The sequence below is a fragment of the Chelonoidis abingdonii genome, chromosome 1 (assembly GCF_003597395.2).
Source record: "Chelonoidis abingdonii isolate Lonesome George chromosome 1, CheloAbing_2.0, whole genome shotgun sequence".
Classification (NCBI taxonomy): domain Eukaryota; kingdom Metazoa; phylum Chordata; order Testudines; family Testudinidae; genus Chelonoidis; species Chelonoidis abingdonii.
The window spans coordinates 273297777-273369865 of record NC_133769.1 but is presented as its reverse complement, the minus strand read 5'-3'; the positions used below and the strand labels follow the sequence as shown (position 1 = coordinate 273369865).

General features: G+C 41.8%; 1 protein-coding gene across 1 annotated transcript; it reads left to right on the top strand.

Annotated features, from left to right (window-relative positions):
* The first annotated feature begins 15940 nt into the window (after positions 1-15940).
* Positions 15941-49907, top strand: RAP2A (RAP2A, member of RAS oncogene family). Its single transcript, XM_032771447.2, has 2 exons — positions 15941-16296; positions 46121-49907. The coding sequence occupies exons 1-2, from the start codon at positions 15983-15985 to the stop codon at positions 46356-46358; spliced, it is 552 nt and encodes a 183-aa protein (XP_032627338.1). The 5' UTR covers positions 15941-15982; the 3' UTR covers positions 46359-49907.
* Positions 49908-72089: the final 22182 nt, after the last annotated feature.

Sequence of the window (72089 nt, the reverse complement as noted above, 5' to 3'; positions counted from 1 at the left end):
CTTAGGTCCATGCTGTAGTGTGCCGGGAGGTTGAAGTGCTCCTCCTACAGGTTTTTTGTATATTGCCATTACCCTGGATACTGATTTGTGTCATTTATCCTTTTCCGTAGTTGCTGTCCAGTTGGCCGATGTACATAGCAGAGGGGCATGCTGGGTTATGATGCGTAATTTACATTGGTGACGTGCAGGTGAATTAACCAGTGATGGTGTGGCTGATAATGTTAGGTCCTATGATGGTGTCGCTGGTAGTAGATATGTGGGCAGAGTTGGCATCGAGGTTGTTGCCATGGATTGGTTCCTGAGCTGGAGTTACTATGGTGGCGGGTGCAGTTGCTGGTGAGAATAGTTTCAGGTTGGCAGGTTGTCTGTGTGCGAGACTGGCCTGCCACCCAAGACCTGTGAAAAGTGTGGGATCATTGTCCAGGATGGTTTGTAGAATCCCTGATACGCGTTGGAGGGGTTTTAAGCTGGGCTGTATGTGACTGGCCAGTGGATGTCCTGTTGGTTCTTCTTGGGTTTGTCTGCAGTAGGAGGCTTCTGGGTACAATCGTCGGCCTGTTGATCTGTTCCTAAATTTCCTCGGCGGGTTTATTGTTAGTTTAGAGAATGCTTGGTGGAAGATCTTTTGTAGTGTTGGTCTCGTCTGAGGGTTAGAGCAGGATGCGGTTGTACCTCAGTGCTTGGCTGTAAGACATGGATCGTGTGAGTGCCCGGATGGAAGCTGGAGGCATGAAGGTAGGCGTAGCGTCCGGAGGTTTTGAAATATAGAGTGTGGTGTTATGTGAACCATACGCTTATTTGCACGCGTGGTGTCTAGAAAGTGGACCTCCACGTGTAGATTGGTCAGGCTGAGGTATGGTGTGGTGGAAGTTGTTGAAATCGTGGTGGATTTTTTCTCATAGAGTCTCCTTCCATGGGGTCCAATGAGAAATGTTCATCAATGTAGCGTAGGTAAGAAGGGGCGTGAGTGGATGAAGACCTGAGGAAGCGTTGTTCCAGGTCAGCCATAAAAATAATGGCGATTGTGGGCCATCGGGTGCCCATAGACAGTGCCACTGAATCTGGAGGATATAATATTGTCATCAAACTTGAAATAGTTGTGTGTGAGTATAAAGGTCACAGAGCTCAGCAACATGTGCTGTGGCAACATCAGGGATAACTGTTCCTAACAGCTGGTATTCCATCTGTGTGTGGGAATGTTTGTGTAGAGAGCTCTACACCATGGTGGGCTAGGACGTGTTTTCTGGAGGTGACCCAATGCGTTGTAGTTTCCTCAAGGAAATCAGTGTGTCACGGAGATAGCTGGGAGTGCTGCTTTCCACTACCTGCGTCTGACGAAGTGGGTATTCACCCACGAAAGCTCACGCTCCAAAACGTCTGTTAGTCTATAAGGTGCCACAGGATTCTCTGCTGCTCTTATAAAGGATCTTGTGGGTCTGATCTTTACTATCTCAGATCTTCTTAAACTTTGTCAGGGAAAGTCTATGTTACAAGACTGAGGTCTCCAGGTCTATTCTGGATTATCCCTACAAATTCTCATGGAAGAATTTGATCAAACTCTGCACATGGGCTGCCTATTGGACTATAACCTATTGACCTGATTCTAGAAGGACTTTTACAAATCAGCAGGCTCATCATCTCTGCTATGAAACTGACCTAAGAACTTTGTATCTGTATGTGCAATGATAGTTTAACTACAGTATCTCTTTCCTTTCTTTTTCAATAAATATTAGATTTGTTAATAAGGATTGGATGTAAGCATGTATTTAGGTAAGATCTGAAATATTAATTGTTCTGGTAGGTAATGTGTCTGATCTCTTGTGATTGGTAGAACTTAATATAGGGTGAGTAAGGTTTTACGTAACCCTCTCTCTGTTAGACTTGTCTGGGAGCCAAAGGCTGCATTGCTTACAGGGGACTGTTATTTCTTGGTAGCCAGTAAGGTATTACAGAAGCTGTTTGGTTACTGGCTTGGTGAAATTTAATTACAGAATAAACCACCTGTTTGGAGAATCATCTGCCCTATTTGCAGTTTGCCCTGGTTGAGCAATCTCAGGACACAGACAGCGAACACGGTCACGCAGATATTTAACCTAACTTCATTGGTAGATCGATACATATTTCTCAGATCAATTAAATATGGAGCGGAAGCTTTTCATTAAAACTATTAACGACTGAGGGTTCTTTCTTGCGTGTATGAGAAACAAAGCTTTGTTGAAAGCACCATACAGCAAGAGACCCTGAAAAAACACTAAAACAACAAAATCAAGTCACTGCCTAATACACTGTATTTTTATCTTCATTTCACTGGAGCTTTGAGAAATGGCACCATCAAAGGTTCCTGTGCAGCTAAAAAAGAGGTAATTTCTTTTGTAAATGTAACTGAGGGCTTCAATTAAATACAATGACCTTACCACCTGACATAGATGGGTATTTGACTGGATCAAGGATTCATATTTTTTTCAAACCATTGTAGTTATTTGAGCTCTATGATTCCATCCATTACTTGGATATTTTGTAACATCAAGAGTGAGCATTAATTAGGTGATAATAGAAAGCTTTGCTGATTTGCAACAGTACTAATCTGGTCACCGTGTGAAATAAATGATAGGATTAAATCTGAATCGTTTTTCTGACAAGAACACTAAGTTATTGCTGAGGGACAAGTTTCATGTGCCTGTTACTGCTATTATTCTGCACATATTTCAAATTGTACTTCTTAATAATATGTAAAAGTTAAGTACTTATTGAATCAGATAAATGGTAAAGCAAATGAAGGAGTCAGGATTGTGGTGCAGTGCAAGTCTTTACTAGTGACAGGTTTAAGCATCACTCTAGGGGACCCTCTGAGAACCAGCGAGGAACAAAAGAACTCCTTCCCCCGACGCTAACCCACCACGCCTGGAGCACAGAGATCAAAAAGGAGAGTGAAGAACAGGAGGGAGTCAGAAAGCTGCAAATGATTAAGAGCATGGAAAAACTCTCACATGAAGAGAGACTGAAAAGATGTGGATTGCTTACATGAGACAGGAGATGTATAAGACATAAAAATATGTAAAATTAGGAATAGTATAAACACTTTAACACAATACGTACATTGGCTGAAATACAACGCCACTAGATGCCACTGCTGGCAAGAGCGTTGCAAGACTCAAAAAGGAATTGGACGTTTTCATGGCTAATACGAATATCCAAAGTTCTAACAGTTAATGCTAAAAAAGGGTATGAGGCGGGGGGCGGGGGAGAGAGAAAAACCTTATGCTCAGGGCTTGCACCAATCTTTAATGGGAGTTGGGAACATTATCCCACATCTGCTTACTAAAGGTTCTTATACCTTTGTGTGATGTATCTGGTGCTGGCCAGTGCTGGAGACAGGTTACTGGACTAGATGAACCATCGGCATGGATATTAATTTGTCATGGTAAAATTAGGCAAAATTCACAGGTCACGGGAAAAATGTACAAAATCAGGGTATAGCCATGGCAACAACAAAAACGTGTACCAATTTAACAAAGTTTTACAAAGTAAGGCAGAAGCACTGACGCTGACCCACAAGCTGGATGGCCCACTGAGGTGAGGCGGGGGTGAAGGTGGGGCTCTCTCCCCAAGCCATGCCCCTGGAGCTGAAGCCCAAACTCACGGACATCTCTTAAAATCACAGAATCTGTGACCTCATCGTAGCCTTAACCATGGGTCTGATCCAGTCTGGCACTTCCTATGTCCCCTTTAGCTGAATTTTTTTTCTTCTATCTTAAATTCTCTAAAATTAGGATTTAATAATGAAAAACATCAGATTTAACTTTGCTTATAGATATTTTAGGAAATTTAGAAATAAGCTCACTTTGCTTAAAGTAAAACTATTTATCTTCAATCTTAAATTATACAACAGAGCTTGCCAAATCAGACAGTAAACCAATAAATGCATGGTCCAGTGATTAAAGTTCATGACATGGAGTTGGGAGATGTGGGTTCTTTTCCTGGCACTGCCATATTGGTCATTGCTCTAACCAGCAAACCACAGAGTCACAATTTTTCTGGCCTATTTCAGATTTAATTATTCATTTAATTAAAGTAGAACAACTTCAATAGAAGAGATTGAGGAAGACCCATATCAGAATATTTCATAGTCCAGTGGTTAGGGCACTCACTAAGAGGTGGCAAATCCCTGTTCAAACCTCTTATCATCATCAGGCATGGGGAGAACTTAAACTGAGAGTCTTCCACATCCTGGGAGAGTACTGTACCCACTAGGCTAACGGTTATAAGGGAGAACATCCTCCTCCCCTGCTTCATGTGTTTACTGTGAACTCACCTGAGGGGCCAATCCAGTAGGTGACCTCTGAGAACCCCTACCAGCATGCAACCTGGCATGCAATTCAGGCAGCAAATGGTTTATCTTCCCTTGGTTAGTGAATTGCAAATAGAAATGGGAACCTCCCTACAACCCAGACTTAGGCGCCTATTTCTGCGAGAGTGTGGGGCTTAGCATACACCTTTCTGCTCAGTATCTCCCATGCTCTAGTTTAGGTGGCTCACAGCCTAGTGTGCTGGTTTTACAGATCACATTCCCAGGTGCCTCTCTCCCCCTTCATTATATAGGAGCCTAGACACCTAACTCAAGTTTTTTGGATTGCAGGGTTATTCCTATGATTTTTCTGGACACTGTCACACTCAACATCCAAGTCCTTTTGTGGATCTGGGCCTTAACCTTTCTGTGCCTCAATTTACCCAACAGTAAAATGGGCATACTTATCTATTGCAAGGGATGTTATGAGGCTTAATTCATTACTGTTTAGAAAGTCCTTTGACATCTGCCTATGCGAGTGCTAACAATTAGATTCCTTCATTGCAAATTCAGATCCTGATTCTGCCATAAACCCAGGGTAGATGGATTCTTCTGCATGCATGAAGCCCTGTTTACTTTGAAGGGCCTCTGCATAGATGCAAGGGTCTACTCATCCAGAACTCATTGTAGCCCTTAGGCAGTAGAAAACAAAGCAGAACCGTGCCCTAACGTGTTCATAAAAACAACTGTCTTGTGCTCTTCCTTTTAAAAAGTGTGAGAGAGAAAAAACCCAGTCATCTTTTCTTCCAGCAGCCAGCACCCTAACCTATGGATTAACCGTTATTTTTTTGGATCTAATGAGAATACCAGTGCGCTCAACAAAAGGGTTAGAGCAATAATTAAACACTGTTTCCTCTAACAATGTGAACTAAAGACCTATCTATGCTTCATAATAAAAAACTGTGCTAGCGCATGGCTCAGGGCAATCCACATTATGACAAATTTGATTGCCAGCATGGACAGAAAAATACAGTTCAGCTGTGTTTTTCCATCCTTGCTGATTAAAAAAATCTACATTATAACCGGGTGGAAAATAACAGTTTTCTAGCACAATTCTTGTAAAGTAGATGGCCCTTTATTTTATACAACCTGATGTACTCATATTAGAGGGACTCTTTCATCCATAGCTATGCAGTTCTTTGCTTTTATTGTTTCCTGTCACAACCTTAATTTTTAATAGTGTAATTTTTGTTGCATGAACAACAAAGCTTGTATGCAGTATGAGCCCAGAGAAATTGATAAAGACTTTATATAAGAGGAAGAAAATAAGAACCAGATACATTATCTTAGATGAAGACAGATTGGTATAATATCTAGCAAGAAATTGTGACATTATGTTGTCGGCAGAAGCTAAAAATCAACATTTGTTGAGAAATTATATTGAATCATAAAACTGTGTGGTTAGCCACAGACTGCAGAAACTGGCTTCTGGCTTGAAGTGTGACACTACAAACATAAACCATAAAAGGGAAGAATAAAATGTGAGACAGACTGTAAAACTGCCCAAAATAAGTCCACATAAAACTTTTTTAGCCGTTTGGAAACTAGCCAAATCCCAGTGAGATGGCACCTGAGGATTAGATATCTTCCAACAAGTTGGAGGGGTTAATAGGGATGCTGTGCTGGGGAAGAAAGAGCCTTTCTGCCTGTATGGATGTGTGACAGAGATTTTTGCCTGAAGTCCTGACTGGTGCCACCTCCATTCTGCCAGGAAAAGTCTCTTCCCCCCTCACTTTGACTCAAATTTCCCTTGCTGCTGGTTGCCAACTACTCCCTGAGACAAGGAATAAAACGGTGCGAGTAATGTGCATGAGCAGCTGAGTCCGGTAGAACTGGCAGAGAGCCCAAGAGGCTCTATATTTATTTATTTCTATAAAGGGAGAGAGAACAGAGTCCTGCTAGGGTAAGGAGAGGCTGAAGACCTAAGAACAGGTATATTCTTCATTCCCCAAGTGCAGAACACCAAGGCGAATACTTGTTCTTGCTGAGAAGACATTATGCAAATAACTGAACACTGCATGGCTAGCAATAAGTTGTTGTAACAACTGTCTTTGTTTCCCTCTCTTCTAGGATATGCTACATTACATGTCCTCCTTCCATTTGTACTAACAGTGGATTTTTTGAGGGGGCCACATAGGAAAGGGTTTCAGCACTACTACTTTCCTAACACTTGCTGGTGGGCACTCAGCACTTTTGAAAATGAAGCCATTAAAGTGCAGTCTTTTTGTGCAGCCATAGTGCAATGTAAACCCATGGAACACAGTGGTGCGCTGATAGCTGATCTCCATTAGTACATTGGAGCTCCAGCTCAACAGGCCATTGGCAGGAATGCCTCATTCAGTCATTCCTGGCATAAAGGTATCAAGCCCGTTTGGAGCCACCCTCAAAATACAAGCCAGATTTGTCTACGCTACTCAAGAATCGTTCGGGAAACGATAGCCAAGATTGTTAAGTACAGTTTTAGCACCACAAGTGCTGACACTTGTAGAAGTGCCACTGTCCTTCTCAGTGACAGTGATTTTTTTTGTTTGTTGGTCTCTTCAGACCAGAAACATATTATCTGGCCATCTGTCACACTTAGCGACCTCTCTGCTTATTGCTCCACAAAGATGCATGGTCTCCAAATGGGCTGAACTCTGCTTCAAAGGGACAAATCTTTCAGAACTAGGAGAGTCCTGGCCTGTCTCATGCGAGGTAGCACAGAGCCTCTGAATGCTATCTGAACAGAATTTGGCATATGAGGTATAAGCCACGCTTTGGTATATGGTTTAGACTACTCAATTCTGATCTGACTGGAAGCCATGACTTGAGCACTCAGACATCTGCCATGTCCAATTCCCAGGCAGAAGATGCACTGAACGTTCTCATTAGCTAGAGATCATTAGTTGGATATCCTTCTGCCATATGAACATCACTAGATGCCAATGAGCAGTCCTCCTCCTTTTTGAGAGATTGGGGTATGACAACCTCCTAAAAGACAGAATGGGATCCTTGAAGCAAAAAGCTTCAGTTCAAAACTGAAGCCACGGAAGAAAGGTGTCAGGAAAAAAGGAATCAAAGAGCCAGAGCAAAACACTGAGATGAAGCACCAGACATGTAGACATTGAAAGTACAAGAACACCTGACTACTGAGCAAGGGTTCTCCAAGGTCTCCAGAGACCAGACTCCCTGCTTAGCATCAGCCACAAGGCATGGAGGCCTAAAAATAAAATTAACAAGGAAACAAAATTGGATTTGTATGAAAAGTAGAGGGACAAACGGATACTCAAAGCTGACTAAAAGCTAGACAGGATGAAAAGCAGACTGCAACTGAAGTGAGTTCATTTGCTGACTGCAGTGAAAAAGGAACTAACCAGAAGACTCTTAAGGGCAGGGCTTAAACTCAGAGAGAGAGAGAGTGCGTGCGTGTGTGTGCGCCCACTGCTTAATTTGTAATGAAAGAGGCACTGGGGCTCAGGAAAGTTTTTTACATTCATAACTGATGCAGCAAGCCCAGAGCTACTAGGACTATGAACTTCTAGGTCTTGAGGTGTCAGCACAAATGAAGCACTGCTTGCTCACCACGTTCAGCCACTACTGCTGACCTTGCAGATCAACAATTTTAGAGACTGGGGCTTTCCACTTGTCTTGTGTCAGGGTGAACAAAACCCAAGAGTGAAAATCTTGCCAGAATGTTCAAGGCAAGTTGTCATAAACAAACAGTTAAGGGTTAATGTCTCTTTTACCTGTAAAAGGTTAAGAAGCTCAGTAAACCTGGCTGACACCTGACCAGAGGAACAATGAGAGGACAAGATACTTTCAAATCTTGGTGGAGGGAAGTCTTTTGTTTGTGCTCATTGTTTTGGGGGTTGTTTGCTCTTGGGACTAAGAGGGACCAGATGTCAAGCCAGGCTCTCCAAATCTTTCTGAATCAGTCTCTCATGTTCAAACTTGTAAGTAATAGCCAGGCAAGGCGTGTTAGTTTTATTTTGTTTTTCTCAACTTGTAAATGTTCTTTTTTTCTGCTGAGAGGATTTTACCTCTGTTGCTGTAACTTGAACCTACGGCTAGAGGGGTTTCTCTGGCTATATGAATCTGATTACCTGTAAAGTATTTTCCATCCTGATTTTACAGAGATGATTTTTACTTTTCTTTCTTTAATTAGAAGCTTCTTTTTAAGAACCTGATTGATTTTTCCTTGTTTTAGGATCCAAGGGATTGGAGCTGACTCATCAGGATTGGTGGGGGAAAGAAAGGGGGATGGTTAATTTCTTCCTTGTTTTAAATCCAAAGGGTTTGGATCTGTGTTCACCAGGGATTGATGAAGCCCACTCAAGGCAACCCAGGGAGGGGAAAGTTTTGGAGGGACAGAAAGTGCTCCAACACTGAAATTCTGGATGTTGGCAGTGTACCAGATCTAAGCTAGTAATTAAGCTTAAAAGTGTCCATGCAGGTCCCCTAAAGTTCAGAGTGGGGAAGGAACTTGACATGGTGAGCAGCAGTGAGGGATTTTTTAGGAACCAAAAGCCAGTAGGATTTTTTTTCTCTCCTTTGTAGTGCTTAGAAAGCAGCCCTGAGGCATAGGTGTTGAGTTTTTTAACAAGGGTCTTTGTTAAGAGGAGGCTTCAAGCTGTGAGCAAGCCGCCAGCAAAAGGAATTTATAAGCTGAATTGTTTTCTTTCTTTCTACCTCTCAGGTATAGCTAGTTAGAAGTTTCTGTTAACCAAGCAACCCTGAACTGAGTGCATCCCAGTTTCAGTGATATTCCAGAGGGGTGGCGGCAGCACAAGAAAGCAGGAAAATGAGTACCAGTGGAGCAACCTAACAAATAGAGCTGGCTAGGCTAGAAGAAACAGACGAAAAGACAACGAACATAAGAGACGGAACTAAAACAATTAGAAATAGCCAGAGAAGAGGCTGCCCAAAAAGAGCTATGGAGATGAAACAAAAGAGATGGAGGAGAAGGAAAAAAAGAGGAAAGAGAAGAGAAAGCCAAAGAGTGACCACCGGAGGCCTATGGAGATCCAGAGGGAGCCACAGCAGGCCCAGGAATTAGTCAGGGCTAAGCAGGTGATGTACCCGCCAACCCTAACAACCCTTATCCAGGTACTGTTCCCATCCCAGAAAACTCCCCAGCTATGAGGCAGGTGATGATACTGGGCCTTCTTAAAAATTTCAAAAGGTGATAGCACTGAGCCACAAGCTCAGTGGAGCCCTTAGCAGATATGGCGGCTGAAATGCCTAAGAACGACACATGAACGATTATAAACTTTTTCAAAAGGCAGAATCAGAATGGGGCTAACACTGAGGATGCCCGTCAGCGGTTCAGAGCCCTAAGTGGAACCCAGATGTGTCATTTACCGACACACGCTCACCACAATGGAAAGAATTGGAGACCTGGATATCAGGAGCAGTGCTAACTCTCTCTGGAGAGCTGTCCTTCCTAATACAATTGGAGCAGTTTCTTCAGAGGGTGTTCTTGAGGAAATAGAAAGGTACATCCTATGAGAAGCCCAAAACTGTAACCAAGGCGTGGGAGATTGGAGCCAGATGGGTGGAAGTGGCAAAAAAGAAAGAAACTACTAGCAAGGGGAGTGAATTTAGACCGGGGCAAACTGAAATAAACCCTATCCACGGGGTCAACCCAAACCCCCACCTACAACCAAGGAAAGGCGCCAGACACTTCGTTGTCCCCCCGCACCAGTCTCCAGCAATCCACCTCGGCCCAGTGACCAATCAGCGGGGCGATGTTTTTAAATGTAATGAATGGGACATATAAAGGCCAACTGCCCCAAGACACCCCAACCAATTACAGTTCATTACACCACAATCACACCAAAGATCCCCAGGCCAGATGCCTCTCAAATACCTCGGAGCGGAGAGGAAGAGGAGTGTGGAGGAAAGAAGTTATTGCATGGAAAGACACAGGGGCACAAGTGTCAGCTATCCACCAATCCTCAGTGGAGCCCAAATTCATCAACCCAGAAGCCCAAGTGACAATTCACAGACCCATTCATGTCAAAATCTGTAAACTTGCCTACAGCTGAGTTGCCCTGACCAGTACAAGGGCTGGTCAGGAATGTGGACTTTTGCAGTCTGTGACTTATCCCATCACTTCATGCTACTGGGGGAAGACTTGGCCAACCATGTGAAGCTGGCCAAGAAGGTTGGGAATTGGTCACAAGCAGCCAGGCCAAAACATTCCACACCCATTCCTTGTTCCTGAGCCGTCCACAAGGGCCTGTCTTGTTACCGAGTAGGACCTCAGACAGAGGTGGTAGAACTGGAAGGGTCCCGTGCTGCCAACGACTGCAAACAACCATAGTGCATCCAGTCCCAGGACCAGAACTGGAAAAAGCAACCAGCACCGAAACCATTGCCAGCACTGATGCCAGCACTTGCAAAACCCATCTACAACTCAAACGCAGAGGGCACCAGCGGGCCTAACTGCAGAACAACAGACAAACCATACCGAAGAGCTCAGCCAGAGCCTGAAATATCCACCAGGTGCACCAGCAGAGAGCGGTTCACCAATCAACAAAAACAACCCCATCACCTACATTGCTTCCAGAGGGACCAAAGCCCAAGTCCACAGTCTAAGGAGGAACTGATGTCTCCAGCCTCAAGGAACAGTTCCAGGTGAGCAGGTAAGCAGATGACAGCCTTCAGAAAGCTTGGGTGGCGGGCCGGGAGCACCCCACCGCCTCAGCTCTTCTAACCGATCCCAGTTTGTTGTAGAACAAGGACTTTTATACAAGGGACTCTTTCTGGTGGACACCAGGAAGACTGGCGTCTTCAAAGACAGTTGGTGTAGTTCCACACTAAGTAGCCGGGTAAGCTCTTGAGCTTATCCACAATCATCCAGTGGTCATTCTGGGGTGAACAGAACCAAGGACCAGTTGGGGAGTCTTTCCACTGGGAGGATGGGCAAGGACTTGCTAATTATGTCGGTCTTGTGAGGTGTGCCAATAGTGGGAAAGTCCAAGACCAGGTCAAGCCCCTCTCCAGCCCACTCCCCATAAATTGAGGTCCCATTTCAGTGAGTAGCTGTGGATATTCTGGGTCCTTTCCACAAAAGACCCCAGAGGAAAGCCGTACATACTGACTTTCATGGACTTTGCCACCGATGGCCGGAAGCAGTAGCTCGAGAGCAACACCAGGGTTAAAATGTGTGCCAGGCCTTAGCAGACATTTTTTCCAGGGTAGGTTGCCCTCCGACAGTCCTTACAGATTCGGGAACTAATTTCCTGGCAGGACATGAAAAATCTGTGGGAAGCTCATGGGTGAATCACTTGGTTGCCACCCCTTACCACCATCAAACCAATGGCCTGGTGGAGAGGTTTAATGGAACTTTTGGGCCATGATACGTAAATTCGTACATGAACACTCCAATGATTGGGATCTAGTGTTTGCAGCAGTTGCTTTTTGCCTACAGGGCTGTACCACATCCCAGTTTAGAGTTTCACCATTTGAACTTGTGTATGGCCAAAGGTTAAGGGGCATTTCAGTGGTGAAGCAGCAATGGGAGGGTTTTATGCCTTCTCCAGGAACTAACATTCTAGACTTTGTAAGCAACCTACAAAAGCACTCTCTGACATTCTTTAGCCCTTCTAAAGAAAACCTTAAAGGATGTCAGGAAGAGCAAAAGGCCTGGTATGATAAACATACCAGAGAGTGTTCCTTCAAAGTAGGGGACAGGTTATGGTCTTTGAAGGTGCAACAGGCCATAAGATGGAAGCGTCATGGAAGGGCCATTCAGGTCCAACAAGCACCTGGGAGCTGTAAACTATCTCATAGCATTTCCCCACCTCACCTAAAGCCTAAAATGTATCATGTTAATTCTCTAAAGCCCTTTTATTCCAGAAATTAAAGGTTTGTCAGTTACAGCCCAGGGAGGAGATAAAGCTGAATGGCCTGAAGGTGTCTACTACGAAGGAAAAAGTGACAGTGGCGTGGAAGAGGTGAAACACTTCCGCGACCCTGGACGTCTGCAGCAACAGCAGATCAAGGAGCTGTGCACTAGCTTCGCCCAGTGTTCTCAGCCACCCCAGGACGGACTGAACGGGCATACCACTCCATTGACACAGGTAATGCTTACCCAATTAGAACCCCACCTCTACCGGGTGTCTCATGTCCAAGCTGCTATAGAATGAGAGATCCAAAACATGATACAGATGGGTATAATCCGCCCCTAACAGTGCATGGACATTCCCATGTTCTGTTCCCAAACCAGATGGGGAAATACACTTTTGCATGAACTACCGTAAGCTAAATGCTGTAACTCGTCCCAAACTATCCAATGCCATGCACCGATGAGCTATTGGAGAAATTGGGATGTGCCCAGTTCATCTCTACATTAGACTTAACCCAAAGGGTACTGGCAAGTACCGCTAGATGAACCGCCAAAGAAAGGTCAGCCTTCATCACCCATGCAGGGGTGTATGAATTTAATGTGCTTCCTTTCGGGTGCGAAATGGCACCAGCCACCTTCCAAAGACTTGTAGATGGTCTCCTAGCAGGATTGGGAGATGATGATGTGGCCATTTTTTCTGATTTATGGGCAGAACACCTGGAGCACCTGGAAAAAGTCTTTGAGCACAGCAGACAGGCAGGACTAACTGTTAAGGCTAAAGTGTCATATAGGCCAAAACAGGGTGACTTACCTTGGATGCCAGGTGAGTCAAGGAACGATAAATCCCCTACAGGCCAAGGTGGATGCTATCCAAAAGTGGCCTGTCCCAAAGTCAAAGAAACAGGTCCAATCCTTCTTAGGCTTGGCCGGATATTACAGGCAATTTGTACCACACTACAGCCAAAACGCTGCCCCACTAACAGACCTGACCAGAAAGACACAGCCAAATGCAGTTAAGTGGACTGATGAGTGTCAAACGGCCTTTACCCAACTTAAGGCAACATTCATGTCTGACCCTGTGCTAAGGGCCCCAGACTTTGACAAACCATTCCTAGTAACCACAGATGTGTTTGAGCGTGGTGTAGTAGCAGTTTTAATGCAGGAAGGACCGGATCAAGAATTTTATCCTGTCGCGTTTCTCAGCAAGAAACTGTCTGAGAGGGAAAGCCACTGGTCAGTCAGTGAAAAGGAATGTTACGCCATTGTGTATGCCCTGAAAAAGCTATGCCCATACATTTGGGGACGGTGTTTCCAGCTACAAACAGACTATGCTGTGCTAAAGTGGCTTCATACTGCCAAGGGAAACAACAAAAAACTTCTTCGATGGAGTTTAGCTCTCCAAGATTTTTATTTCAGGAGCTTCTAACAAAGTAGCTGATGCCCTCTCCCGTAAAAGTTTCCCAAAATCAACTGGTTAAAAATTGTCCTTAAAATGTGAGAAATCTTGTAGTTTTACATAACTAGTAGTATATGTAAAGGTGCATGTGCTTTATTAATCTGTTTATTCTAAAGTTCTAGGAAGAAATCACTGCCAGTGTGGTTCCACACTGTTTGAGATTGGGGGAGGGGGGCGTGTCATAAACAAATAGTTAAGGGTTAATGTCTTTTTTACTTGTAAAGGGTTAAGAAGCTCAGTAAACCTGGCTGACACCTGACCAGAGGACCAATGGGGGGACAAGATACTTCAAATCTTGGTGGAGGGAAGTCTTTTGTTTGTGCTCTTTGTTTTTGGGAGTTGTTCGCTCTTGGGACTAAGAGGGACCAGACGTCAAGCCAGGCTCTCCAAATCTTTCTGAATCAGTCTCTCATGTTTCAAACTTGTAAGTAATAGCCAGGCAAGGCGTGTTAGTCTTATTTTTGTTTTCTCAACTTGTAAATGTTCTTTTTCTGCTGAGAGGATTTTACCTCTTTTTGCTGTAACTTTGAACCTAAGGCTAGAGGGGGGTTCCTCTGAGCTATATGAATCTGATTACCCTGTAAAGTATTTTCCATCCTGATTTTATAGGGATGATTTTTACTTTTCTTTCTTTAATTAAAAGCTTTCTTTTTAAGAACCTGATTGATTTTTCCTTGTTTTACGATCCAAGGGGATTAGAGCAGGACTCACCAGGGATTGGTGGGGGGAAAGGAGAGGGGACTGGTTAATTTTTCCTTGTTTTAAGATCCATGGGGTTTGGAGCTGTGTTTTCCACGGAATTGGTGAAGTCCCTCAAGGCAACCCAGGGAGGAGAATGTTTTGGAGGGACAGAAAGTGCTCCAGACATTGGAATTCTGGATCGTGGCAGTGTACCAGATCTAAGTTAGTAATTAAGCTTAAAAGTATCCATGCAGGTCCCCACATCGGTACCCTAAAGTTCAGAGTGGGGAAGCAACCTTGACAGAAGTATTCTCCCTTTCCAGGTATCTCCTTCAGTTGGTCTTCCCTGTTTAGCTCGCTTCCTCCAAATGTGCGCATCTGCTAAATCCCAAATGGGATTTACTCCTAAACTGGGATTAGAAACAAAGGCAAAGAAAAGCATTTTACACCTACAATCCCAAACCTGCAAACACTTGGCAGCACAAGCCTGCAAGCCCCAGGGCAGGATTGTTGTTGGCAGCCTCCTGTTAAATAACAGGGAACACAGGGACCCGCCGCACTGCGGGGGGAAGGGGGGGGGGGAGGAAGAGCCTTTGGCTGGCTCTCGCAACCCAGCCCCTGGCTACTCGGGCCGTCTGCAGAGCCCGGCTCAGCCGCAGGCAGCAGCGGACCCTGGAGCCCCGGGGAACGGCTACGGCAGCCACGCGGGGCCCGCGCCCCGCCGCCACCAGCAAACCCGCCTCGCGCACGAAACTGCGCGCGCCCAGCTACCAGCGCCAAAGGGCAGCCACTGCGCTTCGTGCCAGCGAACCTCTCCTTCCCTTCTCCGATTGGTTCACTCAGCCGTGCGCGTGACAAACGCCTGGCCTCCGGTTGGCCGTTGGGGAAGCGTATGTCCGAAGAAGGGTTGGAGGCGGGTCGCTGTTTCCTAAGCTACAGTGGAAGAGGAGGAAGCTGGTGGCGGCAGCCTCATGTGCGCCGCTCCCTTGCCCCGTGATTGGCGGGGCAACTTTGCTCCGGGTCACGTGGCGGCGTGGCTCGCGCTGGCTGGTTGGCGGGTTGTTGCCTTGGCTACAGAGGAATAAGGGGCGGGATCTCCGCCTAGCTGAGCTGCCGCCTGTGAGCGCGGTGCCCCACCACCGGCAGCACCGCCCAGGAGAAGCTGTCGCGGCAGGAGCGTCCGCTGCCCGGGCGAGAGTGGGGCGGGGGNCCCCCCCGCCCTGGTATCCCCCTCACCACCACCCCTGCAACAACCGCCCTTGCTGTCAGATAGCCCCGGGGGACACAGAAGCGGGCTCTGGGGTGGGGGTTGGGCGGAGATGGCGGGAACGCCTGACAGTCACCCCAATGCAGCCAGCCCCCCACTACCGGGGGGGGGGGCGCGGAAGCGGCGATGGAGGGAGAGCGGGAGCTCTCCGCCCGCAGGCAGCGCGCCCCAGCCCCTTCCTACCGTCGGGGTCCCTGGAAGGACGAGGGCCAGGACATGCGGGATTTCTTCAAGCCGGGCCGGTGGCCGGTCTCCATGGCGTACGACGCGCGGTCCATGGCTTGGTAGTTCAGGTAGCGCTCCGTGTCCGAGTAGCCGCGGTGCCTCACCCGGCTGCCGCTGCCGGCCAAGTAGCGGCCTCGTCGCGCTGGCGGCGGCGGCGGCGGCGGCGGCGGCGGGAGGATGCGCGAGTACAAGGTGGTGGTGCTGGGCTCGGGCGGGGTGGGGAAGTCGGCGCTCACGGTGCAGTTCGTCACCGGCACCTTCATCGAGAAGTACGACCCCACCATCGAGGATTTCTACCGCAAGGAGATCGAGGTGGACGCGTCGCCCTCGGTGCTGGAGATCCTGGACACGGCCGGCACCGAGCAGTTCGCCTCCATGCGGGACCTGTACATCAAGAACGGGCAGGGCTTCATCCTGGTCTACAGCCTCGTCAACCAGCAGAGCTTCCAGGACATCCGCCCCATGCGCGACCAGATCATCCGCGTCAAGAGGTGACACCCCCCTGCCCGCGCCGCCGGGGAGCCGCCCTGCCCCGGGCCCCCGCCTTGCAGCCGCCAGCCCGGCTTCCCTGCCCCACCCAGCCCTCCGCCAGCCTCTCTCTGCCTGGCCCGGCTGCTCCCACCCCGCGCCCCCTGCGGCAGCCCGTGGCCTGGTGGGACCGGGGTGTTAATCGGTGCCTCGCTCATTAGAAATTGCCGGGCGCGGGGTTTCTCGCCGCTCTTCCCCGTGTCCTGGAAACTCTGGTATCAGGGCCTCCAAAGCCAGCCGCTTGCACTGGCCCTGGGCTGAAGCTCGGCTTGGTCCTGAGAGTGGAGGATGGAAGCAGGGCCGGCAGGAGATGCTGAGCCTCCTGGGGGCTTTGTGGTACAGACAAGTTTGCAATTTTCCTGTCTGAAATGTGCCAGGCTGCTAATCCCAGTGCAGGCGAGGGGCTGGTCTTAGTATAACCCTGTGACTGTGAGGGAGGTAGCTGGTGCTTGGGTGTCACCCACAACATCCTTTCTTAAAAGTACTTTACTAATCAATTATTTGGCAAAGAGGGATCTTACGGTGTGTGCATGGTACATACGTATTTAACTGAACACAAAATTTACCTCAACGGATGACTGCAGAGATTTTACTTACCTTCCCACACCACTTCAAGATACCAGAGCACAAATCCCTTCTTCAGTACAAAAACTGTGTATTTATTTAAGGAACACTGTGATGCTTAGGCCTTATCTACACTGTCATTTCCCTTACATCTCCCCTGGTTGTATTGCCACTGTTGTAGCTTTTGTGGTAATAGCAGTGCTTGGTGAATTAGGGTATATGGGCCATCTGTTTTTAACTACTATATCGCTGAGTTACAGTCTGAGAATGGTTGGATGACACTGGTTGAAATATAAGTGACTAGTGTACATTAATGCTACCACTAGTTGAGCTGCACTAGTGGCAGTACAACCATCTGAAATGTTTGAGATGTCAATGTGGATGAGGACATACCTGTTGCCAAACCATCTTATAGCTGGGTTTATTCCTGCCTGTGTAGATGAAAGTAATTTTCTAAGAACCATGTTTAAGCCTAAGTATCAACCAAAGTTAAATCATGGTTCCCCAACATGGACATTTGTTCTCTCTCTCTCTCTCTATATTGAAGAAAACTGTTTGTAATGTAATATATAATAGGGCCACAACTGTATTTCCATCTTCCTTAATGTAGTCAGGGCTTAGCAACAACATTTAATTATGTAAGTATGTTCATTACATTATACGTGCAAGCTGTCATTTGAGTTTCTAAGGTAGAGGTAAGTATTGTAATGGGTGAGGAGAAATACATTTTGGAAAAACATAATTCTCATTTCAGTGAAGATTTCTAAGTTCCTGGGTAGTAATTCCCTGTACATGTGCTTTATAACTTGTCATAGAAGATTATTTTCTCTTCATTTCATTTGATATAGTAGGGAAGTTTAAAGATAGAGGGTGGAATTTTCATATGAACCAAAGTGATTGAAGAGCACAAGCCCTATTGAAAGTCAGTTAAACTTTATCTGCCCTATGCCATTCATTGTTTCTCAACTTAAGGATTTTTTTAATTTTAAATAATTAGCTATTATGAGCTCTCATGTTTATTAAATTCCTATCAGATTTGCTTAGCTAATCTGTCAAAAACTGATCTTGCCGTCAGAAATTCAATTGGGATTGGAAAATTTAACTGACACTTTTTCAGTTTACATTATAATCAGTAACAGAGGTTCTGCAATCAGACCTAAATGTACAAATTGTAGATAGCTAAAGCAGAATAGAACCTGCTTGAACTTTCTTAGTTGACTTTAGTCAGCACTGCTACCAGTAGATTGACACATGCCTCTCCCTTTTTTTCTGTTGCCATCTACATTTGTAATAGATGCACTGTGGGATAGTTGTATGAGCAAGATGTCATAATACTACAGTGCTTTACAGAAATTAAAACTAGTGCAGGTCTGCAGCTGCTCATGGAAATACTTTGCCAATCTTTCAACTTTAAACGGGGACTTGATCTGTGCTTAATAAGGGGGGACACTAACTTTAAATAAAGGCATCTTGTTAAAAAATGCTAGCTAAAAGTCATTTGGGGTACTACTGTACTGACTATTAGTCTTGATGCCACCTGCTGCAGTTTTAAGTTCCTTTTTAAAATTTTTGATTTAAGTATTTTAACCCTTTTAGGTTTAGTAATCTTATGTATAGACTTGTAACCATAGTAAGTTTAAAAAAAAAAGTCATTAAATTGAATGTTGAAAGTGACATAAACTAAACCAAAAAAGACACTGGAATAAGAGTTTACACACAGATTATAGTGATTTAATTATACTGGTACAGTTGTGGTGGTGAATTTCCCCATGTACACAAGCCTGTAAACTCAGTCCTGTTTACAAGGGTTAGGGTTTTATGTCCTGACCCTGCAAACACTTATACACGTGTTAAATGATGGGGAAACTTTGTGTGCAAGAAATATTAGACTTTGTGTGGACACAGCTTCCAGTGGCCCTTGATGGATTCTGTGTTAGTGAGCAAAGAGAAGCAAATACTACCTTTTTGCCATTGAGTAGGAGATACAAAAAAGTTAAGAATGCTTACATTATACTATTGCACTGAGAATTTTTTCCCACAATGGGTGGACAACCGTGGAAACATAATTAACTGTGTATTGTTTACATTATGCAAACAATCCACTTAATTTCAGAAGGAGGTGGATTGTTGTCTGAAGAAATTTACTTGTTTGGACAAGGCTAAGCTGCTAGACCAGTGCTACCAAGAGTCAGGAGTGAGGTAAAAGCACAGCAGTTTTCAATGAAACAAAGGTTGAAAGTGACACACCCCAATAGGTTTTTAAGAAAATAAACTAGGTTAACAAAAAAGAGCTAATGAGTGCACAAGCCAAGAAATGTTCCTTTTGTTGAGCGGGATTAGATAAATTCTAACATTAGTAGGTGAAATATCGCATGATTCAAAAGCATTTACAGAGAAAGTGTTAAAATGCAGCTCCCACAGTTTATGTATGTTCCTATGCTGCAGTGTGTAACCGTGTTTTGGCTAGAAGTGTCCACATACATGCTAGCCAAGCCTGCCTCTGAGTGTCGACAGTGCACAGACTCTCACAACCCTTGCCTTAAAGCCATGTTCACACAGACGCTGCAGTTATGTGGGTTTGATGCTATGGTTTCTGGACACGTATCCCAGATTTCTTAACGCCTCACTATTTGGAGCTACTCTGGGAATCAGTGTGTGATATATTTTCTGTCCTTCCTGGGCCTCTGTGCAGAAGTGATTTTTAGCCCATCAGCTTACTTGGTTGAAGCACTTCCAGCTCTGCACACTTCTCACTTCTGTCTGTTCCAGCTGAGCCCATGTCATGGATCCAGTCAGGTTTTAAATCATGATTTAAATCACTAGTCAGGAAGACTCGATGTAATGAAGGATTTTTACATAAAAGTGCATTATTTTTGGTTGTTATAACCTTAATACATATTCTTCAATTCAGAGATAGAGGAAGGTTTCATTTTTAGAAGGTACCCACTATACATTTTTAAACTGTGATTTATTTTGAAAATTTTTCAGATTAGTTTTACAGCGATATCAGAAAATGAATGATTGTTTGGTTATTTCATTTACCAAAGGTAATTGAAGCAGATAGTTCACCTCCAAGTGACTTCATAAATATCTCCAATTCAACAGGTTAATCATTATTATTTGAAGGATTTTCTTGCCATGCTGTATTAGGAGAAGAACATCACCAGACATTTATTTAAACTTAAACACTGTTATGTATTCTGGATTTTTTTTTTCAAGAGCAAACATATAATATTATAACAAGACAAGCATATTAAATTTTTAATTTAGCTAAACATTCAAGTTTTTTAAAATCAGATTTGTTTTTGTTTGTTGTTTTTAACTAAAATAGTTTAAATGAAATATTAAAAAAAAAGTTAAATCAACTACGTCAGCCAAGTCAACACGAGAAACTTAAAATATTGGCTTCTGCAGCTAACTCGGTCATCTTCACCTTCGTTTTCCTGTTTGTTCATAATCTGGAAAAGAAAAACAAGCTTTCGTGCTTTTTCAGGTCCCAAACGATTTCTCAATTTGGAATGAATTAGTCCAAAGGAAGAAAATTATTCTTTCTACACTATAAGAAGAAGCTACTGCTGTTAAAAGTGAGAGATCACTTCAACAGTCTCTCAAACCAAGTGCTTAAGTGACTTCCACCAGTTCACTGGTGTGACTTTCTTTAAAACATCATCAGCAATCATATATTTCTGGTTCCCCCTTAGCTCTGAAGTTTATTATAGAGGGATGATTACTGGATGTCCATGAAATAGCCAACTCCTCTTCTTCAGCAGTTAAGGTTTGACCCTGGTACTGAGTATTGAGAATATTTTCAAGAAATGAGCTGGAGATAGTGCTTGTCACATTGGTTTTTTAATGCTTGTAATTTAACTCTGGAATTGCTCTTTTTAAGATCTGACTCAGTTCCTTTCAAATTTCAACAGAGTCCGCAATAAAATAGCTATTTCCCTTCATTTTGTTCACGGCTACAGAAATAGGCTTCAGGGTACTTAGCATGTGTTCAACATTTCTCTTAAGCTGAATGTTGAGAACTTTGGCAGTGACAGTGCCATTGATTTTGTTCACAAACATCTATTCTGTTGGGTAGACTGTATCCTGGTCTTAATTACTGAACCATGTATGGGTTCTCAGTCGTATGGAAAGGAGAGTTTGTTGCATAAACAAACTGGGCATTTTTTAATCAATTACTACTTTTTGTAATTTGCTGGTTCTTATCACAAACTTATCTACGGTTGTTTCTGGATGATGGAGATTTTTTTTTCTTTTTACCACAGGTAATATACTGTGGCTATGTGACATACATGATGTGACTGAAACACTGTCATTGGCAGATAACTCTGAAACTGTAGAAAGTGATGGTGATCTTGAAGGTGGATAGTCTTCACAATCCTGCATGTTGAGGATAGATTCTCCTAAACAAAATAAATCAATGCAGTTGTTTAATTATTATTACCATACTACTCATTTTGTATTACACATTGCATTCGCTGACACTCAATACTACTTTAAAGGTGAAATTGTAAAAGGTAGATCTGCCTATTTCAGCTATTTATTTTTATCACAACTACATCTAAAATGATAGTACCATAGAGTAACAACTATATTTTTTGCTCAAACATGAGAATTCAAGAATAGTCCATAAGGAAGACAGGCAGTCCTTAGGAAAGAAGCATTAAATAAAAAAGTTTACCAACCTGAAGATCCTGCATGTTCAGACATGTTCCTTTCATCATCTTCAATGCAACTTCCTCCTGAGAGGGAACACTTCTCATGATGTTTCATTCGGGCAGCCAGACCTTTCATTTCTTTGTTGCACTCTTTGCATTTTGCACGCATGCCTGTCTTACCCCATGTAGAGAAACTTCACTAAATATTCCCAAAGTGGGTCTCTCTTACAGCCTGCTACCATTATGGGTTTTCACTTCTAGTGAGAGAATGGTATAGTAGATCTCAAATCAATGAAGGCTACACTCAGACCCAAGACTTCTGGAATATGCTGCTGTCAAACAGTTTCACTTTTTTTTTCTACTGCCTGTCCCTCTCTTCTCACATTTATCTCCAGACTTCTTCTCCTTGTCCAGATCTATTCCGCCCCCAACGATCTTCTGTTCATTGAATTTAACTTTGGACTTTTAGAGAGAGGTGAGGGATTGACTCTGTGTACACAAATTTGCAGAGGGACACTAGGGTTGAGGTCTGTTATTTCTCACCTCTGTATATTTATTTAAAAGTTATTTTGTTGTTAACAAGCATGTTATCTCTGAAAACACAAATCCACAGTTTGAGAACTGCAAAACTGCAAAAGCATCTCTGATGGTATCTTCTGGACTGAGCACTGAGTCCCATTGGGTAGATAGAAAGATTAACCTAAATAATCTATACAGTAGCCTCTGGAACCACATAAGATTGGGTCCCTAATCCATGAACTATTGGAACTCATTTACAAAACTTTTCTTAAACATTACTTGAATATATTGTCTCATACTATAGAACTAGAATCTTTATAATCTGTATTCCATGATACATTATAGCTCAAAGATATCTCATCTTTATCTTTAGATAGGGTTTTTCCTCAAAAAGCATTTCATCAAAAAAAATCAGATTTTTTTTATTTTAATTTTTTTTAAAATCGTTGATTTATTTATTTTAATCCACCTGGGAGCCAGTGTTGGTGGAAGAGCTGCCCCTACTTGAGGCTGAACTGTCCATGCAGTAGGAAAGAAGTTCTACCAAATGATAGATGGAATTTCAGCGGCAGTTTCTGAATGGTGGAGGACACGGTACATGGAAGGGAACCCATTCATGGCAGTCTGGAGACACCTGTCCCTTTCTGCTATCGCTGCAGATTCCTCATGTGTTGACTGGTCCTGTTGTACAAGACAGTTAGCATAGCATGGTTGGATCACATTGTTATGCAGACCTGAGACAACCACCAGTGGCTTCAGAACTTTTGCATGTGGAAGCAGACCTTCTTAGAGCCTTATAGGGAGCTTGCCCTGACCCTTTGCCAGGACATGCAAATAAGGGAGGCCATAGCTGGGACTTATCCCTGTTCAGAAGCAGTTTTGCAAGGCTGTAGGCTCTGCCCTTTGCTTGGAGCAGTGATGAGCATCCATTCAAACTCCTTGTAATAAGGACAGATAAAGGGTGAGTTGTTGCACTTGCAGGCACCATCCTTAGTGTTGCAGTAGAGGGTCTTATGGTGTTTTGATGCACTCCCTCCGGAGTACACCAGTCCAGTTGATCTCTCTCCTCTATCAGCTTCTCAGAGATCTCAAGGAATTGTGGATATTGGGTGCCTATCCCAAAATCATGCTCCTTCCTGTAGTAAAATGTTAACAAGAACCCTGGAGTGCATCTCTAGGTAACGAGCAATACACTGAATATGCACCTTGTAATGCTGTTTGGCAGAGCTATGTGGAAAATAGGCTGTTCTATGTTTAAATTAAGGGTTAAATGCAGAGCAGGGATATATTGGCTGGGAGGTAGCTTTTGGTGGAGAGGGGTGAGCAGGAAGTGAGTAGATAGGACTGGGGCAAAGGAGGTGAGTGGGAAGTGAGCAGGTAGGACTGGAATGAACAGGCCCTAGGAATTGTGGGACATAGCTCTGGGAGTTTGTGTCAATGTGAAAGTGATACTTAACCACATGCTCTTTTGCAATTATATTATCTTAAATTTCTCTGGGCTTGTCTAGGCACACAAATTGCACTGGTTTAACTAAATTGTTTTTTACAATATTTCAGTTAAATTATGCAAATCTAATGTGGACACTCAAATAAGTTTACACCTGGCTTATGCAGACTGACTTAAAACAACATACGTCGGATCCACACCAATTTAAAAGTGATGTAAATTCCTAATGAGGGCAGTTTACCTCAAATCAGTTTTTTAAACAATTTCGGTAACACCAGTGCAACTTTTGTGTGAAGACATGGCCTCAGTCAGTTCAGTTGTCCTAATAATTGGAGGAAGTTCAAGTTAAAATATTACGAGCTAATATGATTTTAAATGTGTAATTGTGTACCTTAAAGACATGCTCACAGAACTGATTATATGGTGGTATAATGTGTTGTGATAAAAGATGAATTGGTTAACTTCTCCGTGGAGCCAAAAGGGGTATGACATAATATAGACTAAAGATGTGCTGAATTGCCTTGGTATAAATAGTAATTCATGCAGGGACTTTATTGATTTACTTCAGATTTCTGGAATTAAATCTGTACTCTAGGAACTGTATCCATAGTGCTGGAACTGAATTATACTGCTATGAGAGAAAGCATCTCAACAGAGGGTTGTCCTTCTGCAAAGTTTTTATTAACCACTTGGGAGATGTTTTACTAACTTGAAGGACGTTAAGCTTTGTTCTGAGGTGACTAAGATAACACACGACTCTCTGGATGTGTCTGCACTGCAGTTGGGCATGAACTCCCTGCCTGGGTGGTCAGACTCATGCTAGCTGGGCTTGAGCAAGTATGCTAGAAGTAGTGTGGATATTACAAATCTGGCAGAGAGACAGACTAGCCGCTCACACTCGGACATGGGGCATCAGTTGTGCTTGAGAACCCCAGTCACTGCCCGAGCTTCAATGTCTGAGTTGCTGTTTCTCATGTGCCAGCTCGAGCCCTTCTAGGGTGAGTCTGTCTGCCTGGGCTAGGAGGCTCACTCTGAGCTGTAGTGTATGCATACCTCCTACTACTTTAGACAAGAAGCTCTTCCTTTTCTGCCAAGGCATAAAAACCAAATGATATGCCTCCAGACTCCTGTATGGGTGTTGGTGGAGAGCAAAACTTCTGCAAGCTTGAATAACTCTTAAACCATTATTTTTAATTATTTTTTTTTCAGATTTTTGGTGTCTTAAAGCTAGTGTCATTGCAAAGGGGCTGATACTTTATAAAAAAAAAAAAGGGGGGGGTGCAGGGGGCAAAAGCAACCCCTGAAGTGTAGTACTTTCTCTCTATAGCATCTAGTTCTGCAATCCAGTGAGTGGCAACCAAGTTCCCAGGGGTGAACATGGTAACACAGGCTTGCATATGTTTGCGAGGGAATCTGTAAATACTCTTAGGAGCAGAGATACTTCCCTCTCCTTTTTTGGTAGATGTCATCTCCATGTTGAAAAGAACTTGAATACTCTTATTCTAAATAGTTCTAATTTAATGATGTGACACTGAAGTTCCTGAATTATAATTCTTTATAAGACAGGTGTTGCCGCTAAGTAGGTTTTGAATTAATAGTCAGGTCTGTGCTTAAAGATTGTAAAAGTGTAATTTTAATGAGCTAGAGAAAATCCTATTACAACAGTTTAAAATGAGTTTTGTAATGGGTGTGACTTTTTCAGTGTAACTTGGTTAAAGGAGCATGAGAACATTTTCACTTTGAAGTCTGAAACGGTCTTACAATACAGTCTGCTGGCCTTTCATGTAATTGCTTTTTAAACAAGCTTAAGCATTTGAATATTTGTTTCTAGAGAACACTTTTTTCTATTTTGCTTATTAACCAATATTTTTCCTTTAGTTTATCCCAGTTTATTCAAGCCATAAAATAATAAAGACGAAAATAGTTAACTAAAGCTCAAATGCTTAAATTAATTCTGTTAAATCTGGTCAGTTCACACCAGTGTGTGGAAGGGACTCCTGTCTGGGAGTGTGCAAGCCACTTGCACACACTAGTGCAACCAGGGACAAATACCGGTGAGTCTGATGTCCACCCTAGTGGGTAGGGCTGGGGGTGGGACAGCCATGCCGGAGGAGTTACTTGGTCTGGCTGCTGGCTCCTGCAAGCGGCAGCCCACCATGTTGCTGCTTTTGCTCCTGCAGTTTCTGGTAGAGCCCTGCAGCTCCAAGGATATCTGCATCCATGCATATAAATTTTGTATCCGTGGAGGGCTCTAATTAGGGCATGTTTTTTCTGCTATTGTGTAAATATGATTAACTGCAGAACAAACTAATGTAAACTGAGAATTTACCACTCTAGTGACAACTACCTAGCATTTGTTTTTAAATTCCTTTAATAGAAAGGTTTGATACATAACTGTAATTTCCAAATGTACAGCTAATCAGCCTATCAAAGACCTTCACCCGCCTCCACTATAGGCTTGACATCACACATCCAAAACTGGGATAGTATACAAGCCTGTTTGGTGTCAGGAAGGAGAAAGATAACCAATGAGCCTTGGTCTTGCCTTGTTTTTGGATGCAATATTTTAAAAAGCATCCAAGGCTTGTATGTAAAAGGACACATTTTTGAAGTAGACTTCTTATAGTGGGAAAGAGTCTCTCAAATAATACCACATATACCACTCGAGTGGGCATAGTATTTAATATGGAGATAGAAGGAAATGCATGACAGGGCCACCCTGTCACACTTGTATTGGATTCTGTATTGCATTGAAATAAAGTAGTCTTGCATGATTCATAGACTTGTAGATGACGAATGTGTAAGGAAGGAAATTGATTTAGAGAAGTATCTAAAAACACTGTTCTTTCAAAAATTTTGAGTTCATATAAGGTGCAATGCCCAAAATGCATATGAAGCCAGAATAGTTGTGCTTTGTTATGGCCTGCTAAAGGGATTATGGGTAGGGAAGAGGAGGAAGAAATTAACCATCAGTCTAAAGGTAGGCTTTGCAAACATTAAGGGGCCTTGCAGCTTCCTCTCCAGCCTAGGCAGCTGGACTGAAGTAGTAAATCTCTCTTCTTTTCCCCTATGTTGTTGTTCTTTGCTCTTGGATTGACATGAGCACTAATCCAGTGGTTTACCCCATCCTAATTCTCCCCTTCCTGCTGGCAAATGTGATGTTGGTGTGTAGCCCACAGCTGGGTGCAGCTGCTTTATGTAAAGAAGTTTTATAAAAGAAACCTGAAGGACTGTAGCAGCCTCTGCTGAGGGTGGCTCTGATTTAGCACTTGATTCCCCTTCTGTGACTGAAGCCCAGTTGACAAGTACTCTGGGCTGTCTATCTATAATTCAGCATTGGAGTGCCTCGCAACACTTCTGTGAGATAAGGAAGTATTACAATTCCTGTTTTACAGGTGAGGAGACTGAAGCACAGACAATGCAGTGTCATCCACGAGAACTCAACCATGTTCTGCAGATTCTGGATAATACAGGGTACTGGAACATGTGGTGCTATTTCCCCTGCTGTATCCCCGTAGCTGTGCTCCTTGAGACCACTCCCTAACCCCACCACGGGGTGGTAACACCACCATGTAGGAGCCCAGCATAACCGAACCATCCAGTGTGCTTGGCAACTTCCTGACACTCAACCACAGAAGGACAAGAAGTAAAGAAAAAACATTCACTCTCCTGTGTATAGGAGCCACCCCCCATTCTCGTGTGCTAATCACCCCCTCCACTGCGCTGTACTGAATTTCAGACTGTTTCAGTTTAAATCAGTTTTTCGGGTTTACAATCCCTGTTCGGTTTACTTTTGGCTGTTATGTACTGGCATAACTTAAGCAATAAAAGCCATTAGTCATAAAGAATCTGCAGTGCATGTGTGGTACACACACACTTTCATAGGTTGTCATTTCTTACAAAAATATAAAGGCACAGACAAGATACAGAGTGCAGCAACAAGGCACTTCTGTCACGCATAAAAAACAATTCCAGTACTCCCAATACAAAGACACACACCAATGCAGTTAACCGCTACACATTTTCAGACCCCAGATTCAAACACAGAACAAAAAGCAATCCTGACAGCATTGCCCTGGTGGCTTACAGTTTCTGGTGGACACCTTGATGGCTGCTCATACTGGTGAGCAAGTCTCTGTACCTCAGCCTCCCGCCTATTGTCAGAACTTTCTCCCTGACTCGCATCAGTATTGTACAAAATACAACACACACACATTATCTAAAACAAGTTTTATTCTAGACATAAGACAACACTATCTAGTTTTGAGATGTTCAACTACATGCTCCACTGTCATTCTGCAACTATGGAGGAAATAGTTAAACAGTTCCCTTCTTCATCCTGTAAACAGCTTCATTAGCTAGGGAAGCAAAGGATAAGCTGGGTCTTCCAGGATGTTCAGAGCAGTCTCTACACAATTGATGTCCATAGTGATCCTGGGGGCAAACACCATTATTCATTAAGGTAAGCAGGTGTGAATTCCAAACGATCCAGGCATGGTGGACCTTTCCGGATCACCCGGCATTTATATTTGTAAACCTACCTCAGTGGTCAACCAGACCGAGGAGCACTTGTTCATAAACTCCAAGGCCTGATGAGAGAGGCAACTGATAAGTGCACAAGGGTTCCATCAGTTGCCCAGTACCATTCAGGAGCCCCTTATATCCCATGCCATCAATAATCTGAGCATTACCAAGCTTTATAACCCAGTTCACTGGTACCTTGGTTCACTTTCACCAGTATGCCGGCACAGAGCTGCATGACAGTGGCCCACACAGTCAATCTCTGCATACTGAATTGGTTGTTGATGGGCTCGTAACAGTTGTGGGTGGTCAGCTTCCAGATAGCAATGATGAACTGCTTCTTAGTGGTTATGGGCCATTGCGTGCTGGTTGCTGTCACTGCAGTAACAGGATCAGTTCAGCACAAATATCAAAGAAAGATGCCTTTGCCATCCTGAAAGTGTCTCGCAACTGCTGGTCTGTGCAGATCTGCATAACAATCCTCTTGCATCAATCAGTTCTGGTTTCCTGAGCCCGGAAACAATTCTGCATTATGTGAAGCTGCTTCAAGAAGATCTCAGAGTAACCATTCTTTGGTGGTGGTGTCCTCATTCATCTGCTGCTGGAGAAGCCACTGTTGTAGCCACATCTGCTTGGTGCTACAGCAGTCAGTCTGAAACAGAAGCCACTCAATGCTGAGAGCTCTTATCGAGCACAAATAGCCTGTACAGCTGTAGCTGCTAGCATGGGGTGCGTATCAGTTTTGCTCCCATATTGGCTGATAGCAGTTCAAAAATCATTGCTAGCCCATCCAGAAACAGAGGAAGGATGGGATAGAGAAGGAGTGGAATCATGGAATTTTTTGGTGTCTGACACTCTTCCCCCTCCAATCCTGAAATTCCCAGGCTTCCAGTATGCATTCCCACAGTACTCCATTGAGGAAAAATCCCAGAATGCACATAGCAGAGCAAAGGACCATGGAATACCTGCCTGATACGCTGAATGTTTAGTGCACTCCAAGCTCTCACTGTACATACACAATGATGCAAGTGGAAAGAGGATATTGTTGTCCCATCTGCATGCTCTTAGTGTGGCTTACATACTGCATATCGACTCACTGTGAGCTAAGGCTCCCATTTAGACAAGCCCTGAGTGAATTGCTGTAGGTCATACGAAGGCTGGGACAAAGCAGGGAATCAAACCTACATCTCCATGTCCCCGGTTAATACCCTATTAATTGGACCACTCTTCTTCTCTTGTGGGTTCTGTGCTCTAGTGAGGTTATGGGCTAACATTTGAGCCTAAGTGAGAGTGATTATAAAAATTAAAAGGAATTTGAAAAATGTACTTATGAGACTTTTTGAAAAAATGTAACTAAAAACCAAAAATGCTGAATTTTTAGGTGGTATGCAGCTTGTAAATTTGGTAGGCAGTGACTAGCTTTGCAGCTGTTCTGATTGCACAATCAACTAAGTGCACAAAACTGTATTAATGTGACATTAAGATTGCCCAGTTAACATTTTTAAATGTTTGCATTGTTTCCTGATCTTTAAGACCTAATTTTTAAACCTGGGTCCCAAAGTTAGGCATTTTAATGAGCAGCTTGATTTTTCAGAGGTGCTGAGCCTTCCTGCTTTCAGCAGCATTTATTGGTGTTCAGCAACTCCAGAAATCAAGCTACTTATTTAGGTGCCTGATTCTGGACACCCAAGTTTTAAAATTTTTGGCTGAACATTCTATAGCAATAAAACCACATTGCGCGCACAACTTCTTTCATGCTTTTCTTTGTAAATGTGTAGTTTAATAAACTTCTTGTAAAATATATATAAGTAAAGTGTACTCCATATGAAGTGGCTAAATTTTATGGTGCTATAAAAACCTTTGCTTTTATGTTTCTTCCCTTTAAGTCTGCAACCCTAGTGTTGCACTGAGAGCAGATTTGTGGACCTCACTGAAGGAAATTCAAGTGAAACTGAAGGTTTGCCTTGAGCTCTAAATGTGGTGAGGGCTGTGGTCATTGTTTCTTGAGAGTTCTCTAGTATCTAGGTACAATTTATTTAAAAGCTTCTGTATGTCGCTTGCTGCTCAACAGTTTCATGGTTCCAGTGGAATGTAGCTGTCATAGGAGGTCATGGTTGCAGAAGGAGAAGGATCTCTCAAGAATGAGGGCCAGGCCCATGGAGGGTTTTGAATATCTAAATCAAGATCTTGAACGAGATTTAGTGGAGAGAAATTGCAAAGATCAGAGTGCTGCATTTATGTGTTCACAATGACCGTTGTTGCTAAGCAATTAGACTGTATCTTTTGGAGCTGTTCCAGAGTGTATAACTTTTTATTTTTAAATTAGATGAAATAGCCAAGTCTAAAGGTCACGAATGCATGCATTACAGGGGCCAGGACTGAGTCAGGGAAAGGTGTAGTCTTGAAGATGGGACAGGAGTACTTGATGGTCCACGGCATCATGAATATGGATGCTTTTCTTCTGTCTGTAGACAGGACGAGTTCATCCTCGAGAGCTAAAAGTATTCTCTGTATCGTGGCCTACCCTGAAGCCTGACTGAAGGGGATCTTGAATACTGGCAACTAAAATATGGCATTGGGATAGTGTAGTTTTTTGATGGTTTGCTAGCTTGCTGAGAAAAAACCTGCAACCTCACTAGGACTGAGCAATGATTTAGTGTTAGCTAGACCATTGAATGTTAGAGTGGCTATTGGACTCCTTATCAAAGGAGGTGTTAGCAATGCATTAGTAAGTGTCTAGGTATTCCCTGCTCTCTTACTATCTAAGACGGACAGTGGTTAGTCTCTTGTGGTGACTCTAATTCCAGTCAGTGCTGCTATGACGCGTATGAACAAGGTTGAATTTTTGGAAGGAAGGTGGTGTTTTTGGTTCTGTGCATGGCTTGTTTTTGGTAGCACATGAAGTCATCCCAGATGTGGGTGATTTTCTCAAAAATGAGAAATTTAAGGGAGATGAGTCCAGTCCTAGTCCTGAGATAACTGGATGCATGTGACGAAGTGGGTATTCACCCACGACAGCTCATGCTCCAAAACGTCTGTTAGTCTGTAAGATGCCACAGGATTCTTTGCTGCTTTTACAGATCCAGACTAACATGGCTACCCTTGATACTTCTCTAGACTTGTTACTTTCCTTCAGGATTTGTGTTAATTATCTCCCAGTGACTTTAGTTCATACAATCATAGATTTTTAAGGTCAGAAGTCCTCAAATTGTGGTTTAAAGACTTCAAGGTGCAGAGAATCCTCCAGCAAGTGACCTATGCCCCATGCTGAAGAGGAAGGTGAAAAGCCCACAGGGCCTCTGCCAATCTGCCCCAGAGGAAGATCCCCTCCCGACCCCAAATGTGGCGATCAGCTAAACCCTGAGCATGTGGGTAAGACTCACCAGCCAGACACCCAGGAAAGAATTCTCTGTAGTAACTCAGATCCCACTCCATCTAACATTCCATCACAGGCCATTGGGCATATTTTCCACTAATAGTCAAAGACAATTAATTGCCAAAATTAGGCTATCCCATCATACCATCCCTTCCATAAACTTATCAAGCTTAGTCTTGAGGCTAGATATGTCTCTTGCCCCCACTGTTCACCTTGGAAGGCTGTTCCAGAATCATCACTCCTCTGATGGTTAGAAACCTTCATCTAATATCAAGTCTAAACTTCCTGATGGCCAGTTTATCTTCATTTGTTCTTGTGTCCACTTTGGTACTGAGCTTAAATAATTCCTCTCTCTCCCTGGTATTTAATCCTCTGATATATTCATAGAGAGCAATCATATCTCCCCTCAGCCTTCTTTTGGCTAGGCTAAACAAGCCAAGCTCTTTGAGTTTCCTTTCATAAAACAGGTTTTCCATTCCTTGGATCATCCTAGTAGCCCTTCTCTATACCTGTTCCAGTTTGAATTCATCCTTAAACATGGGAGACCAGAACTGCACGCAGTATTCAAGATGAGGTCTCACCAGTGCCTTGTAGAACACTAACACCTCCTTATCTCTACTGTAAATACCTCGCCTGATGCATCCCAAGACCACATTAGCTTTTCTCATGACTGTATCACATTGACAGCTCATAGTCATCTTGTGATCAACCAATACACCAAGGTCCTTCTCTGTTACTTCCAACTTATGCGTCCCCAGCTTATAACAAAAATTCTTGTTATTAATGCCTAAATGCATGACCTTGCACTTTTCACTATTAAATTTCATCGTATGACACTTACTCCAGTTTAGAAGGTCATCCAGATCTTCCTGTATGATACCCCGGTTCTTCTCTGTATTGGCAATACCTCCCAGCTTTGTGTCATCTGCAAACTTTATTAGCACGTTCCCACTTTCTGTGCCAAGGTCAATAATAAAAAAATTAAATAATCTGAAATAATGCTTGCAGAAATCCTGTAGTTTCCCCATTGAGTCAATACAATGACTAGCCTATAACATTTATCACTTATAAAATTGCTACAATAATCTGAGTATTCCGTGTCTGTAGCATCTCTTGGTCTGTTCTTACAAAAGCGTGGTCTGTTCGTCACTTAATATATGTATAGTGCTTTTATTCTTTGGATTACTTTGCAGATGTTAAATATTCAACATCCTGTGAAGTAGGTAAGTACTATTAGCTACTCTTTACAGATGGGTAAACTGAGGCCCATAGAGAATATGACGTTCCTAAGGCTGCATAAGGAATTCATTTTAGAGCCTGGGTTAAAATACAAGGAATGTTTTTTGGTCCCCAATCGCTCACTTAGAGAATGCTTCATTCTCTAGAGCAGGGGACTAGGAATCAGAACTCCAGAATTTTCTTCTTAATTCTGCCATTGAGTTGCTATGGGACTCTGGGTAAGCAACTTAACCACTCCAGACCTTGTTTTACGCCTGCAGGAATTCTGCATCAAAAAATTAAAAAATCTGCTCACAATTATTTTATAATTCTGCATATTTTATTTGTCAAAATAACACAATATAATCATGCCAGTTTCAATTCTTTTGGTAATGTGTGTAAACTACAATACAATGAATGGAGAATGGCAGTGGGGAGCATTGGAGGAAATCTCCAAACCTTGATTGTGTAATAGTAATGTAGCTAGGCTTGATCCTTTATTTCTAGTTATTAGTCAACAAATACGTGCAGCCATATGCTGAATGTTGCATCATAGGCAAATAACAAGCAAGTGAGGGCTAGGGAATCAAACTCACAATTTATATTGGCTACTGACCATCCCCAGAAATGTCAGTAGTACACAGTTCATGGAGCACATTTTGATAGGAAATTTTTTTCAGTCCAAAAATTTAGACCAGTTCTCACTAAGGTACCATGCTCAAATAAATTTGTTAGTCTCTAAAGTGCCACAAGTACTCCTGTTCTTTTTGCGGATACAGACTGACATGGCTGCTACTCTGAGACCTGTCATAAGGTACCATAAGCATTTATAATGCCATACTGTCATTTACAATAAAGCTCCTTTACAGTTACACCACTCTAGCAGTGTAAAGGAGCTTTAAAACTTTGATATATGTCTTATTCTCCTGGGAGAGTTGACTAAGAATGGGAACAGTTCACTAACGATGAAAACAACTAAGCAGGCAGGCTGCTACTTTGTGCTCTGTCTGAGGGGCAGAGCCTGCCTCACGCCAAACACCCCGAAGCCCTGTCCCACCATGTTTGGCATGTCACAATAGCGAGCCAGAGGGACAGTCAATCTCTCTCTCGCTTGCATGCCGAGCCCCACATTCCTGGTGGTGATTGACATCTCCCCATGCATGCATGCATGCTCACTCTCCTCTCCCCCTGCACAAGTGGGGAGGGGCAAGTGACCGCTTTTGGGGGTTCCCTTTGCTTCCCCTCCAAAGTCATTTTTCCTTGGGGAAGCAAAGAAATCTGTGGACAACATGAATTCTGCACCCAGACAGTGGCGCAGAATTCTCCCATAACTATGTTTTACCTACTTATAGAATGACTTTAAAAATTCCTATATTACACCCATATGAGGATTGCTTAATGAATTGTTGCTCCATTCTTATGCAATCTAACAGCTTCCAGGACTGTTGAAAATTAAATGCATGTGATTGGTAAACTGGAATGAATTACTAGCATCACAATGTCTTTTTACAACTGTTCTTTATTGAGTTACCTGAGAGCTAGAATAACTTCTGTGGTTTGGGCAACTAAGACACTTAAAAGCTATGCAGGAATCTAGGTGTTTTAAAATGTGGAGACATCTTCAGTTGGTATAAATCTGTATAGCTAAGTGGAAGGTAATGGAACTTTTTTTTTTTTTTTTTTTTTACACATGATGAGGATCTAGCCCACAATGTTAAAATTGTGATGCTAACAAAATATAGAAAATTTTAAGTTGAGGGAAAATGTTTTCCTTGCCTAAGCTTCCCGAAGTGATAGAAGCAGGGATGCATTCTGCTAGTTTATAGATTCCAATACCAGAAGGGCCAATTGTGATCAACATCCACTCTGACCTCCTGTCCAGCACAAGCCATAGAATTTCCCCAAAATAATTCTTACAGCATATCTTTTAGAAAAATATCCAATCTTGATTTAAAAATTGCCAGTGGTGAAGAATCCACCATGACCTGTGGTAAATTGTTCCAGTGATTAATTACTCTCACTGTTAAAAATATATACCTTATTTTTGTTCTAAACTCCATTTGAAGAATTCTGTGGGACAAATAGTCTAGTGCACACAGTGCTCTCTATCTTGAGGATTTTACGTTTTAAATCCTTCCACAGAATGCTGGAAATGGATATAAGGAAGATCTTGCTGGGTTTAAAAGTAGAGTATCTTGCTTTTATGGAGTCTGCCATCATATTCAAGCTATGGGAAAGTTCCTCAGTCAAGACAGGCACAGGCTAAATTACTAAATTGCATTCTAAGTGGCATAATTTATAATGAACTACTCTGTGTTTCCTTATAGACTAACAGACGTTTTGGAGCATGAGCTTTCGTGGGTGAATACCCACTTCATCAGATCCAGACTAACACGGCTACCCCTCTGATGCTCTGTGTTTGGCTTTGGCAATCTTAAGTTACCATTTGATCACTTAAGATATTGTATCATGTAATCTAGTTTACTTAGCTAGGCATTGATACGATTCTTGCCACTAAAGTTGCAGAAGTCTAAAATGGAGATAAATACTTTCTCTAACCAAGATCTGTCTGCAGACCTTATTTATAGTATCACTGTCTCTGCTAATATCTGTAGTCCTTTACAGCTCCTGAGTACAGGGAACTCATAGTAACAAGAGGCAAGAATAAACTTTAGAGTCTGAAATAACAAGCTAAAGAAGGATTACAAGTACAAAACTTTTCTGATTATCATGAACACTACAGTCATTGATGTAAAAGTGGTATTTGAATTATTATTTATGAATAATGATACAGGGCACCATCAGACATGAAATAACCATAAATTTTCTTTAAATCCAATGGCGAAATGATAAATATTCAGTTGCTTTAAATGTGCCTAAATAATAAGCAGTTGACTACATCCAGTAGAGCAGCATACATTCATAAGCATATGATCCGTTACTCACAATGTGCCAGAGAATAGTTCTCTCATCCTGCTTTGCTCCAGCATGATGAGACCGGATTTGATAAAGAACCTTCAGATTTATGGCTCTCTTTATACCTTTCAGCTAATCTATTAGCTCTAGCAAAAACCTTGCCTGAAGCATTTTATCCTTGATATTTTCCTTCCCTCAAAACCATCTCCTCTTTTTTTTCTCTCCCTCCGCCCTTGTTTATCAGCAGAACAGTGGAAAGGTTTGTGCTGCTTTCATTTAAGACAGTTTTTCTTTGCCTTGTTACTGCAGTCCTGTATTTTATCAGTTACTTTTAAACCATCCATCCTTCCCACACTACTTCTGGTCTTAGCGTCTTCTCACAGTTGTCAAGGTATTTTTCCCACTTTGAACTTTAGTGTCCAAAAAGTGGGGACCTGCATGTACCCTTCTAAGCTTTAATTCCTGGCTTAGATCTGATAGCGCCACCACCAGCCAAAATATAGTGTTTGGCACACTTTCTGTTCCCCCAAAACCTTCCCTGGGGAACCCAAGACCCAAACCCCGTGGGTCTTAAAACAAGGGGAAACAAACCATCCCCCCTCCTTTCCCCCTCCCAGACTTTCCCCTCCCTGGGCTACCCTGAGAGACTACACTGATCCAAACTCCTTGGATCTTAAAACGGAGAGGAATTAACCTTCCCCCCCTCCTTTCCCCCCACCAATCCCTGGTGAGTTCAGACCCAATTCCCTTGGGTCTTAAACAAGGAAAAAACAATCAATCAGGTTCTTAAAAAAGAAAGCTTTTAATTAAAGAGAGAAAAAGTAAAAATTATCTCTGTAAAATTTAAGATTGAAAATGTTTACAGGGTATTCAGATCATATAGACTAGAGGGACTCCCCCCCCCTGCCCCCAGCCTGAAATTCAGGTTACAGCAAACAGAGGTAAATATCCTTCCAGCAAAATACACATTCACAAGTTAAGAAAACAAACATAAGACTAATCCACCTTTTCTAGCTAGTACTTACTATTTTGTACATGAGAGACTGTTTTAGAAAGATTAGAGAGAGACCTGGTAGCACTTCTGGCCCCTCTTAGTCCCAAGAGCGAACAACGAACAAAACAAAGCACAAACAAAGACTTCCCTCCACCAAGATTTGAAAGTATCTTGTCTCTCCATTGGTCCTCTGGTCAGGTGTCAGCCAGGTTCACCGAGCTTCTTAACCCTTTACAGGTAAAAGAGACATTAACCCTTAACTATCTGTTTATGACTACAGTGTTACTTTATTTGCTAATTAGGGCTTTTGCCTACTGACTAGCAAATATCTTATTTTCTTAAGCAAACTGAAGCTAACTTTAGTGTGTTTTTTTTAGTTTCATAACTATCCCTACAGGGGATTAATTCCCATGGACCCAGGATTTAGCACTTAATAAAAGGGCAGACCCCACACTGAACCAGGGCTGGGGAGTAGAACAATACAGTAGAACTTCAGAGTTATGAACCCCAGAGTTATGAGCTGACCAGTCAACCACACCCCTCATTTGAAACTGGAAGTACGCAATCAGGCAGCATCAGAGACCAAAAAAAGGGGGCAAAGTACAGTATTGTGTTAAATGTAAACTACTAAAATAAAAAAAATTAATTTTTTTTGTCAAAGGAAACTGTTTTGTGCTTGTTTCATTTAAATTAAGATGGTTAAAAGCAGCATTTTTCTTGTGCATAGTAAAGTTTCAAAGCTGTATTAAGTCAATGTTCAGTTGTGAACTTTTGAAAGAACAACCATAACGTTTTGTTCAGAGTTATGAATAACCTTCATTCCCGAGGTGTTTGTAATTCTGAGGTTCTATTGTACTGGGCTAGGGAGGGCATGTTCCCAGTGGAGGAATAGTTTTAAAATGACACTTTTCTAGCTGAGGAAAAGGGGGGTAGCGAGTTGTATGTGGCCTAGGAATTAAGGCTGATGCTGAGAGCTATGTCAGGAGTGACAATGGTTTTGTGAAGACTGCTCTAGTACCATAGACTTGGATTCCCCCCACAGCCAATCTCCTATGCTTTTTAGGAGCCGAAAGCCCTAAAAGAGATTGATTGAGCAGGACTAAGGGTACAGTTGCAGCTGCCCAGGTCAGCTGGCTCAGTCTCACAGAGCTTGGGCTGCGGGGTGTAAAATTGCTATGTAGACATTCTGGCTTGTGCTGGAGCCCAGGCTGTGGGATGGGACCCTGTGAGCTTGAACCCTATAAGCCCAAGTCAGCTGACCTGGGCTCTGAGACTTGGTGCTATGGGCTTTTTATTACTGTGTAGACATACTCAGAAACTGTTGACCCTTCTCTGATGAGGTATGCACACTATCAGTTTTCCTCCTAGGTGAAGGATTCAGTATGTCTTTGCATTCCAAGATATACCGGACAAATCCTTTGTCTTTATTAGTGAACAGGACATCCCCATCCTGTTTTTCTTCCTGTAAATATCCTCCCTTGTAGTTTTCTCAATCTCTCCATTGCAGTTGGCCCAGTATTCAAATAGGCATACAGTGCAAGGCATACAATACACAAATTGCCAGGCAGGGAGATAGGTATCGTTTACTTCCTGCTTGAAAGGAACATCTCTGAGGTATGTCACTTCCTGGCAACCTGCCTGAAGAACATAATTTCCAGTATAGATACATATCTCCTTAAATATTATCTGTACACACATTTCACAATGATTATGACAACCACAGGAATGCTCACTCCCAGGAGAGACCTCACATGCTGCACTTTGAACTATTATGTAACTATCCAAGCAGGGGATTCCTGTGTACCCCATGTCCTCTGCCAAGTGGCATCAGGGGGGTCACAGAGCTTAACTCTCATCAGTGATAATTTAGGGCTCTATATGTTCCTAGATCAGATTGAACTTTTATGCAGAAATATTTCTGCATAGCAAGTTGGACGTGTTTGTCTCTGTTTTGAATCATAAGACTGGAAGGGACCTCGAGAGATCATCTAGTCCTTATTTGTTTTGAAATATGGACAAAAACAAATTCTAGCAAAGCTGAAAGATTTGTCTGCAGTGAATGATAGAACATAAAATTAGGTCAACTCTGTAACAGTTTTTTTGTGATTAATTGTTATTGAGTATTTTCAGAGTTTAAAAAAAATTCTCTCTTTTTATTATCAGGCTTGCTGTATGTCACTCTTATCTCCTTCTGTGAAGAAATTTCATTTCATGTCATCTTTTGACAAGCCAGTTAAAACTGTGACCCAAAGACTGAAAAGTAGCTGGATAAAAATTTTCAGACATGGATTCAGTCACTGGCCAGTGTTTTCTATCTTTGGATGTACGTTTTAGGTTAAGGGGGAGAAAAACATAGGCAAGCAGCAGCCACCACCAATTTGGTCAATTTAATGGACACTCTCTATACACACACCTGATAAATTATTATATCTACTTTTAAGATGAGGTAGAATGTGAAGCTGTCAGGTGGTACCATTACCATAGCAATGAGAGAGAAACTGATACAATCCACACATTAAAGTACCCACTTTGAAATATTTACATTCATTTCTCTGGAAATAATAGAGAGCCATTAAATTAAGACGCAGAATTGGATTTTTTGTGACGTCAAAGCATCAGTACAACAATCTATGGGGTAAAACAAAATCTGATAATTTGTACAGGTATTGAAATGTAATACCAGTAGTGACATTTCTAGTCAATATCATTATCCTCTTGTTCATCATTATGGTCTCTGTCAATAGTGCATGAGTTACCACAGACTTCATTGCCTTGGCAGCAGAGTTATGTCTGGGACTTTGTTCTCACTACAGGCATTATTGATTTTTCTCAAGTTCTTCTTGATGGTGAGTCAGTTCTGGATGTGTTCTAGGTTTTTTCAAATGCTGCATAAGAGACTCTGATTGCACAGGGAGAGTAGTGACTTTTTTCTTTCCAATTTGTCAGTGATTATTTCTTGTGATGCTGGACTGTCTGCAGACTGTGATAGAGTGGTAGTTCAAGCCATTGAATGAAAGCTATTCTTTCCATCTATGATCTCTACGTTGATGTCCATATTACCAGCTGCTACATGGATGAGATTTCTGCCAGCATGAAGAGGTTCAGTTCCATTTGGAATGAACACGCCTCCCTGGAGTCTTTTTCTACTTCATTTTTTGCAGCACTAGTGATGAATTTCTTCAGCTCATGATAATTGTTGCACAATCCATGAAGGTGTGGTATGTCAATTAAACTGTGAGATACAGATTCACAGCGTAGCAAGGTATATATGCGGTGGTGTGATAATTTTGGGACTGTTAAATATTGTGCACTCCACAGTTGAGAGGCACCTTCTCTGAATGTCTTCTAAAGGATGATACTCATTGCTGACTGAAGTAGAAGCCTCTTTAATAACCAGAAGACCAACTGAGGCAGAAAAGTAACTGACCTCTGTAAAGTTCAATACCTGACTTTGGATAATATTCTGAGGCTTTCTTTTGTCTATTTCAGGCCAAAGGATTGAAGTGCCATTACACAAAACTACTTGTTCATTTCGAAGCTGTTTGTCAGGCTCACTTGCCAGAAGAACATCGACAAAACATTTGGATGACTTAAGTTCCTGCTTCTGATTACTAGCAGCTTGGATAACATCAGCTAATTTTATTGTGCTTCATAGAACAATAGTAGACTTGCCTTGTCCTTGCTGTGCACGTAATGGAATTGCAGAACCAAATTTTTTTTCTAATCTTGACTGTAATTTGCTACTGGAATTCTTGCAGTTTCTACATGTGAGGGATATAGGGTTTTATATCTTTGTAGCAGGTTGCACACAAGAAGAGCCTTCGTGTTATACATAAGATCATTGTCTCTTCAGTCAGCTGATAAAATGCAGTGTCGTAAGGTGACTGTATTGTTGCATTGTAACTAGATGGTTTTGCCGTAAGATTTCATTTTACTCAAGTAGGAAGAAAGGCATGTTGAGTGATAAACTGCATCCTTTGCAATCAAGTCTTCCATAGATATTCTGCACAACATGTCATATCGGTTTCTCTGAAGAGTCACCTCCCTTAGATTGGTGCTCTCCCCTTAGATTGGTGCTCTCCCAAATGTTTCCCTTTTATGAAGTTAGTCTCCTTCTGCGTGTCTTTTCTCAAGCAGACAATGCAAATGGACCAGTTCCTAGAGGACATGCATGCTATAGGTGGAGGTGAACATGATGCTGTCTGATCAGTTTAAGAGTTTATGTTCTTTCCTGGGTTCTCGACAACTCTGACATATGCCAAATTCTACTTGCTTGTGCATTTCTGAAAGTAGCCCCTGTGACACAGTATTGGTGGCACATCATCTAAACTAGAAAATTAATCCAGTGGCCACTAGTACGCTTCGTCTCTCCTTGCCTCTGCTGCCAGCATCACAGAAATCTCTCCAGCACTAGTGGCTGTTCTCAGTTTTTTGCATTCTCTTGATTTTCATGACTGCATTTTTCAAAACTTGTGGAGAGTCTTTTTTTTCTCTTTGATCTAAGCTTTAAGGGGCTCGTATCCTCTGTTTTCATACACTCTTTCCTGTGGAGGTAAAATTCCCACAGAATATTGTTAGCATTGCCGCTACCACCATTTTTCATCTTGTGCAAGTATACAGACTTGTGCTAAATTAGATCTCTGTTAGTTATCAAACTTGACAGTTTTGTTTAGTGAGCATTTTGATTGAAGCCCGCTGTGTATTGTCCTGTCTAATACTAATATTGATCTGTGCATAAGTGTCACTGAATTAAAAAGTTAGTTTCTGGAATATTTCAAAGGCTAGTACTGCATGCATGGGTAAGGCTACGATTTAGTCATGGGTATTCTTAGTAAAAGTCATGAACAGATCACGGGAAATAAACAAAAATTCGCAACCTGTCCATGACTAAGGCTGCGACTTACTCATGGAGTCCGTGACTTCCGAAGACCTCCATGACTTCATCCCCTGCCGGCTGGGAGTTACAGCGTACCCAGAGCTCCCCCACCTCTTCTGGCCACAATGGCCGGCAAGGGGGATCTGCTGCTCCTGGCCACCACAGGTGGCAAGGGTGAATACCTGCTGCTCCCTGCCCCCTCGGGCAGCTTGGGAGACCTGCACCACTTCCTGCCCCCATGGGCAGCTTGGGAGACCCTGACAACTCCCAGCCACAGCCAGGGGAAACGGGACCTTGGAGCTCCCAGTGCTCCCCGCCCCAGCCCCCTCCCCCAGCTGCCATGGCTACCCATTTTGTCATGGGTATTTTTAGTAAAAGGACAGGTCACGAGGCTTCCATGAATTTTTCATTATTGCCTGTGACCTGTCTGACTTTTTCTAAAAATACCTGTGACAAAAACTTATCTTTATCCATGACTTATACTATACTGTAAATGCCCTTGTCTAATGCTTGGGGGCGGGGGGGGGGGGACAGGCTAGCGGCACCAGCTGCCGCCTCTGGCCACTGCTGGGATCACTGCTCAGGCGGTCTCTAGGGCCAGCCACACCAGTCGCTGCTCTGGCAGGCCATTGGGCCACTCTCATGGCCAGCCAGTATGGCTGGTCCCAGGGCCACCGAAGCTGCTGGCTCCAGGGCCACCGAAGCTGCTTGGGCAGCCCCGGGGTCAGTCACACTGGTCGCTGCAGAAGTCACGGAAAGTCAAAGAATCGGTCACTTCCGCAACCTCCGTGACAGACTATGCATAGGCAATTACAAACTCAAACCTTCTACCAGGCAGGCTAGACGCTACGTTGTAAGCTTTTGTAGACACAGATAGAGAAGCATTACATTAGGAATTCACATATATTTATATCTACCTATTATGTGGTACAAACTATGGGCATGCACTCTACTGCTACTCCTGCACAACCTTCAGTGTGAGACTGATCTGGTCAGGAAATTTCAGTTGAAAACACAGAAAACTATAATAACAATTTGTGAGATATAATAATAAAAAATAAGACTATGCAATGTGAAAACATTTCATGCAAGTATTTGTAAAATCTTGATATTTGTCATTTTTTGCCACATGCTAAACAGCTTCATTTCTGGAAAAAAAAATATTGCCCATGTAAAACCAATAAAAATCTTTTAAGATGTTGTTTGGTAGCTGTGACCAACAAACACCAATATAGTGTTGAAATTAAATTAAAGAGCAAAAACTGTAGTCATAGTCATGTTTGTGTTTCTGGAACTGTGCAAAAAAAAGACGTGAAACAATGACTGTCACCTACAGGCATCAAGTATCAGAGAGGTAGCCATGTTAGTCTGGATCTATAAAAAGTGACAGTCCTGTGGCACCTTATAGACTAACAAAAGTATTGGAGCATAAGCTTTCGTGGGTGAAGTGGTAGTCACGAAAGCTTATGCTCCAATACTTCTGTTAGTCTATAAGGTACCACGAGACTCTTTGTCGCTACCTACAGGCATGTGGCACCACTGGGCTGCACCACCTCATACTTCATCTAAATTTACACACATCCACGTCATTTGAAAGCTTATTTCATGTATGATGGGTACATGAAACTCCAGAAAACAGGGCCCTTCTTGGAGAATTGCAGCACACCTAATAAGCTAACATCTCTGACATTCTTACATTTTATACAACATTTTTCATCTGGAAGGATCCTAAAATGACTTTAAAATTCAGTGAACTGGTATTTAAACTATGAACCGAGATCACTTCATGCAAAACTGAAATGCAGTCATGTGAGGTAACAACTGTTCAACAGTGCACAGACTTGTTACCCAGCAATGAAGGACAAGAAGTCAAAAACACTTCTTTCATTTGGAACTACAGAAGGAATTTATGTAGAACTTAATTATCCAAGTTGGAATTCTGTAATGTGTTGTTAATTTGATTTGTAGCACAAAGCGATGTCTATAGAACAGATTAGTTCAGTGTTTTGCTGTCTTGGATGTGTGGGAATATAACTAGACAGAAGTAAAAGTCCACATAGGGTGAAAATTGAATCAGTGTCAATGTCTCTGTTAATTTGGCTACAAAGAGCCTGATCATGTAACATCTGTAGGAGTTGTCAGTACCTCTCAAGATCAAGGTAGAGAGTACACCCATTTTGAGACAGGCTTTAGCATATTGTTCTGCAAAGACTTCACCGTGTACACAGTCCTTCTGTAAAATCCTTGGTCCTAAAGTTAATCTAGTAAAGCAAGGCTCTATCTTTGTGCCTTTATCACGTTGTTGTACGGTTAATGTTTGCCCTAAAATATGCATTTCAGTGCATCGTCGTTATAGCGGGAACTGGAAGCAACACCTATATTAATGCTTCTCTAACAGTTTCCATTGTAAAAAAATTCTTGCAACCTTATTTTAAGAACCTATAACCCCTCAAATATTTGCCTTAGGCCTTAGAAATTTGACAGGGGGAAAGGACTGTGCCTCTTGCTTCTCCCATCAAATTAGTTTCAATTTTGGCTGAGTTATAAAATACAGAAAATCACCATTTCCCATCTCTGGCTTGGGTCACACTGAATCATTTGGTAACATGCCAAAATCTGAATAGTCTGAGGTTGAACCCCCTGCTATAGCCACAGCATGCACAGTACTGGAGACCCTTGGGAGTAGATAGAGCCTGCCTGCTACTAGAGCTGCTGTGGTGGAGATGGGGAGAGTTTGACCAGGCTCAGCCCTCAGTCTTGGCTTAAGCAAACCCATCCACCTGCCAGGAACACCACATAGGGCAGGAGCCCCTGACCCACAAGAAGTTGCAGAAGAGAGTCAGAGTAGGCTCCTCCTAATCACCCCCAGACACAGCATATGGTTCTAGATGTCCATTCTCCTCTTGAGGCAGGAACACCCTCTCCTCCTCCCAGTCTTGAAGAAAACACATGCATCTCTGGGAAGGGAGAACCAAATTGTGCTACCTCTGACCATTTCCTGGGCCCAGGACATGGCCAAACCTTTTAGTTGCACATAATACAGTTGTTTCCTTTTTTTTACTTTGTCACTTCACAGTTTGAAAGAAACAAATTGTTACACTGAAAAACGGTCCTCAAAAGTTAAGTAATGCAAGAATTTACTTTGCATCAGCAACCTGAATTCATCCCCATGGTGCCTATGCATTATGATAGACTCTTATCACAAGATCACACTGTTTCTGTAGGACTCAACCTTGTTCTGATTGCATGATGGACTGTGCTCAGGGATTTGTGTAGTGAATAGGGCTGATATCTGTAAGATCTCTGTTTATATGCTATAGAGTCTAGTAATTGGAAGATATGTAGTGAATGAAGCTGGGGAATGTAGGAAGTTAAAGGATGGCCTAGTTGAGGCAGGTGAACACAACACAAGAGAGCTAGATTCTGTTCCTACCTTTGTTACAGGGTTTGCTTGTTGCTGAGCAAATCAATTAAACCAGACTTTTCACAGCCACCAGTTGTGTTCCTTTTCTCAGCCCCCGTGAGGCCCCAGCTGTCTTGACTTTCAGAAGGGCCGAGCACTCATAATTACATCATTGAGAGCTGTAGATGCTCAATACCTCTGGCAGTAAGGCAGTGTCATCTGAAGAATGAGTGCAGGGTTGGGAATCAGGATGTTCTTTGTCTAATTCTGACTCTCAATTAATCATTGTATGGCCTCAGGTAAATTGCTCTGAATGTGTTTCCTCATCTATAAAATGAGGCTAATACTCATCACCCAAGGAGTTGTGAAGATAAATTCACTTATGTTTGTGAGGCAACTAAACATAACAAAAAATGACACACAAATGGGTAATGCTGTACTCAGAGCAAGGTTTGGGTGCTGTACAGCAAATAAACCATGGGCCCCACATTGAATTATGAGGATGAAAAACACTGAATAGCTGTCTTTCATTGAGCACCATCCATCCAGTCCACTGAGTGTGGTACAGGTCCTGTGGGGAAAATAATTTGCAATTGTGTAGTTAAAGACTGTATCACAATACATTCACGCCAGGGGGCCAAATTTAGAGTAGTCTGTGCAGCCTTATTCTTGCACTTCCTAACGTTTGAGTGTTTGACTTTGCAGCTTAAGTAACTCTCTTTCACAGTGTGTTCTTTGTTTTGTCTGAATTTGGGTGACTAGGTTGAGTCTGCTGTGGAACTGAAATGTTCACACTGCTATTTTTAGCATACTAGGCTTGAACTCAGCTAGTCTGAATCTGCCTTCCTGGACTGGGAGGCTTGCTCCCAGCTGCAGTGTAGACATAAATTCATTAAAACTGAAGGGAGGCTCAAACTTCCAGCCGATCCCAAATGCTAATCTGGATTGTGTGGAGTGGGAAGAAATTTTGTTCCACACCAAAAGAGCTAGGGTTGTAAGTGTTCCTCACTGGAAAATTAAGAGGAAGACGCATTCATTAGAAAACTCCAAAGGGGGGTGCTGTAACAAACTAGAATGAGAAAAAAGCAAAAGCCTGCATTGCGTTTTGAACTATAAAGTAGGTTTTGATGAATGACAGAATTATTTCTCATGTTATGCACCGTGTGTATGTGAGAGGAATCTTAATTCTCTTTTTGTTTTGAATTATAGGTATGAGAATCTTAATTCTGTTTTAATTTAATTTAATTAAATTTAATTTAATTTAATTCTCTTTTTGTTTTGAATTATAGGTATGAGAAGGTGCCAGTAATTTTGGTTGGTAATAAAGTGGACCTGGAGAGTGAGAGGGAAGTATCTTCAAATGAAGGCAGAGCGCTGGCTGAAGAATGGGGTTGTCCTTTTATGGAGACCTCTGCTAAAAGTAAAACAATGGTGGATGAGCTCTTTGCAGAAATTGTTAGACAAATGAACTATGCAGCTCAGCCAGACAAAGATGATCCATGCTGTTCTGCCTGTAATATTCAATAGCATTAAAAATGACCTAACCTGGACCTAATTTGCAGAATTTTTGTCAAGTGGAAAAACTGTCTGCCTCAATTCCTGGTTTGTAGGTCACTTGGAATAAATCATAAGTGAAGTAACAACTTTAAGTCAGAGCTGAGCATTGAAAGTCAATCACGGTCTCTGAACACAGTGGGGTTAAACAACTACAACTTCTCACCCAGTACCCCCTTGTGCACGTACAGTTTCGTCATACAGTTGATCTACAGGGTGATCTCAGTTGAACTATATGTGTTTGCGTTGTCGGACAGCAGCAGCTATTTCATAAATTAGAAAATTCCTGGTGATGGAAATTGAAACTGCTAGAGAGAAGACCTGTGAAGATGATGATGTGCAATTAGCATATCCTATACTGATGAACGCAAAAGGAGAGGAAAGCCTTTCAGTTTCGATATACTGCATTTCAGGAGTTATACTTTTGCTTGTGGCCAAGTTTACACAAATAAGTATGCTAATTTCATCTGAACTTCTGACAGTTTTACAGGCCGATATGATCTACAAGACCTATATAGTTTTTTTTCCAAAATTGATGCAATTTCTACGCTTTATCTCATCTTGTGAAATAGAAAGCACTGCATCAGTACTTTGAAAGAAGAGAGAAAAGATCTGAAAAACTAATAGCTAGTGAAAAAACACGATATGGCATTGGAATGTTTTAAATCTTCCACTTTGCTGCTCAATAATGGAGGATCACTTCAGGTTTTGATCAGACAAAAAGCCAAACAAACCCTCTGTTTACAAAGCAGGAAACATCTTTATCACTTTACTGAACCAGGAGGAAGCAACTGTGATGAAAAAAATCGCTTAGCCTTACTAACAAGGAACACTTTAATAGATTAACTAGTACCATCTTGTAAGGAAAACAAAGCCATGTTGCATCCAGATGTTCCCTTTTGCAGAAACCTCATGGGACAGTATGAATAGCCTGCATTTTTAAGTTTGCTAAAGAAGATAATTTCTTTCTTGCCTTTTAAGGGCTAGGTTTTTTGGTGTGATCCCTAACTAACCTTTGGAAATCAAGTTTGCTATTTCATAGCTTTAATGTTGGCAACTTTGTTAATTGAATAACCATGTGAAATCATTTTGGCTCACAGGAGGAATATAGGTTATGGTTCTACTTTAGGTGAGAAAGAAAAAGCTTTTGTGTAATTGCCTGACACACTATTCAAGATTGCCCTGATTATTAGGGTATCAAGTAGTGGGAGCAAATATTTTGTTTTGCAAGGGTGCTCGATCTCTGACATTCTAGTTTTCCTAGCAGTGGAGTGTTTTATCATTTTGCATGACTAATGGCACAGAAATATCTATTCTGAAGTCTTACAATCAAGTATAGAAAAGTTTTCAATCAAAATGTCTAAGTTTTATATGTTGGAGCGATTGTCTTGAGCTGGACCTTTATAGGTAAAATTTGGTCATCAGAATGCAGTATCACTGAGCCTATGGTCTAAATATCATCATGTTTTTATTAGTTTCTCAGTCTTGTGGAGTAACAGTGTAGTTCCTTGTGTGTAAATGAATGAAAACGGGTGCATGTGTTCGGTGGGGGGTGTGTGTGTGTGTGTATCCCTTAGAAATGCTGTGATTGGAGTTTGGTTCTGACAGATTTACCTCTGACAGATTTACCTCTGTCAGCAGAACTGCTTTAAAAATGCTCTTAATCTTTGAAATGAGAAACTAAAGTATAAAACAGCTTCACAAAGTTTCTTATATAATATAGTAATATTAATGTTCTTCAGTGGGTGACAGCTAACGGAAACATTAGTGATGGAAGAGAACTGGCCACCACTACCCTTAGTCCTTGAAAAGCTTTTCAAGGAAATAAGGATGTTAAGTCTGATAAATGTGAGACCGTACTATTCAGATTTTTCTAAATCCTTGTAATGTAGGTTTTTCCTACCAGCTAATTGCTACAATCTTGGATGTTGTTGCACCTTTTTCATCTAATATTAACCATGTGTGTGTGCTGAAGTAAAAATTGAGACTTGACTCAATGGTATCTTCACTTCCTAAAATACCTAAATGGAGGAGGGGTCTAATGAAACCATACAATCTATTAATAAAATAGGCAGCTTGTCAATTTGGGAGACCTACTGCCGGAGTGCTCAAAAACATCAAATTTGGTATCAATTTACAGTTTGGAGTGCATGTTGAGCAATATTGTATACGAAATGCAAAGATCTTACATAAAAAATAGCTGTGTGACCAATAAGGTGGTATAAATAATATGTATGAGGAGCCTAAGTTGAAGTGTGTAACATAAAACAGATGGGCTTTTAATTTAGGAAAAATTGCACAAGTAAAATTCTAAACAGAAAATTGTAATAAAAAAGATACTTCCAAGACATGTTTTTCCTTAGCATTTTACATTTGTAATGACTAAGCAACACACAACATTCCAGGGGTATGGCAGGGGAAATGTAAATGCTCTTCTCTTTATTATGTAATTCTAAGGAGGTAGTTGTGCACTATTTGTGTTTCCACTAATATGAATATAGTGGAGCTTGAATCAGTGACAGTTGCATTTGGCTAAGATATTTTTGAAAGCTTAAGGATAGCAAGAGGGTAGTTAAATGAGCCACATTCAAGATAGGTGGCCACCTGGAGAAAGTCAGTGGTCTTGGGTCACCTCTTACTTTGTACCCTGATCAGACTACCAATTATATAGTATGTGAGAGTTTTTTATAACATGCCTTAAAATATTATGGTTTGATCCAAAGACCCATGTTTTCTTTTGCTGTTCTTGTAGAGTTTTGTACTTTTCTACAAAGACAGCATTTTTTAAGTTTTATTGATTTTTTTTTTTTTTTTAAGTTGCAACTTTCATTCTTTTCAGCTGTGATAATGGTAGCAACTGTTTTCTCCCATTTTTAAAAAGTAGGGAAAATAAATAAACCAGCATCAAATCAAAAGTATTACACGTAGGGGTTTTTATTAGAGCATCAAAAGCAGTTTTTGATGTCTTTCTCTTCTGTTCTGGCCAACAAGTAACTAACCTCTCTCTAACCCCAGTGCTACAGTTGCCGTCACTTTTCTGTGGGAAAACTACTGGTATTTGCTTTCGTGTATAAAGAATGTTGCCTAAAGATGTCAGCCATTTGGTTGGGGGTGGGTTGTGCATGTTTGGTTTTCTTTTTACCAGTGTAGAATCAAAATACTGGTTAGGCTTTAATGGTGAAACTCCGCGACAAAGCAAATGTTTTGACAACAGTAGGAGGCTTTTATCTGCATTGTTGTGCATCAGGTCTCAAGAATGACTGCAGTGGGTTTTGGAACTAGGCTTAACAGTATTGATTTGGGGTTTCCCAGAGGTGAATAAATATATTTCACAGTTAATTGTTGAGCTCTAGTACAACTGGCAACCTATAGATGGAGCAACAATTTATTGTTTTGTAACAATGTCAGTTGTTAAACCTTGATGTTTCAAATAAAAACAAGAATTGTACATAGAACTCAATGCAAACTCAGCAGTTGTATTTGGAGTTAAATTATTTTAACAAATAAATTTATTTAATGAAACCTGCCTTGGATTTCCTTGTATCATACAGTTTTTGGTTTTGTCAAATAGCTCATCCAAAGCCAATTAGAACTTCTTATTTGTAAACAACACTAAACAGACCTATTTAAAGTTGAGGAGATGCTCTCCTGTTGAAATGTTCTGTTGATATAAATTGAATGTATGCAAGCAAATACTAGTATTTCCATTTTCACATATACTGTAGCCTCACATACACTGCTACTGGATAAAATATTAAGAGAAAGTATTCTACAGGAAAAGGCCAGTGGATTGGAAGCTTATTACTGTACATCTCATTCTGAAAGGTTGAATAAAGATTTCTGTAAAGTGTACTAAAATGATGTAATGAGCTGAACTTGGTCAACCATGAAGATGTAATATCCAGTAATATAGTTACTTTTATTGTATTAAAATTGCAGTGGGTTAACATAAGGATTGATCATCATGTCAACTGTCCTGTTGATGACTGGGCTTTTATTTTGTTTGTGTTTTTAGTCTTACCTTGCTCTACAAAATACATTGTGTTAGCAAGAATAGCTATATTTGAACAATCGCGATGCTAATGTTAGCAGGATTGTTCTAGATAATGTTAATTAGCAGTTGCATCTTGGTGCTGCTGACATGACTATAATGTATTATTGTGTTTGAACTTGATGGGTATCGGGGGGGGGAGGGGGTGTTTTTTGTTGACAGGTCATGTGGGTTTTAAGGTGCCAAAAGTTGGAGGCTGGTACTCTGTAAGAACTCTTTATTCTGTGGACAACACTGTGAAGATTGACAAATTATGTTAATTTACACAGCCTTCAGCTGCTCTAGTCACTGATAACTGGCCCATTCATTCTGTAAACCAATTTCCAGTGCATCTTTGGCTAAAACTGGACAACCGCTGGCAACATTCAGTTAAATTAGTAGAATCCTTGGGTGGGAGGGGGGTTGTATAAGGGAATAGCCCATGCGGGTTCCTGACATTTATTGCACTATTCTAAATAGCTAAAAAACACAACATGCTGTGGAATGCGGGAACACTTGTTTAGGTTATGATATGACTTTTTCCTTTGTTTCCTTTTTTTAAATACTTACATTTGCAATGTTCTGCTGGTTGGTTGCTTCTGGGAAAACTTTACACTGTTTTTCAATTTAAAAATATCTGTCACGTTTTCTGTTTTCCAGAGATTCTCACTGGGCAAGCACTTGACTTCCATCACTGAGGTCATGTAGTGACTGCTTGCTCATCTTCAGAGTGCTGAACTATTCTAAAAATGGCCAATGGGAACATCTCTCCTATCCTTTAGGTGCTGTGCTGCTTTGTGTCCTCTCTCTAGTGTAAGATCAGTCCCTTTCTGACTACATGTAAAGGAGAAATTCCCACAGTACTAACAGGGCTTTGTGGGCTGCATGGCTCTCATTGACACCCTAGAACAGGACTTGGCAACCTTGGTAAGCACCCTGGCAGGCCGAGCCAGTTTGTTTACCTGCTGTGTTCACAAGTTTGGCCCATCGCGGCTCCCACTGGGGCAGCGAGAAGTGGCGTGGGCTGAGGGGTGTGCTGGCCGTGGCTTCCCACTGCCCCTAAAGCCTGGAGCGGCGAACCGCTGCCCTAGAACATAGTAATACCTTGCTATCCCTCTTTGCAACTTCTTTGAGTCTGTTTTAATAAACATACTATTTACATTTCTTATGAGATGCTTCATTGTATTATGCATCCAAGGTAGTAACTGCTCTGGGAGGAAATGAATTTGCAGATGCGTTGAGTTGTTGGGCTCTCTAGCGCCTTTGTCCATGCTGATATCATGTGACACCTTATGTTGTCAAGACATTTGGATTTTGAGCCTCATTGCTCCTCAGCTGAGTTTCTCCTTTGGGTCTGCATGTCTTTGGTGCAACAGTTGTTTTTCTTCTCTTCCTGGAATTGAGGAATGAAGACACCACTGGCAGCTTCAGGAAGTGCCAGGATTGTAGTTTTCTTTTCTTTTTGTTTCATCTCTGTTTTCATCACTATGGTCTGAATACCTTTCAAGTACAGTTGACTCTGAAAAGTGGCTGCATAATAATTTTATTCAATAGGCCTGTTGCCTGTCTATTCAGAATTATACCTGTATGTATTTTACTTGGTTTTTACTGCTGTTAGTCCTGCAGAGCCAACCTAGCTCAGAAATAGGAGCTGGGTTCTATTCTGGCTTAATGTCGCAAACCTGAACCAGACAGAACCCAGCCTGACATTGAGTTGCGAAGATGTGTTTGTGGATATGACAGTTATGAAAAAATATTCTCTACATGTAAACTGAGTATATTGTGATACAGTGAACCCTAATCCCACTTTTACAAAGCAGACGTCTTAAGCAGAGACCTCCTTGCTTTGTCTTAAAACTGAACTAAAGAATTGGATTAGTTCTCATAGTCTGCCCCAGCTGTTGCATTGGGGAAAGTGAAGAACACAGAGCAAACCCCAAAGTATTGGGTCTGCACCTATGTGGCATCCTGCAAGACCATCTGTCCTCAGCACAGACTTGGAAGTGACATGCTTGGCCTGCAGCAGAAAGGGATCAGCTGTTGCCAAAATTAGTGATGAGTAAGAGAACGGGGGCTGAGCTCTTGTAAAGAAGAATCCCAGCTTTCCTGTGTGTAGAATGTACAGATATGTAAACTAATTGCAAAGTTCAAACAGGAGATTCAGCTGGGCTTCACTTCTGCAGCAAGCAGAGGGAACCTGAAGATGCTTCCCTCTCATCCGCCCCTGTGCTCTCATGATATGAAATGAAATAATTTTGCTCAACCTCCTCACAGTCCTTAGGCTGGCTGTGCATATTGCTGTTACCCATGAATAGATGTTGTCAAATTTTGTAATCCCCCTGCATGCACACTCCTTAAAAAAACCCACATGCTAAGGCTGGCTTTATTTATTGCCATTTCAGACTTCTCCAAGTATCTGCTATAACCACAACTATGGTAACTATTGCAAGGAGAGTTGTCTTCCTGCATTTCCTCACTGGTGTGTACATGGGGCACACTGTATACTCCTCTAGCATCATCTGCTTTAGCAGCCCATGAGATGTGGCCAAAATGCTGTTGCACTGAAAGGGAATCCTATAGCCTCTGCAGTCTGCCCCTCTTTCTGCTTGTGTCTGACTGCCCAGGCTTTGAGTCAGAAAAGCTGGTGTTGGAGGAAAGTGTGGTGCTCTATTCCCTAAATACCAGTATGGCAGATGACTCTTTCACCCCTCGCACCAGCTAAGGGGAGGGATACCTGCAGATCTCAATAACCATTGGAAACTTCTTTTGGATGTTATTGGAAGTTAATAGCAGATCCATAGTTAAGGTTGAAACTAGCTGCATGTTAAAAGCCTGATTTTTTTTATTTTATTTTATTTTATATTTAAACCTCTCCCCTTCCCCAACACAGCTGCTCCAAAAAGAAACCACTCTTCCTGGAAGTGCTAAGCACTCAGCTTTTGAAAATTAGGTGACAAATTCAGGACACAAATTGAGCACCTCAAATTGCTAGCCACTAGGGCTGTGGATTAATCGTAGTTAACTCTTGCAATTAACTCAAAAAAATTAATTGTGATTAATCCCACTTTTAATCACACTGTTAAGCAATAGAATACCAAGTGAAATTTATTCACTATTTTTTGGATGTTTTTCTACATTTTCAAATATATTGACAAGATGTTTTGTTCCACCCAAAATGAAATATTTCATTTAGTTTTCATGTATTTTTTTTTAATCTTTTGATTTTTAGTTAAATGTAGCTACATTTTGGAACAAAAAGTTGAAGACTTTTCTCTTGAAAATGTCCAAAGTCATGTTTCAAATCTTTTGGAATTTCTTTTCCCATTTTTTTAAGGCAAAACTATTTAGCTGAATTTGCAGACAGTGCTGGTTGACTCAAAACTGCATTTTTTTTTTTTAATTTGTCAAATAAACTATTCACTGAAAATTTTTTACCCAGTTCTAGTTAGGAGGACTCTGAGGCATGTTTCTAATTCTCTTACACTCAAACACCCTTTAAGGGAATAGCCTTCCCTCAGGACACTCAACAGAATTGGTCGTGGACTTTTGTAACTAGTCAAAACAGCCAATGGATAACAAGGCCTTGAGGGAAAATAAACTAGAAAAAAAAATATTTTAAAGCCTCCTCTTGCTAGTACACTGCATTAATATCATGCTTTCAGGCAAAAATCTCTAAACACTTGATAAAAGTGGGTAAATATTATTTTTCCCCATTTTACAGATGTGGAAACTGAATCACAGAAATATAGTTATTTCCCCAAAGTTGCATGCAAACTTAGTGGCAAAATGGAGAACCAAATCTAGGTCTTCTGACTCCTATCACCCTCCTCTAATCACCAGACTGCTATTGCCCTATTACAATAACAAAAAATGAGGAAAGCTTTCCTTAAATCTTAGGAACCAAAGAAATGTGAAAAACCACTGTCCTGTCCAGTGGTTCTAAGATGTATTAGCTTGGGAAAAATAAGCACCAGAGGAGATAAGGAAGAATGTTATAAACCACTCTTTTGTATTTGTTTGCTATAATACACTTGTGGCCTAAACAATTTTTTTCTTGTTTACAAATTTTTATGAACGAAAAAGCAGCTTTCACAAATCTTATACTTAAAAACAAAGGGTCTAAAGCAACACAGAAATTCTACGCCAATTAATTTGACGTTGTTTGTGGAGAAAGATGCAGAAAGTATTTTAAGTGGCCAAATGAGGAATCTCTGGGAAAGAGGCCATTTGAGTAGAGCCAGCTACTATGGTTCCAGGAAAACAGGAAGGTCAGGCTTAATAAATTTGCAAGAATTATTCAAGAAAAGTGCTATTGTGAGAGGCAAGGGGAATGTCGTGGAAATAATCCATATGTTAAATGGTACTCTTCTCCTACCACTGGTAATGAATCAATTATATATAATAATGCTTGTCGGAGAGAGAGTTTTTTTCCTCTGGTTGGTAAATATGACCTAGAAAAGCAAGCAGGTACTAAGTTTCTCTTTCTATATAATCCTTTTTACAATTTGGATTTATGAGCTCTGAACAGTAATTTTTCCTAATCGGTGAAAGGGTGATTGGAAGAAAATAATCAAAAATGAACCATCACTTTGTGAATGCAACAATTGAGGTTGCATACACAGAGGGAAGGTATCCAGCCTGACAAGCATAGTGAACAAATGAAAAGAACCAGTTAGGCACTTTACAGATTTTTGTCCACAGAGACAGATACCTTCAGGCCATTAAAAAGTTACACTATACGTACAATGCACTCTGAGTTCAACAGTACAGAGAGTACCATGTATGCCAGGGGTAGGCAACCTACGGCCCGCATGCCAAAGGTGGCACACGAGCTGATTTTCAGTGGCACTCACATGGCCCGAGTCCTGGCTACCTGTCCAGGGGGCTCTTCATTTTAATTTAATTTTAAATGAAGTGTCTTAAACATTTTAAAAACCTTATTTACTTTACATATAATAGTTTAGTTATGTATTATAGGCTTATAGAAAGACCTTCTAAAACATTAAAACGGATTACTGGTAGACACAGAACCTTAAATTAGAATGACTAAATGAGGTCTTGGCACCCCACTTCTGAAAGGTTGCTGACCCCTGATATAGGCTGTAGGACTGAGAACTATAAATCAATGTAAAATCTAGAAGAAACGTGCAAGAGAGCCAGGTCTATAATTACTTTATTGATAGAGAAATTTCGATGAGAGGCTTACAGCATAGACCAGCCAGTTTGTGAGCTTGGCCTTCAGAAACAACAGTGCCAAATATATATACATAAACAAACCCCAAACCGTGCTCTAAAGATGAAAGGTGAGAAAATAATCTAAATCCTGATTCACACTATCAAAATTTCCTGATTCTTGAGAGTTTTCACAAGTGGTTCTTGAGAACTGTTTCAAGTGTATAGCTTTACTGATGTGCATGGATAGGAAAGTGCTGCTTATGGTTGCTGAAAATTGTTTTCGAAAAGCTTTTCTGTGCTGCTGCCAGCTGGCACATGCTAGTGAAACCATTTTAATTGAAATGGAACCAGTTCTCAAAATTTCAGGACTGGAGGTCTTTGGTCAGGAGCTACAGGTATAAATAGAAAGCCAGAGTTTTCAGTACTGCATTAAGGCTCTGATCTTATCAGAACTTTCCATGCAGGTTCTTGAAATGGCATACTTTTCTTAAGGTTATTATTCTCCATCCACCATTTGAAGGAATCCATTTAATATAAATGAAAAAACAGCTGGCTGTGAAAAGAAATAATTTCAGAAAACTTCTCATGCTTTCAACACACAAAAAAAGTTGTGGGTCACATACAGGGCTTTGACATGAATATAAAAACTTCCCTTTATTCATTACAGCTTTCTAAAATGGCTTTCTTGGGACTTTCCAAAAGTTAAGATTAGTCTTCAGGAATACTCAGCCAGAATAACTTCCTTCCAATAGTTTTGATCAGAGTTACATTTTCCCACACTTTTGTTAACAGTTAAATTGGAAATGCTGGACATGAAAATATATTTCTGCTGCTTGCATAAATTGCAATTCTACAACTTGTAGATGTTTATTTTATGTTAATGTGAGGGCTCACAAAAGGCACAGAATTAATTGGTACTGGAGACTGACATCTGTTTAGTGATAGAATGGGCATATCAATTTACTGTAACTGTTCGAACTAAAGGTTGTATGTGGTAAGGATAATATTTGTGTTTTCAGGTTGAGGGTGTTATCTGGTCAGTTTGCATCACATGCACGTGCATCTTTTCCATAGAATCATAGAAAGGTAGGGCTTGCAGGAACTTCAAAAGGTCAAGTTCAGCCCCCTGCACTAGGTAGGACTAAGTAAACCTAGACCATCCCTAGCAGCTGTTTGTCCAATTTGCTCTTAAAAACCTTCAGTTAGGGGGATTCCGCAACCTCTCTTGGAAGCCTGTTCCAGAGCTTAACTACTCTTATAATTGGCAAGTTTTTCCTAATATCTAATCTAAATCTCCCTCACTGCAGATTAAGCCCATTACTTGTTGTTCTGCCTTCAGTGGACATGGAGAACAATCAATCCCCATTGTCTTTATAACGGACCGTAACATATTTGCAGAATGTTATCAAGTTCCACCTCCTCAGTTGTTTTTTCTGAAGACTAGACGTGCCCAGATTTTTTAACCTTTCTTCATCGGTCAGGTTTTCTAAATCTTTTATCGTTTCTGTGTTCACCTCTGGATTGTCTCCAATTTATCCACATCTTTCCTCAAATGTGGCAACCAGAATCAGGGCTACCCAGCCTGACACCTCAGCCCGCTCCATCCAAGAGCAGCCCTGGACAAAGCTAAAGCGGCGCGGCGTGGCGCAGCTCCCCTGGGGCCTGAGCTCCTCCCTGCTCAAAGCCACGTGGCAAAGGGGTGGGGCTGCAAGCTGCGGCCGAAGCTTAGGTACTGTGGAGCCAGGCTGCAACAGCACTGTCCAGGGCAGCTTCTGGGCGTGGCGTTCTGGGGCTCTGGGAGAGGGGGGAGAAAGCGGCTTGGTAAGCTCCTCTGAGCCGGACCCTCCCCCCCTGCCCTGACCCCCAGCTCTGAGCCCAGCCCCTCTGAGCCTGGATCCGAGCTCCGAGCCCAGCCTCGAAGCCGGCACCCCAACCCATCCCCCGCATCGCACCCCCTGACCCCATCCCCTTACAGCTCTGAACCCAGCCCCCATGAACTGGACACCCCCTGACCCAGAGCCCAGCTCCCCACCCAGCCCTGGGCAACAGCAGCACCACCCCCAGGCAGCCCATTGGCACCAACCCTCACCATCACCCAGCAACAGCCCACTATGTAATTGCAAACGTATAAATACCATTAAAGCATTTAGTGTTTTTAAATAATGTATTATGTATTTTCAAATGATTAAAAATTAATTTTTGAAGTTATTTCACTGGTTATTTTTTACATTTCCAAATACATGATACTATAGTATTGCAACTTTTTTTAATGAAAGGGGCTCCCAAAATTGCTTTGCCTCAGGCCCCCTGAATCCTCTGGGTGGCCCTGCCCGGAATTGGACACACTGCTCTAGCTGAAGCCTCCTCTGTGGTGAGCAGAATGGGACAGTTAGCTCCTGTGTGTGACGTGTGACACTCCTATGAATACAACCAAGCATGATATTAGCCTTTTTTGTAAGTGCATCTTATTGTTTGTTTGTGATTCACTGTAACTCCCAAACCCTTTTCAGCAGTATTGCCGCCTGGTGAAGCTGTAGCTGTGCCTTTAATTTTTTTCATTCCTAAGAGCAGTATGTTACAATTATCTTTATTGCATTTCATCTTTTTGAATTCAGACCAATTTTCCAATTGTGAAGGTCATTTTGAATTCTAATCCTGTCCTCCAAAGTGCTTGTAACTCCTCCCAGATTGGTGTCAGGTGCAAATTTTATAATCATGCTCTTCACTCCATTATCCAAGTCATTAATAAAAATATTGAATGGTATTACACCCAAGACTGATCCCTGCAGGACCCCACTAGATATACCCTCCTGGTTCGACAGTAAACTATTCTGAGTATGGGCTTTCAACCAGTTGTACACCCATCTTATAGTAATTTCATCCAGACCACATTTCCCTAGTTTGTTCATGGGAATGTCATGTGAGACTGTATCAAAAGCCTTACTAAAATCAAGATATATCACAACTGCTGTTTTTCTTCTATCCACTAGGCCAGTAACACTGTCAAAGAAGGAGATTTAGGTTTGTTTGGCATTGTTTGTTTTTGACAAATCCTTGTTGACTATTCCTTATAACCCTATTATCCTCTAAGTGCTTACAAATTGATTGTTTAATAATTTGTTCCTGTATCTTTCCAGGCACTGAAATTAGGCCGACTGGTCTATAATTCCCACTATCCTCTTTGTTCCCCTTTTTAAAGATAGGTACTATGTTTCTCCATCTCCAGTCCTTCTCCAAACCTCACCCATCCTTTATGATTTCTCAAACATAAAAATTGCTCATTGTTCCAAGATTACTTCAGCTAGTTCTTTAAGAGCCCTAGGATGAATTTTGTCAGGCCCTGCCTACGTGAACTCATCTAACTTGTCTAAATATTCTTTAACCTGTCATTTCCCTATTTTAGCTTGCATTCCTTTCATCCTGTTGTTGTTAATAATTGTGTTGACCATATGGTCACTATCAGTCTTTCTAGCGAAGACTGAAACAAAATAGGCATTAAAACCTCAAACAGCTTGATTTCATCAGGTATTAGCACTCCTTCTCCACTAAGTAGCAGACCTACACTTTCCTTCATCTTTCTCTTGCTGCTAATGTATTTAAAGAATGTTCTTTTATTGCCTTTTATGTCCCTTGCTAGCTATAACTCATTTTGTGCCTTAGCCCTTCTGATTTTTTTGTTACATGCTTGTGCTATTTCTTTGTACTCCTTTGCAATTCGTCCATGTTTCCACTTTTTGTAGGATTCCTTTCTGATTTCTCAGGTCACTAAGCTCTCTTTCCTTTTAGTGAAGAGATATCTTAACTCTTTTTAACTGAGAGATTACACGTAATCTCCTCCTATAAAATGGGCAGAGCCAGGGCTCGCCAAGCAGAGCTCAGGTACTGATGAACAGAAATTGGGAGCAGGCAGAAACTTGGCTCTAGCATAAGTATCTGGCTATATGCTCAGCCGTGCTCCAGTCAATAGAGAATTTCTGAAAATGGACTGTGGTAGCTTGGCTTTGTATTTGCTTCCCTCTCCCCCTTTTCACCTTTTTTTAAATGTAGATACTTTTTTTATAAGCCTTTAGTGAGAGAGAGCCCATCCTTTCACAATTCCACTTAGATTTGTGATGAATAACAGTTCAGGTGACTTCAGCAGAGGCACAATATGCTGTCTTATTTCTCTCATGAGAATGTTTTGTGCTAGTGTATGAAATATTTGTTAAAAGTTTGCTGTGAGGGCTGCTTGTGGTAATTAAGATTCATGTCATCTTTAAGCTGTGTTGATTGGATACACGATTACAGGGCATATCACCTATTCCGTTATTGCACGTAGCATTTCGAATTAACTTACTCTGTGCAAATACTTGTAGTCATTCATTTAAAATACTTTCCATGAATATTCTATAATCATTTAAAAATCACTGTTTCTGTGAACTGCCCTGCCAGTAACCTTTTTGTCTAGAATATTTTTTATATAGGAAATGCTATTCTATATGGGTTCTTGTACTGCCAACATCACCATACCATCTGAGTGCCTTCTAGTAGTGCATTGAGTGATCTGTTACATGGAGTATGCTAAAGAGTCATGAACACAATCAAGCAAACACATTTAAAATTACTACCATTACTAGATAACTGTCATGCTATTTCCCTAAGCTGTAGTTGTGGTCAACAACAGTAATATTCTGAAAATGTGGATGAATGCAAGTACCTGAGATGCATGCCTTATTTTTCACACTACAGAAACCTGTTGATGAGAAATCTGATTCCTGACCCAAAAAACCTGGGGAATTGGACTAAATGATCTGCTATGGCCTCTTTGACTCTAACAATTCTATGACTGTCACCACAACAAAAAAACAAAGCAAAAAACGCCAGGCAAAAAATCTAGTTGGCACTGTCAAATAAAAAGCTGAGACACACGGTGGGCGAGGTAATATCTTTTATTGCAGCATCTTCTGTTGGTGAAAGAGAGAAGCTTTCTAGATCCACAGAGCTCTTCTCTCTTGTATCCTGAGGTCACCATGGCTACAACAGCACTGCAATAAATAAAAAAAATTAAATAAAATGTCTGCAGCAGGCAAAAGAACATTCTGATTATCAACTAAAACAGGCAGGAGAGATGCTGAAAACAAAGTAGAAAAAGCAGAAAGTTAATAATGGAGTGAGCAGTTATTCCAAACTTGGATCAGTGATTAGTATCCTCATTAGTGATCTGAGAAAGGGAAAAACAGTATGGTAACAAAACCTGCTGATAACCCTATCTATTTTGTCAATACGGGGGAAGATTGTGACTAGCAGCTACTCATAAAGGTTCTTGTGTGGTGTAAAAAAAACAAAAAATGGAGAAGTTTTCAGAATATTCCTTTATTTTCATTCAAGGCAAGGCAGAAGGAATGGGTTTGTTCAGGGTGACCCTCTCTAACCTCCTGATATTTTTTCCCTCCCACTCTGACTCAAGAGCACTGCTCTCTCACGGCTTTGTCTTTTCTTACAGCTGCTGTCCTACTTTCTCTCAGCTCTTCCTTAGCCACTTATCCTCTATCTTCTCTTCTCCCCCCTCTCCATGTAAATTCCTTACAAATTCCCCTAGATACCCTTCATCCTGAACTCCTCACCCAACCCAGACCCCTGTGTCTTGGTAGCCACTGTGTTGTATGCACAGTGAGATGGGTTCCCCAGTGAGCATCTATGGCTAACCTGCTTACATGTATTTCTTAGAACATAACATGATTTAATAACCCTATAAAAAGGTGAAAACATCTCACTTAAAGTTGAAATGCTTGTAATCTTCCTCTAGGAAATCCAGTTTATAGAGAGTGAGGCTGAAAAGCTTTAAAGTTTTTAGTATTACTGAGCCAAATCTAAGGGATGTCAATGCTGTTCAGTAAAAAACTGACCACACAAATCCTATCAATTGATAAAAACACCCAAGGAAGACTCCTAATGGTACAGTTCATATCTCTGATGTACGTACATGCTTTTTAGCCTCTGTGCCCCCAGCAAAGATGATCCCTCCTTTTTCAATAAATTATTTTCAAGCTTGATTCCTCCCTAGAAAATTTGATTATAATAGGGGACTTCAACAAAGTGTTAGACCCACTTTTAGATCGATTGAGAACACGCCAGCATTCCCAATCCTCTGCTAGGCAGATCATTATTGGCCAGAAGCAGGAAGTGGGTTTAGAGGACATATGGAGGCTGCAGTACCCTACAGCTAGAAACTATTCCTTTGTCTTAGCCCCAAATACTCCCAGATTGATTATTTTTTGGTATCTGGTGGCTTGGGGAGCTCTGTTATTAACAATGAAATAAAAGTGATTATGATCTCTGATCAGGCATCTCTGGTATCGCAGTGCTCATATCCTAAAAAACTAGGCACTACCAGAAGATGGAGGTTAAACTCCTCTTTACTACTAGACATGCAATTAAAAAAGTTAGTGGAGGAAGAAATACAAAATTTTCTTTGACACCAAAGATAATCCTTTGATCTCCTGAGCATTTTGTGGGACACTTTCAAGGAATACTTAAGGGGCAGGATAGTCTACTTCCCCCATTAAAAAGAGAGTCAGGTAGGCTGAGCTGATGAATTTAAGGGGAAGGCTCAAGCAGGCAGATGTCAGTTATGCCGATTCCCTGACTTTGGATATACTCCACAAGGTGACCCATCTCAGATATAAAATTTATAAATTAACCTCATCTCAGGCTGAATTTGCTTTGTTTAAACTGAAACAAACACACTGAAAATCTGGTAATAAAACTAAGAAGCTGTTAACACATAGACTTCAAGTGAATTCATTAAAAGCTAAAATCCCCTCAGTTTGTTTAAGTCAGGGCCAGATACTTGCTGAAAAAAGTATCAATGAACAAGACATCCCTCCTCCGTGATCCATTACTTGAGGAATATGCCCCAAATCTGCAACTTTCCCAGCTAACATAAGTACAACAAATTTGACTGGATTCCCCATTATGTGCCTCTGAAATTATGGCTGCTGTAAGCAACGTGAAGTCAGGTAAGGCCCCGGCCTACACGACTTTCCAGATGAACTTTGTACCCAATTCAAAGACTGGCCAAAGTATACACTGCCCTCTTCAATTAATGAAGCCCTAAGCTCAATCATGGCTAAATCTGACAAAGGTGCCCAAGAAACTGTGAGCTATCAACCAATATCTTTAATCCACTCTGATATTGAACAATTGTCTAAAATCCTAGCTGGGCAATTAGAAAAATCAATGCGGCTCAGGTAGGTGACATGGGTTGGGTGACACGCATCAATTTATCAGTGTGCTGTCCTGCTAACAAAACTGATAGCTGTATTGTCTCTGGATGTGGAAAAGGCCTTTTGACAGATTTAATTGGATGCATTTGTTCTCCAGTCTACAAAAATTTGGATTTAGTCTGTTTTTCATTTCCTGTATTAGACGTTTATACTCCAATCCTAGCACCTGGTGTTGTAACTAGGGCTGTCAGGCTATTGAAAAATTAATCTTGATTAATTGCGTTGTTAAACAATAATGGAATAGCATTTATTTACATATTTTTTGATCTTATCTACATTTTCAAATATATTGATTTCAATTACTACACAGAATACAAATTGCACAGTGCTCACTTTATATTTATTTTTTATTACAAATAGTTGCACTGTAAAAAAAAAAAAAAAGAAATAGTATTTTTCAATTCACCTCATACAAGTACTGTAGTGCAATCTCTTTATCTTGAACGTTTAACTTACAACTGTAGAATTATGTACAAAAAATAACTGCATTGAAAAATAAAACAATGTAAAACTTTAGAGCCTACATGTCCACTTAGTCCTACCTCAGCCAGTTGCTCAGACAACCAAATTTGGTTGTAATTTACAGGAGATAATGCTGCCTGCTTCTTGTTTACAGTATCACCTGAAAGTGAGAACAGGCGTTCGCATGAAAAAGTTGCAGCTGGCGTCATATGTCCCTTCATCTTAACCACCATTGGACATGCGCCCATGCTGATGATGGGTTCTGCTTGATAACGATCCAAAGCAGCGCGGACCGATGCATATTTATTTTCATAATCTGAGTCAGATGCCACCAGCAGAAGGTTGAGTTTCTTTTTTGGTGATTCGGGTTCTATAGTTTCCGCATTGGAGTGGTGCTCTTTGAAAGCATGCTCCACACCTCATCTCTCTCAAATTTTGGATGACACTTCAGATTCTTAAACTTTGGGTCTAATGCTGTAGCTATCATTAGAAATCTCACATTGGTACCTTCTTTGTGTTTTGTCAAATTTGCAATGAAAGTGTTCTTAAAATGAACATGTGCTGGGTCATCATCCAAGACAGCTATAACATGAAATATATGGCAGAATGTAGGTAAAAGAGGGCCGAAGACACAGAGTTCTGCCCCCAGGAGTTCAGTCACAAATTTAATTAACACATTATTTTTTAACGAGCATCATCAGCATGGAAGCATGTCCTCTGGAATGGTGGCTGAAGCATGAAGGGTCATATGGATGTTGAGCATATCTGGCACATAAATACCTTGCAACACTGTCTACAAAAGTGCCATGCGAACGCTTGTTCTCACTTTCAGGTGACATTGTAAATAATAAGCAGGCAGCAGCATCTTCTGTAAATGTAAACTAAGTTGTTTGTCTTAGCTGAACAAGAAGTAGGACTGAGTGGACTTGTAGGCTCTAAATTTTTACAGAGTTTTGGTTTTGAATTCAGTTATGGAACAAAAAAAATCTGCATTTGTAAGTTACACTTTCTGGATAAAGAGATTGCACTACAGGACTTGTATGAGTTGAATTGAAAAATACTATTTCTTTTGTGTGTATCATTTTTACAGTGCAAATATTTTTAATAAAAATCATATAAAGTGAGCAGTGTATACTTTGTATTCTGTGTTGTAATAGAAATCAATATATTTGAAAATGTAGAAGAATATCTAAAAATATTTAATAAATTTCATCTGGTAGTCCATTGTTTAGCAGTATGATTAATTGCAATTAATTTTTTAATTGCAATTCATTTTTATTTTTTTTAGCTAATCGTGTGAGTTAACTGCAATTGACAGTCCTAGTTGTAACCTATAATTACATCTCCCCTCCTTTCAATCTCCATCTCGGTACTTATTCCAAGCTTTCTCCCCTCCTATTTGAGTTGTCCATTGAGCTGCTAGCAATACAAATTAGAGCACACTGGGGGATCTAGAACATAAAAATAGGCCCTGAAAAGACAAAAATATGCTTAAATGTTGATCTACTTTTATTCATCACCAACCTCCTTCAGCACATCACCAACATATTAGAAACCATTGGATTATTTGGGGAAATCTCATGTTACAAAATGTATTGGCACAAATCAGAGAGTCTCAGTATCTCTCAAGGGGGTTCATAATGTCACTTTCTTAAATAATACCTTTTATAGGCAGTAGGTCAGGTACTTATGTACTTTAATAGGCAGCAGGTCAAGTACTCTTTCCTAGGAATATAAAAGAAATAGCATTAATTTAAATCGTCAGTTCACATAGCTTTGGATTTACATGGATGGCAGACCCTCCTTCTATCCCTTTGGGGCAGAGATAATATATTAAACATGAATGTCCTCCTAAAGCTTCTATTTGTCCTTAGCTCCTTGCCAGTTTATATTCCTCCTTCTGTTTTTTTTTGTTGTGTTTTTTTTCTCAGAATGAACTGCCTTTTCCAGACCTTCTTGTGGGCAACAAGCCCAGATTATCCTTTGAAAAAAAATGCAGCTGTCTATCAAATTAGGAGGCTTTGGTCTACCCAACTTCAGGCATTGCTATAAATCCTCAGGCTTGAGTCAAGAATCACAATGGTTGACCCCTGATAGGATTTCCAGCCTTGCTGTACATGGAAGAAGGCTTTGTAGCTTCACTACCACTAGAATCAGTCCTAAACTCAGATTTCTACAATTTCTCCAAGGAGAAATTGGTCACAATTTTGACCTCGAAAAAGCCTGGTATTTGGTTGCTTCTAAATGTCTGCCCTTCAGAGTCTTCTCTTTGGACTAACTCCAAAATTTTAATTGCTCCTAAACTCATTTTATGGTCTGAATGGATTAAAAAAAAAGAGGGGGGGGATTTTTGAGCATAAACTACATGATTGAAAATGATTCCTTCATACTCTTCCCTCTCTGGAGGGGGAATTCCAACTAGATCCAAAGAAGGAATAGCAATACCTTCAATTTAAACATGCTCTGCAATGCAATTTAATCCAGATGCCTTTGCATCACTGCCTCCCCTCCTCCACAGCCTTGGGTCTTTCTGAAAAGTTACATTGTCGCCCTGGGGTCTTGGCTAGTCTGTATTCCTACCTATCATTGAAATTGGCAATCAGCAGTGACAATGTTAAAAAGAAATGACAAAATGAGCTTTCATTTTCCCTTATCAGCATTCTGTAGAATCAGATTTGTTCCAATGGGCAGCATTGTTCATAAATTTGGGTTTGGAGGAGGCACTGGACTCCCTGAGGACTTTTGAGATCAGGAGGAGTCATGTCTGACAAATGCTGGTGCTGCAAGACAGCAGGCCTAGCATATATCATGTGCTTTGGGATTGCCCTGTGCCCTGTCTTTTCTGGACAGAGGTAAATATTCGGGCCAATTTATTTCTCTCCACCAAAGCGGAGCTTCAGCCAGGCCCCACCTTCCTAAACCTACCTAATCCACCTTGGAAATGGAAATCCTTTGAAAACCTGTGGTTGAGTAGAGCTTTGATCATAGTCAAATGTCTAATTCTACAACGATGGAAGTCCCAAATGTGCCCAACAATCAAAAAATGGTGTTCTAAATTGGGGAGCTTGGCGGCAATGTTTTGCAACAGGAACAACCAAGACACATTTGTAGATAGATGGTTCCTATTTTTGGAAGTATCAGACTAATCAGTTAAATTTCCCCATTGGATAACCTAGTTTGCAGTCTGTGTTCCTGTCCAAGATCCTACACTCCTCCCATCTTCTCAGCCCTTCCCTTCCCCCCACCCTACCATCCTTTCCTACCATTTTTACTAAACATTCAGGCTTTTCTTTGGTTCTCTTTTCACTCTTACCACTCGTTTTTCTCTGTGCTTCTCCCTTTTTCTGAAAGGGAATAATTCTGGAGATTAGTTTCTGATCTCCTTTCAAAGAACACCAAACTGGGGCTGAATAACAAAATGACCATTATCACATACCTGTACAGGAAGTTATCTTTAACTGTCAAAACTTATCTTTGTTATATTATTTTTTGCCCTTGATAATTAGGGAGTTTCTGTTGTAAAGTCAGATATTGTCTCTTTATTCCAGCTTAGATCTCTTTCTTCTCTTTGGTATTTATGTTAGCTGTATTAATGTAACAATAAAGAATAAATAAAAAAGACAGCTATATAATATAGAGAAGATAGATCAGGTGCACCTATTTATTCTCATTATAGACGAACTAAATAATCGGCAGTACCATATTTATAATGAATACAAGGCAATACTTTTACACAACTCACAATTAACCTTTGGAACTCATTGCCATGTGATAGAGTCCAAGAGCTAGATCCACAAAGGGGGCGGGGGGGTAGGCTCAGTAATGTAACTGTAGGTGCCCTGCCACCCTGTGGAAGCCTCAACCCTAACTTCGATGCCCAGGCTCCCTATACAATGTATGGAGCAAGCACTGCACCTAAGAGTGGGATTCACAGAAGCCAGCACACACTGAGTGGGGAGCCACCAAAACTAGCCAGTAGAGAATGATTAGAAAAAGGGTGGGGTTTAAGTCCCACCTCTCAAAGGGAAATAACTACTTAAGACTGAGTCTGTAGGAGCTGCCTACCTTTGCTTGGGCTTCACAGCTATGAACCCTCTCCTGGAGCTAGGTGCAAAAAAACATTGGTGCTGCAGTCTCCTTTATACTCAGTAGCCCAGCATTTACAGCACTCACCCAGGATGTGGGAGAGTTGGGTTCAAATCCCAGTTCTTCTTGATTCAGAACAGAGACTTGCTCTTGGCTCTTCTGCTTGCCAGGTGAGTGCCCTGACCACTGGGCTGTACAGTGTTCTTGATGGCTCTCTCTCATGTTGAAGATGTTGCACTTTGTATGAAATATCTAAGTACTCAGTGGAGCAGGGACTGGAACCTGGGTCTCCCAAGAGAGTGTACTAATCACTGGAATGTCATTCATACTAGCTCTGGCCCAATTAATATTTAAGTATGATAGGATGAGGAAAAAGATACAACTGTCAACCAGTTATTCCACAATTGTCCACTACAATGTTTCTTGCAGCATCATCTGAAATAGCTGATACCAGCTAGTGCTGAAAACAGGATAGCAGACCAGGTGGACCCCAGATCTGATCCCCAAATATATGTCTATGTAGAGTTAGAGTGGACTCCATTTTATATATTGCTGCCAGGACTAGCAGTGCTGACTCTTATATCTACCTTCTGTCTTACAATACTACATATTTAGTGAAACTGGAGAAGATGAGGAGTAATATGAGAAGCGAAAGGTGGGTAAGGAACTGGTCAAAGGGGAGACTGCAATAGGTCATACTGTAGAGTGAAATATCAGGCTGGAGGATGACACAAGGTTGGGAGGTATTGCCTTTATGGAGAAGGACTGTAATATCTTACAAGAAGATTTGGCTGACCTTGAAAACTGAAATAATAGAATTGTGATGAAATTTAATAACGCAAAGTCCAGGATCAGGCAATTAGGGACTAACAAACTGGGGACTTATCAGTTGGAAGCAACAAAGGAGAAGAAAGACTTGGGTGTATTGGTTGATCCCAGATGACAATGAGCCACCAGTGTGATGCAGCCATGAAAAAGCCAAATGCAATCCTAGGATTCATCAGTAGAGCTAGGGTTACCATTACACAAGGCACTGGTGAGCCCTCACCTGGAATACTGTGTGCAATTCGGTCTCCCATCTTTAGAAAGATTAATTCAAACTGGAACAAGTGCAGAGAAGGACTACTGGGATCATCAGAGGCATGGAGAACTTTCCTTACATGAAGAGATTTAAGGCGTGTGTCTTGTGTAGCCTAAGAAAACAAAGGCCGGGGAAGGATATGATTGCTTCCTATAAATACATCAGAGGGTTAAACACTAGGGAGGGAAGAGTTATTTAAGGTAAGGACCAATGGTGGCACAAGAACAAATGGTTATAAACTGACCATCAACTAGTTTAGGCTTGAAATTAGACAAAGGTTTCTAACCATCACAGGAGTGAAGTTTTGGCCTTCCAAGGGGAGTAGTGGGAGCAAAAAACACTACTCTATTTCAAGACTGAGCTTGATAAGTGTATGGAGGGGATGGTATGATGAGGTTGCCTACAATGGCATATGGCCCATCTATAACTGTTATTAGTAAATACATTCAACAGCTGGAGATGGGACACTAGATGGAGACGGCTCTGAGTTACTACAGAGAATTCCTTTTCAGGTGTCTGGTTGGTGCATCTTGCCAACATACGCAGGGTCTAACTGGCCACCATATTTGAGCTCAGGAAGGAATTTTCCCCAAGGTCAGATTGGACAAGACCCTGGAGAGGTTTTTGCCTTCTGCTGCAGTGTAGGGCACGGCTCACTTGCTGGTTTGAATTAGAGTAAATGGTGGCTTCTCTGTAACTTGAAGTTTTTAAAGATTTGAGGATGTCAGTAACTCAGCTAGTGATTATGGCCTATTACAGAAGTGGGTGTTGAAACTCTGTGGCCTGCAGGATGCAGGAAGTCAGGTGATGACCATGATGGTTCCTTCTGGCTTTAAAGTCTATGAGTTCAGCTATTATCTGAAAATAACAGTGTTCAGTAAGTATGTGAGGGCTAACGTCTTGCTGGAAAATACTATATAAAAGCTAGGTCATTTGGATCTTTCAGAAAGTCCATGAGCTCAGTTCAAAGATGGCAAGCTTGAGGGGGCAGACTGGTTCAAGGGGAATGATCAATGCCTTGAATTTGGTCTGCTGATTAGCTATTATTTGGCAACCCACATGAAATCAATTGGATAAAATTCTGTCCAGTTCCCACTGGATAGCTATCTTTATCACAGAAGCCACAACCTTGTTGCTAATCTCAGTAGAGGAGCCAAATAGTTAATGGACATGAGTAATGTATACCTGTTAGAGTGAAAAGTTCATTCCTCCAGATCAAGTTTGTGGCATATTTACTGAATACTTCTATTTGTTCTATACTCAGGGCCGGTGCAACCATTTAGGCGACCTAGGTGGTTGCCTAGGGTGCTAGGATTTGGGGAGCGCCATTTTGTTCAGCAGCAAGCATGGCAGCTGGATCTTCAGCCGCCCTGGTCGCCGCTGGCATTTAGGCAGAGGGAGCTGGGGCAGGGGAGCGTGGGGAGGGGTGCCTGCAGCAAGTAAAGGGGGGGGGCAGCACACAGGGGAACTCCCCGCCCCAGCTCACCCCTGCCCCATCTCCGCCCCGAGCACACCGTGGCTACTTCACTTCTCCTGCCTCCCAGGCTTGTGGCACCGGGAGGCGAAAGAAGTGAAGCAGTGACAGCATGCTCGGAGAGGAGGCGGGGCAGGGGTAAGCTGCTTCACTTCTCCTGCCTCCCAGGCTTGTGGTGCCAATCAGCTTAGGCGCCGCAAGCCTGGGCGGCAGGAGAAGTGAAGCAGCAATGGCATGCTCGAGGTGCTCGTGCGCAGAGCAGAGGTCAGCTGGGATGGAGGGGGGTGCCTCAGGGCAGAGGGTGGGGTATGGGGAGCTGCCGCAGGGGGGGCGCCTCAGAGCGGAGGGGGAGCTGCTGAGAGGGGGGGGACACCCCAGGGTGGAGGGAGAGAGCTGCCGCGGGGGGGGGAGGGGTGCCTCAGGGTGGGGGCTCGGTAACAGGGAAGGGTGCAAGGTGGAAGTTTTGCCTAGGGTGCGAAACATCCTTGCACCAGCCCTGTCTATACCGGTCCTGTATATAAACAGAAGCCTTGGATTCCCAGGACTATCAAGTTAATACTTCTCTAATAATTCATTCAAATCATTAATTGTTTTATACAGTTGAGTCAGATGTCTCTAATATAGTATGTTTCTATACATTCCTTATGCTGGAATTCTCTTTATGCATTGGCTGACAATTGTAGGCTATAAAGTACCACAATGAAAGCTCTGGCATTTTTTTTTATTAAGCGTTTAGTTTAAATGTTTTTGGGGAGAGTGGAATTATGGAGTGTGGAATACATAACAGAAAAAAGCCATTGAAAAAATGGTGGCAATGTTAAATTACAGAAGATGACAAAGAAATTACTTACTGTTTAATAAAAGAAAATGTCACTTCATTTGAACCATGGAAAGAATCTATCAATAGGTTATGGTATGCTGAAAATTTGACAGGTTTTTCCTGAGGACAGATGCTCTGCTTCTGCACTGAGGTCAATGGGAGATGTACAAAAGGATAAAGCACTAGAGGGAGAAAGTAACCTAAAAAAATACGTTTAAGCATTGAATAGACTTCCTGACAGCAAATTCCATAAATCTGAAACAGCCTCCAAATGCATCTGCTTTTTAAAAAACAGCCTCATGGTGTAGAGGCAATCTGCCTGACTGGTGCTAGTAACACGTGCTGAATACAAAAGGCAAGACTGACCTGGAAGTGACCAGAAAGGCCTGTTTTCACAGTCCCATGATCTTGCCTTTAACAGCAAATAAAGAACATTTTCACTGGCTAGTTACTTCTTGCTGTCACCACCCAGTACTGGAGCAGACTCTCTAGTCGATGGATACATACTGTGATTCAAAACGCATTATTTCTGAAATATCTAGCAAGCACTGAATAAACATCATCCTTGGTAAAAGTGAGATGAGGACTCAAAGTTCCTGCTGGGAGAGGGTGCTGAACAATTTTGCTGAGTCATGTAGGCCTTGATTCTAGCACCCTGACTCACAACTGTGTCATGCCTTACCCTATGTAGCCCAATGTATTTCAGTGGGAGTTGGGACCAACAACAGCATACGGTGCTTCTCAGTGTGAATCAGCGTGGCAGAACCAGGCCATCTGTTGGAGAGCCCATTGAAACTGAGTTGCAGAATCAGATCCCTGGTAAGTATAGCTGGGGGAGAGGCAAATACCCATAGACCAGGGGTTCTCAAATTTCATTGCACTGCGACTCTCTTCTGACAACACAAATTAGTATATGACCCCAGGAGTGGGGACCAAAGCCTGAGTCCTGCTGCCCTGAGTGGCAGGGCCAAAGTCAAAGTCCAAGCCCCACTTCCCGGGGTAGGGGGGCCAAAGCCCCAAAGATTTCAGCCCCAGACAGAGGGCCTGTAACCTGAGCCCCACTGCACAAGGCCTAAGCCCTCAGGCTTCGGCTTTGGCCCTGGGCAGTGGGGCTGGGGCTTTAGCTTTGGCCCCTGACCCAGACCCCAGCGAGTCTAAATCAGCCCTGGTGATCCCATTAAAATGAGGTCCCGACCTACTTTGGGGTCCCGACCACAGTTTGAGAACCACTGCTGTAGACAGACATCTATTCTTCTGTTTTGGCAGAAACTGAAAGCTTTTGGGTGAATGTCTAACATCTCTAAATGAACT

Excerpts from the sequence above, each read along its gene's own strand:
- RAP2A (XM_032771447.2), top strand. The coding sequence starts at position 15,983 with ATGCGCGAGTACAAGGTGGTGGTGCTGGGCTCGGGCGGGGTGGGGAAG. Across the intron at positions 16,297-46,120 it reads CAGATCATCCGCGTCAAGAG|GTATGAGAAGGTGCCAGTAA; the intron begins GTGACACCCCCC and ends TTTGAATTATAG.